Source organism: Apodemus sylvaticus, chromosome 18, assembly GCF_947179515.1.
Source record: "Apodemus sylvaticus chromosome 18, mApoSyl1.1, whole genome shotgun sequence".
NCBI classification, from domain to species: Eukaryota; Metazoa; Chordata; class Mammalia; order Rodentia; family Muridae; genus Apodemus; species Apodemus sylvaticus.
This window is the reverse complement of record NC_067489.1, coordinates 56,967,729-57,039,817: the sequence shown is the minus strand read 5'-3', so window position 1 is coordinate 57,039,817 and position 72,089 is coordinate 56,967,729.

The following is a 72,089-nucleotide window of genomic DNA, read 5'->3' as shown; positions in this document are numbered from 1 at the left end:
ATGAAGGCTAGAAGGTCCTGGGCAGATCTCATGCAGACTCTAAGAGAACACAAATGCCAACCAAAACTACTATATCCAGCAAAACTCTCAATCACCATAGATGGAGAAACTAAGATATTTCATGACAAAACCAAGTTTACCCAATATCTATCCACAAACCCGGCCCTAAAAAGGATAATAGGAGGACAACACCAATACAAGGAGGGAAACTTCACCCTGGAAAAAGCAAGATAGTAACCTTTCATCAAACCCAAAAGAAGTTAAGCATTCAAATTTAAAAAATAACGTCAAAAATGATAGGAAGTAACAATCACTATTCCTTAATATCTCTTAACATCAATGGACTTAATGCCCCAATAAAAAGACACAGACTAACTGAATGGATACATAAACAGGACCCTACATTTTGCTGCTTACAGGAAACACACCTCAGGGTCAAAGACAAACACTACCTTAGAGTAAAAGGCTGGAAGACAATTTTACAAGCAAATGGTCTCAGGAAACAAGCTGGAGTAGCCATTTTAATATCAGATAAAATTGACTTTCAACCCAAAGTCATCAAAAGAGACCCTGAGGGACACTTCTTGCTGGTCAAAGGAAAAATACAAAAAGAAGAACTGTCAATCCTGACCATCTATGCCCCAAATGCAAGGGCACACTCTTTCGTAAAAGAAACTTTATTAAAACTAAAAGCACACATTGCACCTAACACAATAATTGTGGGTGACTTCAACACTGCACTTTCCTCAATGGACCGATCAGGAAAACAGAAACTAAACAGGGACACAATGAAACTAATTGAAGCTTTGGACCAATTAGATTTAACAGATATATATAGAACATTCTATCCTAAAACAAAAGAATATACCTTTTTCTCAGCACCTCATGGTACCTTCTCCAAAATCGACCATATAATTGGTCACAAGACAGACCTCAACAAATATAAGAAGATAGAACTAATCCCATGCCTCCTATCCGTTCACTATGGAGTAAAAGTGGTCTTCAATAGCAACAGAAACAACAGAAAGCCCACATACACATGGAAACTGAACAATACTCTACTCAATGATACCTTGGTCAAGGAAGAAATAAAGAAAGAAATTAAAGACTTTTTAGAACACAATGAAAGAAAACACAACATACCCAAATCTATGGGACACAATGAAAGCAGTGCTAAGAGGAAAACTCATAGCCCTGAGTGCCTCCAAAAAGAAAATGGAGAGAGCATACATTACCAGCTTAATGACACACCTGAAAGCCCTAGAACAAAAAGAAGCTATTTCGCCCAGGAGGAGTAGAAGGCAGGAAATCATCAAACTCAGGGCCGAAATCAATCAAGTAGAAACAAAGAGAACCATACAAAAAAATCAACAATACCAGGAGCTGGTTCTTTGAGAAAATCAACAAGATAGATAAACCCTTAGCCAGAATGACCAAAGGGCACAGAGAAAGTATCCAAATTAACAAACTTAGAAATGAAAAGGGAGATATAACAACGGAAACTGAGGAAATCCAAAAAATCATCAGATCCTACTACAAGAGCCTATACTCAACACAACTGGAGAATCTGGAGGAAATGGACAATTTCCTTGACAGATACCAAATACCAAAATTAAATCAGGACCAACTAGACCATCTAAACAGTCCCATAATGCCTAAAGAAATAGAAGGAGTCATAAAAAGTCTCCCAACCAAAAAAAGCACAGGACCAGATGGCTTCAGTGCAGAATTCTACCAGACCTTCAAAGAAGAGTTAACACCAATAATCTTCAAACTATTCCACAAAATAGAAACAGAAGGAACACTACCCAATTCCTTCTACGAAGCCACAATTACGCTGATACCAAAGCCACACAAAGATCCAACAAAGAAAGAGAACTTCAGACCAATTTCCCTTATGAACATCGATGCAAAAATACTCAATAAAATTCTTGCCAGCCGAATCCAAGAACACATCAAAACGATCATCCACCATGATCAAGTAGGCTTTATCCCGGGAATGCAGGGTTGGTTCAATATACGGAAATCCATCAATACAATCCACTACATAAACAAACTCAAAGAACAAAACCACATGGTCATTTCATTGGATGCTGAAAAAGCATTCGACAAAATTCAGCATCCCTTCATGCTTAAAGTCTTGGAGAGAACAGGAATTCAAGGCCCATACCTAAACATAGTAAAAGCAATATACAGCAAACCGGTAGCCAGCATCAAACTAAATGGAGAGAAACTTGAAGCAATCCCACTGAAATCAGGGACCAGACAAGGCTGCCCCCTTTCTCCTTATCTTTTCAATATTGTACTTGAGGTACTAGCTCGGGCAATTCGACAACATAAGGAGGTCAAAGGGATACAAATTGGAAAGGAAGAAGTCAAACTATCATTATTTGCAGATGACATGATCGTCTACCTAAGTGACCCAAAGAACTCCACTAGAGAGCTCCTACAGCTGATAAACAACTTCAGCAAAGTGGCAGGTTATAAAATCAACTCAAGCAAATCAGTGGCCTTCCTATACTCAAAGGATAAGCAGGCTGAGAAAGAAATTAGGGAAATGACCCCCTTCACAATAGCCACAAACAGTATAAAGTATCTTGGGGTGACTCTTACCAAACATGTGAAAGATCTGTATGACAAGAACTTCAAGACTCTGAAGAAGGAAATGGAAGAAGACCTCAAAAAATGGGAAAACCTCCCATGCTCATGGATCGGTAGAATCAATATAGTTAAAATGGCCATTTTGCCTAAAGCACTATACAGATTCAATGCAATACCCATCAAAATCCCAACTCAATTCTTCACAGAGTTAGAAAGAGCAATTATCAAATTCATCTGGAACAACAAAAAACCCAGGATAGCTAAAACTATTCTCAGCAACAAAAGGAAATCTGGGGGAATCAGTATCCCTGACCTCAAGCAATACTACAGAGCAATAGTGTTAAAAACTGCATGGTATTGGTACAGTGACAGGCAGGTGGATCAATGGAACAGGATTGAAGATCCAGAAATGAACCCACACACCTATGGCCACTTGATCCTCGACAAAGAGGCTGAAAACATCCAATGGAAAAAAGATAGCCTTTTCAACAAATGGTGCTGGTTCAACTGGAGGTCAGCATGCAGAAGAATGCGAATTGATCCATCCTTGTCTCCTTGTACTAAGCTCAAATCCAAATGGATCAAGGACCTCCACATAAAGCCAGACACTCTGAAGCTAATAGAAAAGAAACTGGGGAAGACCCTTGAGGACATCGGTACAGGGAGAAAGTTTCTGAACAGAACACCAATAGCGTATGCTCTAAGAGCAAGAATTGACAAATGGGACCTCATAAGGTTACAGAGTTTCTGTAAGGCAAAGGACACCATCAAGAGGACAGATCGGCAACCAACAAATTGGGAAAAGATCTTCACCAATCCTACATCAGATAGAGGGCTAATATCCAATATATATAAAGAACTCAAGAAGTTAGACTCCAGAAAACCAAACAACCCTATTAAAAAATGGGGTACAGAGTTAAACAAAGAATTCTCACCTGAAGAACTTCGGATGGCGGAGAAGCATCTTAAAAAATGCTCAACTTCATTAGTCATTAGAGAAATGCAAATCAAAACAAACCTAAGATTTCATCTTACACCAGTCAGAATGGCTAAGATTAAAAATTCAGGAGACAGCAGGTGTTGGAGAGGGTGTGGAGAAAGAGGAACACTCCTCCACTGCTGGTGGGGTTGCAAATTGGTACAACCACTCTGGAAATCAGTCTGGCGGTTCCTCCGAAAACTGGGCACCTTACTTCCAGAAGATCCTGCTATACCACTCCTGGGCATATACCCAGAAGACTCCCCACCATGTAATAAGGATACATGTTCTACTATGTTCATAGCAGCCCTATTTGTAATTGCCAGATGCTGGAAAGAACCCAGGTATCCCTCAACAGAAGAGTGGATGCAAAAAATGTGGTATATCTACACAATGGAGTACTATTCAGCCATTAGAAACAATGAATTCATGAAATTCTTAGGCAAATGGATGGAGCTAGAGAATATCATACTAAGTGAGGTAACCCAGACTCAAAAGGTGAATCATGGTATGCACTCACTAATAAGTGGATATTAACCTAGAAAACTGGAATACCCAAAACATAATCCACACATCAAATGAGGTACAAGAAGAAAGGAGGAGTGGCCCCTGGTTCTGGAAAGACTCAGTGAAACAGTATTCAGCAAAACCAGAACGGGGAAGTGGGAAGGGGTGGGTGGGAGGACAGGGGAAGAGAAGGGGGCTTGCGGGACTTTCGGGGAGTGGGGGGGCTAGAAAAGGGGAAATCATTTGAAATGTAAATAAATTATATCCAATAATAATAAAAAAAAAGAAAAAAAATCTGTGATTTTTTTATATGTAATATCCAAGTTCAGAAAAAAATAAGTTTGATTTAAATATCAAAATGATACAATGATTTTGGAAACCAATTTTATGTAAAATAAAAAATCATTTTAATTTTACATTAGAGAAAAAATATTCATTCAAGTAGTTCCTTTGTTATCCACTGTACAATTTTCAAATCATATTATTTATTAGTTGACTCTGGCTCCAAATATGTCTAGAATTGTGAAGCACATAGACAAGATGTGCAAAGTTTTAAAGAAAAATTCTAAACTATTTCAACATAGAGTGCTGTTAAAATGAAGTATGCATCTATTTTTGTATGAGTCATTAGGGTAAACAGTAAACACAGATGGAAATTGTGTCATAAGGCAATAGTGACTATTATAGGATAATTTACAAGAAGTTGATTACCAATATGTTCCCAAACTCTTTCTTCTGCTTATTTGTGAGACATCATTGGGACCTGCAATCCAGGTTGTATCAAATGAATTTTGTAATCTTCTAAATGTTAAAATATCATAAAAGGGTGAAAAAGATGATAATGAGTATTTGAATCACTGTGTGCTAGGAGCTTGTTGAATGTCTAAAGGATGATTATAAATTAAAATTTGCAAAAGAAAAAGCACAGGGACAGTCCCCCGCACACACACACAAAACAAACACAGTCATTTCATTAATTGTCAGATTGGCTCCGTGAAAGGTTCAGAAACCTGTTTTCGTCATTACTGCAAGGAACTCTATGAGACCATATAACACAAAGCAAGCATAAGACAAAATTAATGAGACATTATTTCTACCAGCAGTTGACCCAGACTTGGAGGCAATAAAAGGGTTAACAAATCAATTTTTAGCTCTCTAAATTAATTTGTTATATTACCTTCTATTGATCTTTTCTAATGCAAATGCATCACTGGTAAAATACATCAGAGATTTCTCTGACCTCTTTATTGTTGTAGGATGTGGCAATTAATTTTTTTATTGAGAATCCAATTAGGTTTCTGCTCTTACAATGTTTTACCCAAATCCTCTTTTTAAATTCTCTGAAGGTTACCAGGAAACGATCAACAAAGCATGACTGTGTTAAAAGGTAGAAATAAAGAAAACATTACTTAGGTTGTGTACAAAATTGAGGTTAAGGTAGGTTAACTGAATCAGATTCCTTGAAGAGATAAAGATGTTCTAAATCATGAAGAATTAATCAGAAAATTCTAATTGAAAAACAGGACCACAACAGTCTATTATGAAAGGGGAGGAAGTGTCAAATTAGCACAACAAAGCTGGGAAATCTGGAAAAGATTTTACAGGCTTTTGCCAGAATGACCCCTGTAAAAGTCTTGTTAAAAAGGAAGAAAAAAAAAAAAAAAACAAAGGGAAAAGGGCCAGAGGGAGGGCTTCAAGATTAGGACCACCCAAAGAGATGTGCTAACAAAAGAAAAGTGAGTTCTCTAATTGGAGGTGGTCTGCATTTAAAGAGCTCAGATGTCCTGCAGAGGCCAAGGACAGGGGATACAGTCTGAGTAATTACTGCAGAGAAACTGAGAGGAAGGTGAAGGGAGGATATCCCAGACTCCAGGACAGTGGCTGAGGCAGCAGCTTTCAAGTACAGCTCTGTAATAATCCAGGCAAGTACCCACCATTCAGGTTAAAAATTTAAAATTACATTAAAAAGCCACTCCGTTTCTATTCATGATCTCCCTGGCTTTTTCTGACCTTGAATCAAAAGCTGATGGCAGAGTGGCTGGATAGGAAAGGTAGGACAATTCTGAAATGTCCCTGATGTGAACAAATGAAACCCTACTGCAGTCACAGTTAACATGAGCACGGAAACTGACTCACAGACACATTTTTTTTTCTGGACATGGTGAGAATCTGTTTTCCAGGCTCTAATACCTGTGCTGGAAGGCAGAAGAGAGAGGGCACTAAGAGGACATGAAACCTGCCAAGGGCTGCCACTTCCTATTAACTGTTTCTTCCAAGGCTGCTAGCCATCATGCTTAAAGAAAATGAACTCAAAAAGAAATCTCATGAAGTTTTCCTAAATTTGTTATTTTTCAAATTCTTAAATAGTAGGTAAGAATTGCTTTCAGAAGGAGACATTAATAGTTTTATTTTTAAAATATTTAATTTTGAAGAAAATATGATGTAACTCATAGTTTTTGTGCTGTCTCTCATCTTTGATCACTCTTTCACATCCGTGTTCGGACACACATACAGAAATGATGGGAATATAAGGGCTGTGTGCTCTGGAGTAGACTACATGCCAATCCTAGACATCAAAATGATTCCTATTAAGTCAAGAAGGATTGCGAAGGAGTTAGGAACTTAGCATTGTCATTGTGGTATGAGGAATTTTATGAGGACTTGATATTAGTACATTGAAATTCTTTGAGCATATTTTTAATTCTTAGCATTTTACAACTTTAATTAAATGTGTTCATCAACAATGTCTCTTATGTCCTCAGATTCTCCCATTTTTAACACATCTTAGTTTTAGCACATTTAAAATGTAATTTAGAGATTGATTTAATAGTTATTTTTCTGCTTGGACTCATAGAATTTTGTACTATTAATGTTCTAGAAAATTCACATATGTGCACTTGAATATCAACTACTATGTTTTGCATATTTTTATGTCTTGATTATACTTTTGGTTAATGGTTCCTATTTGTTTAAGGAAATTTAAATTATTCTTCTATCCTATAAGATCACTGAATCTGCTAGTATTGTTCAGTTCCTCAATCAAAATACAATCCTAGTTAATACATTATAACTTATTTTTGTTTCATTTACATATTATGATGTTTTAGATCATATCTAGATGTTTCTGGTTTGAATTGAATTGAATAATCTGAATTAAAATAATTTTTCAATCATATTTTTGCTATAGAAATTTCAACCATACAATGTAGATATTTGTATAATAACCTATTATTATTGCTCTATATTATTGCTCTATTATTAAAATTAGTGAATTCTTAATTCATGTCCCAGAACTTTGTTTCCTCAGTCATCAACCCAACTGAGACTAATTGAAAGAAAATACATGCTAGATCAGCTCTGTGACTATGTTAGTGTGTAGTATCACAGGCTTCTTTTCATGATCAGACATTAGTGTCTTGAAATCCTTAATTATTTTCTAAGAAGGAACCCTGTAGCTAGTTTTAGCTCCTGTTAACTCTGAGCTGAGATTCCTTGACCTTTTAGAATATGCAAGTGACCCTATAATTAAATTTAGCCTTTTATCGTAGAAGAGCAGTTATCTTAACATGATATCAGAAAAGGAATTATGATTCCCATTATATTTCCCCACACTATTTCATTTTAATTTGTACTCTGTAAGGAGCTATCATATTAAATTCATTTTATATTTAAGGGGAAATGGTATCGCTCAAACTGTATTGAACTAAGTTCAGAAGGCTATAACTTGCAATGTGTTCTTGCATATGGATCTCAGCATGTCATTTCTTTCTTGGTCTATATACTCTTTTGAAAAGTGGACAGATGATTGCAATCAGATAAAAGTTTTAGATAGCATATGGTGGGTCTTGAATTCTGCTTCATATAAATTAGATGTGTGATTCAGCTCATTGTTTTTTCTCTGTTTTGCTTTATGATTATTATTATCATTACTATTTTATAAAAGAGCAATCCAGTTACAAGTGAAAGAATAGTATCTGTATGATGGAGAGCAGTTAGTACCATCCTGCCTCTTCTTTCTCCGACCACTTTCTAATCATGGAGTGAACTGAGAAGTCAGAAAATAAAGCACATAAATTATGAAATGTATAAAAAAGATGTGTGAGTGAATATAAATGATAACTTGGTTATAGGAAAGCACAATTTCATTAATTTATGAAAGATATTTTAAAGTTTAAATTTTGGGGGAAGCTAAATGAAACTCGAAAACTGATGTGAACCAGAAGCTTGCACTCCCAAGCACCATGTGATAATAACACAGCTAAGGAAGACCATGAAGATGCATCCCAAAGCACAACTCTATCTTCACTATAGTTATAGGTGTTTCCTAAGTTATACACTGGGAACAGTGTTATCATTAGAATACCAATACAACTGATTTAAAGAGAATCATTGGGTTTTTTTTTTTTTGCTTTAAAATCAGCTGTTTTAAATGAAAGCATAGTTATTATATTTTGGTGATAATGAAATATATGACTCAGTTCTAGATAGAACATGTACATTTATTATTCTTTCTCTATAAGCCTAGTTTACTATTACTTGTAATTCAAGAAAAGATGACCATAGCCTTTCTACCTAGTCCTTGTGAAAGCAATATAACTATTCTGCAAATGGATGAAAAGTAAGGCAGGGTGGCAGCTTCCTTTTTACTTCTAAACAAGATATTTTACAAATGTTTTCAAAGTGACTTCCAATAAGTGTCACTTACCCTGCATTACATGAATGGTCATTTCATCATAGGCTATAGGAATTCACGAAAGGGAACCTATTCAGGGAACAGAGGAAGGCACCCAAGGGCCAGGTGTTCTGCAATTAACTGGAAATTATGAGCTGAGTTTTGCATGACCCCACCTAAGGAGTAGCTCTGAGAGAAGGTTGTAATGACTTTGGATTTGGGAGACTGACATTCTTTTAAACATAATCTTGAATGGAAGACATGCTTGGCTAATAAAAATGCTACCATTAATCAAAATTAAGTGGTTTGCAAACATATCAAGCAGCACAGGGTGTGTGCCTGAAAGATTCAGAGTCATGAGATTTTTTTATAACATAGACTTCATAGATGCTTTTCATTGTCTTCTTGACTGTGGGAAAAATGACTAAACTCTAGCAAAATTATTGGGCACCTACAAGGAGCAGATATATGTCATGTAGCATAGAAAGACACTATTTCTAGGTATACTGGAAGTGATCATTAAGAATTCAGAGAAATTTCAACTGCAATTTGAGTTTAAGGTCTCTAACATGAAAACAACCAAACAGACCAAAAAACAAAAAAGCAAGCAAGCAAGCAAGCAAACAAACAAACAAAACAATGGACCTTAAAGAGAGTGTGGTGGCTTGAGGAAGAATTCATGTTCCTCCCCCCTCCCCCCAACTTACATACCATGGCTCATATATTTGCATGATTAGTCACCAGTTGGTAAACTGTTTAGGAAGGATTAAGGGGTATGAATCCTTAAAGAACGTGTGCTGCTGGAGGTGGGCTTTGAGCTTTCAAATAAACCAAACCAGATCCAGTCTCTCATTTCTGTCTCTGTCTCTGTCTGTCTCTGTCTCTCTGTCTCTCTTTGTGTGCGTTTATTGTTCCCTGTCTCTCTGCCTCTCTGTCTCTGTATCTCTTATCTCTCTATCTCCATGACTCTCTCTCCTGTAATCTCTCTCAAGCTCACTCTTGAGCTGTCACACTGCCAGAGATGATAATGTAAACCTGCTCAACTCTCAGTTACTGTTTCAGTGACATACATATCCACTTCCTGACAAAATGATCATGGATCTCCAGAATTGTAAGCAAGGCCCCAATTAAATGTTTTCTTCTTTTATATTGCCTTGGTCATGATGAGATTGTAATACCCTGTAATAGTAAATAAAATTTAATAAACAAAACAAAACTGAAGAAACTAAAACCCAGTAAATAATACATTTAATAGCACATAAAACAGAGACATACCCAGAAGGACTTCGGAGTTTACTTTTAATTTACTTAATATACTGGAGAACACTTGCTCTAAATCAAAGAATGCTGAAACCTATATGTAAAACTCCCACCATGTACCTCAATAATATAATTTGCTACTCAAATTTCCTTGTGTCTTAATGCTTGGGCAGGAATTTAGCTTATATATTGATTTCACTGAGGGAAGAAAGACATTTGAAAATTATACTCAGTATGCAGATAATCAAAGAGACAGGCTGCATGAATAATTATAGTTAGTTACTATATCATTTATCAACATAAAATGGGAAGGAAAAAGAAGAGAATGATAACAGACTGCTATTTAAAGTGCCATAAGGCAGCTCAATAGTCAAGATGTTCTCTAGATTACACTATTGTTATATAAACTCAAAGTCACAGTATGTAAAGTTTTAACTTTTAAAACTCATGAAACTTGTGAAATCTACTGTTTTTTTTTTTTTTTTTTTTTTTTTGTACCTCTATCATCCAATTTTGCAGGATCCAGGAATAATCCCAGTAAAGTATACTTACTGTTCATCATTATGATGAAGCAAACACTAGGGTTTAAGGGACTTTTTCTGTTGCTGTGAAGAAAAATAATATGATAAAATCAACTTAAAAGAAAAAGGATCTGTCATGACTTACAGCTCAAAACTGTACTGTAGTTCTTCAGTGGCAGGAACTTGAGGTAGCTGTCTATCCTGCATATACTATCGTAAAGCAGAGAACATAGAAGGTTTTTGCTTAAATTCTGGACTGAGAACCCTCCTACCTACCTGGTCTGGATTGAGAGGTGTCCACCAAGGACACCCTTAATTCCTGGTTAGATAAACATCATGGCACCAGAGCTCCTTTGAACAATTAGGCTTCCTTCAGGAAACTAGAGTCCAACTATAGCCATCACTGTGCTAAAAGCACATACTTTTAATTCAGTTTGTCTTATCTCATCCTGGACCTCTCTGGTCCTCTTCTACCTGCAAGCAAGATAAACTTCTATGAACTCTAGATGTGTATTTATTTCCTAGATATGAAGAGTCAGCATTAACTCAGTAAAGTAATTTAAAAAGTCCTATGAATGCTATAATGTAAAAATTGTGATTTATCTCATTTCAGGCCTCCATTTGGTGGGATTTGTGAATGTGCATATGCTAGGTAAGACTGGTGGAATTATAATTCCAGAAATAAATATGTCATGCCCATGTTCTGGCTTTACAAATTAGCTATTTTCAGGTTTGTCCAAAAAGCTTCTCTCCTGTATACGCAGTCTCTTTTGCACTAGGCTCTAAACAGACATCACCTAAATTTTGTTTGTTTGTTTTGTTTTTGTTTTTGTTTTTGTTTTTTGTGTCCTTGAGGTCTTTATTAAATGGAAAGTGTTTTGAACTTGATGTATAACGATCAGACAAAATTTTACTACTGTCAAAATGTAGTCGAAGCAAGTCAAGGCAGTATTTCTTGCATACACCAATGGAGTTAGGTACACTGCCTACTAGACTATTTGGCTATTGCCAAAAGAATAAAATTTAATGAGGCAATATTATTCACTTAGAAGGTAAAGACATTTAACACTGCAGGGATCATTTAACAAGAGGGCACTCTAGCCGATTAATCTGGTGTATATGAATGAAGCTGAAGGAAAAACTGAAAATGTCTACTGTACATAGAGTGTTATAGTAATGGTGGTTTTACTCTATAGTCATAAATATTTTTAATATTCTCAAAGTGAATTGGCACTTATGAAGATCGTAAGTGCCATTTGTACTGAAAATTAATGGCCCTGTCTCATTCCTATTATTCAAGTTAGCAGACAAACCTTATTAAGTTGATTATATGTTTCTAAAATCACTTTCATCCACTGTCCTTATTTTGACATTTTATATAATACATCCTTAGGGTTCACATCTTTGCTCAAGGTCTTTAGAAAACAAAACTTGAAGAAAAGACTTTTTGTGACAATATTGTATAAGAAGATACAGTTCAAGATGGCAAGAAGTAAGAACATTAAAGAGGTGACAAGAAAATAAAAGTATTCAAGACAAGCTGGTAAGAGACATTTTCTGAAGAAACACAAAGGCTGAATGTCGTTCCTCAAGAAACAGCTTGTCAAGTTTTTTAAACTGTAAAATAGAGTATCATGAAAAAATAAGTTCAGCCTTGGTACATTGTTGTGACATCAAAGTGAAGATTTTATCCACTCCACTGTGTCTCTCTTTTTCTCTTTTTTCAAGTTTGCCTTAGGGGAAATGACTTCTTGTGAACTTGAACAGACAGAAGCTCATTGACTTAATAGCTAATATCTACACAGAAGTAAAAGCATGCCATATTTTTCTTTTAGGTTTGGGTTACCTCACTCAGGTTGACATTATCTACTTCTATTTGCCTGATTTTTTAAAAAGTTGAGTAAAATTATGTTGTGTAAATGTACCACATTTTATTTATCCTTTCTTCTGTTTGGGGGCATCTAGGTTGTTTTCAATTTCTGGCTATTATGTATAGAGCAGTAATGAGCCTGACTAAGCAAGTGCTTTTATGGTAGGATAAAGAATAATTTACTTTATGCCCAAAAATAGTATAGATGGATCTTGCGGTAAATAGATTCTCATCTTCCTGAAGAAGCTCCCAACTAGTTTCTATAGTTGCTACACAACTTTAAACTCTCATCAGCAATAGATGAGTGTTTCCCTTACTCCACATCCTTACGAGCAGGAGTTGATATTTGTGTTATTGATTTTCACCATTCTGATAGGAATAAGACCAAATATCAAAGTAGTTTTGATTTGCATTTCCCTGATGGTTAGTTGTTGAACATTTTTTAAGTGTTTCTCTGCCATTTGAATTTCCTATTTTGAGAATGCTCTGTATATATCTATACCTAATTTTTAAAACTGAGTTATTTGTTTTCTTGACATCTAGTGTTTTCTAGTCCTGTATATATTTTAGATATTACCTCTCTATTGTATGTACGGTTGGAAAATATTTTCTAATTTTTTGGGTTATCATTTTATCTGAATGACAGTGTCCTTTACAATGCAGTTTCATGAGGCTCCTTTTATTTGTTGTTGATCTTAATGCCTGTGCTAATAGTGTTCTGGTCAGAAAATATTGTCCTGTTCCATTGAGATCAAGACTATTTCTGACATTATGTTCTATCATGTTCACTGTATGTGGATTTATGTAGAGGTCTTTGATCCATTTAGAGTTAAGGTTTGTACTGGGTGAGTCTGGGAGCACACAGCTTGCTCCGGTGGCATGGAACTTAGGTTCCAGTCCTGAGGCCTCTGGCGGGAGCCCTCAGATCTCTCTGTTTCTGGATCCAGATCAGCCTGGGCAGCAACGCCACATCTCCAGGTCCTGCAAGAGGCAAGAGGGGCTTCCGGGTGGCCAGCGGGGAGAAGTCAGTGGGCTCTGGTGAATTCAGCGGGCCCCAGCGGGAGCCTTTAGGTGCTTGCTTTGGGATCTGAACAGCCTGGGCCACAGTACTTGGTCTCCAGGAAGTGCGGGAGACCTGGTGTGCACCCAGAGGCAGTCTGGGAGCTCACAGCTTGCACCTGTGGCATGGAGCTTAGGTTCCAGTCCTGAGGCCTCTGGCAGGAGCCCTCAGATCTCTCTGTTTCCGGATCCAGATGAGCCTGGGCAGCAATGCCACACCTCCAGGTCCTGCAAGAGGCAAGAGGGGCTTCCCGGGCAGCCAGTGGGAAGAAGTCAGTGTGCTCTGGTGAATCCAGCAGGCCCCAGCAGGAGCCTTCAGGTGTCAGCTTCAGGATCTGAACAACCAGGGCAACAGCACCCTGTCTCCAGGCAGTGCAGGAGCTAAGTTGTGCAAAAGAGGCCACTTGGGAAGGGGCAGCTTGCACTGGTGAGTCCAGCATTGACAAGACCAACTAATACCAGTGAGAACTAGATGGCAAAAGGCAAAGGCAGGAATGTCAATAACAGAAATCAAGGCAATATGGCAACATCTGAACCCAATTCTCCTTTACCAGCATGTCCTAGATACACCATCACACCAGTAAAACAAGATTTGGATTTAAAATCACTGGTCAAGATGCTGTTACAGGAACACATGAAGGACATACTTAAAGAAATTCAGGAGAAAATGGATCAAAAGTTAGAAACCCTTGCAAGAGAAACACAAAAATCATTGAAAGAAATCCAGGAGAATACAAAAGCCAATAATGAGGAAACGCAAAAAACACTTAAAGAAATACAGGAGAACTTTGGTCAACAGGCTGAGGTCATGAAAGAGGAAACACAAAAATCTCTTAAAGAATTACAGGAAAGCACAAACAAGCAAGTGAAGGAGGTAAGCAAAACCATCCAGGATCTAAAATCAGAAGTAGAAACAACTAAGAAAACTCAAAGGGAGACAACTTTGGAGATAGAAAGCCTTGGGAAGAAATCAGGGGACATAGATGCAAATATCAACAACAGAATACAAGAGATAGAAGAAAGAATCTCAGATGCTGAAGATACCATAGAAACCATGGACACAACAGTTAAAGAAAATGCAAAATGCAAAAAGCTTGTAACCCAAAATATCCAGGAAATCCAGGACACAATGAGAAGACCAAACCTAAGGATTATAGGCATAGATGAGAGTGAAGATTTACAACTTAAAGGGCCAGCAAATATCTTCAATAAAATTATGGAAGAAAACTTCCCTAACCTAAAGAGAGAGATGCCCATGAATTTACAAGAAGCCTACAGAACTCCAAACAGACTGGACCAGAACAGAAATACTTCCCGTCACATAATAATCAAAACACCAAATGTTCTAAACAAAGAAAGAATATTAAAGGCAGTAAGAGAAAAAAAGCCAAGTAACATATAAAGGAAGACCTATCAGAATCACAGCAGACTTGTCACCTGAGACTATGACGGCTAGAAGGTCCTGGGCAGATCTCATGCAGATTCTGAGAGAACACAAATGCCAACCAAAACTACTATACCCAGCAAAATTCTCAATCACCATAGATGGAGAAACTAAAATATTCCATGACAAAACCAAGTTTACCCAATATCTATCCACAAACCCAGCCCTACAAAGGATAATAGGAGGAAAACACCAATACAAGGAGGGAAACTTAACCTGGAAAAAGCAAGATAGCAACCTTTCATCAAACCCAAAAGAAAATAAACAATCAAATTTTAAAAATAACATCAAAAATGATAGAAAGTAACAATCACTATTGCATAGTATCTCTTAACATCAATGGACTCAATGCCCCAATAAAAAGATATCGACTAACCGACTGGATACGTAAAGAGGACCCTACATTTTGCTGCTTACAGGAAACACACCTCAGGGTCAAAGACAAACACTACCTTAGAGTAAAAGGCTGGAAGACAATTTTACAAGCAAATGGTCTCAGGAAACATGCTGGAGTAGTGATTTTAATATCAGATAAAATTGACTTTCAACCCAAAGTCATCAAAAGAGACTCTGAGGGACACTTCTTGCTGGTCAAAGGAAAAATACAACAAGAAGAACTCTCAATACTGAACATCTATGCTCCAAATACTAGGGCACCCTCTTTCGTAAAAGAAACTTTATTAAAGCTCAAAGCACACATTGCACCTAACACAATAATTGTGGGTGACTTCAACACTGCACTTTCCTCAATGGACCGATCAGGAAAACAGAACCTAAACAGGGACACAATGAAACTAATTGAAGGTTTGGACCAATTAGATTTAACAGATATATATAGAACATTCTATCCTAAAGCAAAAGAAAATACCTTTTTTTCAGCACCCCATGGTACCTTCTCCAAAATCGACCATATAATTGGTCACAAGACAGACCTCAACAAATATAAGATCGAACTAATCCCATGCCACCTATCAGATCACTATGGAGTAAAAGTGGTCTTCAATCGCAACAAAAACAACAGAAACCCACATACGCATGGAAACTGAACAATATTCTACTCAATGATACCTTGGTCAAGGAAGAAATAAAGAAAGAAATTAAAGACTTTTTAGAACACAATGAAAATGAAGACACAACATACCCAAATCTATGGGACACAATGAAAGCAGTGCTAAGAGGAAAACTCATAGCCCTGAGTGCCTCCAAAAAGAAAATGGAGAGAGCATACACTAACAGCTTAATGACACACCTGAAAGCCTTGGAACAAAAAGAAGCTATTTCCCCCAGGAGGAGTAGAAGGCAGGAAATCATCAAACTCAGGGCCGAAATCAATCAAGTAGAAACAAAGAGAACCATACAAAGAATCAACAAAACCAGGAGCTGGTTCTTTGAGAAAATCAACAAGATAGATAAACCATTAACCAGACTAACCAAAGGGCACAGAGAGAGTATCCAGATTAACAAACTTAGAAATGAAAAGGGAGATATAACAACAGAAACTGAGGAAATTCAAAAAAATCATTAGATCGTACTACAAAAGCCTATATTCAACACAACTGGAGAATCTGGAGGAAATGGACAGTTTCCTAGACAGATATCTGACACCAAAACTAAATCAAGATCGAATAGATCAACTAAACAGTCCCATAATACCTGCAGAAATAAAAAGGGTCATAGAAAGTCTCCCAACCAAAAAAAAAAAAAAAAAAAAAAAAAAAAACCACGGGACTAGATGGCTTCAGTGCAGAGTTCTATCAGACCTTCATAGAAGACCTAACACCAATGCTCTTCAATCTATTCCACAAAATAGAAACAGAAGGAACTCTACCCAACTCGTTCTATGAAGCCACAATTACGCTGACCCAAAACCACACAAATATCCAACAAAGAAAGAGAACTTCAGGCCAATTTCTCTTATGAATATTGATACAAAAATACTTAATAAAATTCTTGCCAACCGAATCCAAGAACACACCAAAATGATCATCCACCATGATCAAGTAGGCTTCATCCCAGGGATGCAGGGATGGTTCAATATAAGGAAATCCATCAATGCTATCCACTACATAAACAAACTCAAAGAAAAAAACCATATGATCATCTCATTAGATGCAGAAAATCATTTGACAAAATCCAGCATCCTTTCATGCTAAAAGTATTGGAAAGAACAGGAATTCAAGTCCCATACCTAAACATCGTTAAAGCAATATACAGCAAACCTGTAGGCCAACATCAAACTAAATGGAGAGAAAATTGAAGCAATCCCACTAAAATCAGGGACTAGACAAGACTGTCCTCTCTCTCCATATCTATTCAATATAGTACTTGAAGTTCTAGCTAGAGCAATTAGACAACATAAGGAGGTCAAGGGGATACAAATTGGAAAGGAAGAAGTCAAATTATCACTGTTTGCAGATGACATGATAGTCTACTTAAGTGACCCGAAAACCTCTACCGGAGAACTCCTACAGCTGATAAACAACTTCAGCAAAGTGGCTGGTTATAAAATCAACTCACACAAATCAGTTGCCTTCCTATACTCAAGCATAAGGAGGCTGAGAAAGAAGTTAGGGAAATGACACCCTTCAAAATAGCCACAAACAATATAAAGTATCTTGGTGTGACTCTAACCAAACAAGTGAAAGATCTATATGAGAAAAACTTTAGGTCTCTGTAGAAGGAAATCGAAGAAGACCTCAGAAAATGGAAAAATCTGCCAGGCTCGTGGATTCGCAGGCTTAATATAGTTAAAATGGCCATCTTGCCAAAAGTGATCTACAGATTCAATGCAATCCCCATCAAAATCCCAACTCACAGACAAATGGACCAATGGAATAGAATTGAAGATCCAGAAATGAATCCACACACCTATGGTCACTTGATCTTCGATAAAGGAGCCAAAAACATCCAGTGGAAAAAAGATAACCTTTTCAACAAATGGTGCTGGATCAATTGGAGGTCAGCATGCAGAAGAATGCCAATTGATCCATTCTTATCTCCATGTACTAAATTTCACTCCAAGTGGATCAAGGACCTCCATGTAAAACCAGACATACTGAAACTAATAGAAAAGAAACTGGGGAAGACCCTTGAGGACATGGGCACAGGGGAAAAGTTCCTGAACAGATCACCAATAGCTTATGCTTTAAGATCAAGAATTGACAAATGGGACCTCATAAAATTACAAAGTTTCTGTAAGGCAAAGGACACTGTTAAAAGGACAAAACAGCAACCATCAAATTGGGAAAGGATATTCACCAACCCCACATCTGATAGAGGGCTAATATCCAATATATACAAAGAACTCAAGAAGTTAGACCCCAGGGAAGCAAATAACCCTATTAAAAATGGGGTACAGATCTAAACAAAGAATTTTCAGCTGAAGAAATTTGGATGGCTGAGAGGCACCTTAAGAAGTGCTCAACACTGCCTCTTTCAAAAGGTGAATCATGGTATGCACTCACTAATAAGTGGATATTAACCTAGAAAACTGGAATACCCAAAACACATAATCCACACATCAAATGAGGTACAAGAAGAAAGGAAGAGTGGCCCCCTGTTCTGGAAAGACTCAGAGAAGCAGTATTCGGCAAAACCAGAACGGGGAAGTGGGAAGGGGTGGGTGGGAGGACAGGGGGAGAGAAGGTGGCTTGCGGAACTTTCAGGGAGTGGGGGGTTAGAAAAAGGGAAATCATTTGAAATGTAAATAAAAAATATATCGAATAAAAAAATATAAAAAGAAGAAAAAAAAAAGAAGTGCTCAACATCATTAGTCATTAGGGAAATGCAGATCAAAACAACCCTGAGATTTCACCTTACACCAGTCAGAATGGCTAAGGTCAAAAACTCAGGAGACAACAGGTGTTGGCGAGGATATGGAGAAAGAGGAACACTCCTCCACTGCTGGTGGGGCTGTAAGATGGTACAACCACTGTGGAAATCAGTCTGGAGGTTCCTCAGAAAACTGGACATGAGACTTCCAGAGGACCCTGCTATACCTCTCCTGGGCATATACCCAAAGGATTCCCCGGCATGCAATAAAGACACATACTCCATTATATTCATAGCAGCCTTATTTATAATAGCCAGAAGCTGAAAAGAACCCAGATGCCCCTCAAATGAGGAATGGATACAGAAAATGTGGTATATTTACACAATGGATTATTACTCAGCAATTAGAAACAATGAAATCACAAAATTTTTAGGCAAATGGTTTGATCTGGAAATTATCATCCTAAGTGAGGTAACCCAATCACAAAAGGATACACATGGAATGCAATCTCTGATAAGTGGATATCAATTAGCCCGGAAGCTCTGAATACTCAAGGCACAAATTCCATAACAAATGACTCCCATGAAGAAGTATGGAGAGAGTCCCGATCCTGGAAAGGATTGATCTAGCATGGGAATATAAGGAGAGAGAAAAAGGAGGGAGGTGATTGGAGAAGGGATGGAGAGAAGAAGTTTTATGGGACATATGGGGAGGGGGGATCTGGGAAAGGGGAAATCATTAGGAATGTAAACAAAGAATTTAGAAATAAAATATTAAAAAAAAAGAAAAAAAAGATTTGTACTGGGTGATAAATATGGAACTATTTGTACTTTTCTACCTGCACATGTCCAGTTTGACTAGCAGCATTTGTTGATGTTGATGTTTTTGTTTTACTTAGTGTATATTTTTCCTACCATATCTAAAATCTGGTGTATGGATACATTTCTAGGTCTTCAATTCAATTACAATTGGTTAACATATCTGTTTCTTTTTGTCAATACCATTTTGTTTTCTGAATTTTTAAGTTATTGTAGGGTTTTTTTGTTTGTTTGTTTTCATATGTAGCTAAAAATTGCCACAAGCTGACAGTGACTCCCCATTGCAGATGCCAACAACCAAGTTCTTGAGCATGGAGAGCTAAGCTGGTGTCTACATAGAACATTCACACTTCTTGTTAGCACCTTTGCTACTGAAGGTACTCTGTACTTTAAAATGAGAATGCATAAATAACAGTCAGTTGCAAATCCTTTCATTATATAACAGTATCCTACATGATACGCTAGTGCAATGGTGGTACAAAGCTTGTGGATGTAATCAATTATTTCCTGATTTAACTTAAGGATTAATTAAGATGGAAGCCATACTTGAGACTGCTTAGGTGAATAGATGACCAAAATCTAGAAAATAGACACCTTAGAGATCTATTGGAAAAGCAAACTCTACTGTTTTAATAGCAAACAAACAGAAGCATGAGCAATGACATAACTCCTTGTGACATTCTGCTGTACTCATAGCTGAGTCCCTTGCTCATCTCTCATGGTGTTTGCCATTAGAGAAACTCTTCCTTGTGCAGCAATTGGAAACAAATACCAAGGACCACAGACAGACATTATGCAGACAGACTAGGAACACTCGGACCTAAATTGATTTTTTTTTTATCAAATTCCTTTCTTCAGAAGTCAAGAAACACTGAACAAGAGGTGGAAGAAAAAGTGAATGAGCCAAAGGAGAAGTGAGACACCATGAAAACAAAGCTCTCCAAATCAATGCAGACTCTCAGAACCTGAGGTAGAATGCACAGGGCCTGAAGACTGCGACTGAAAACTGAAAGAAGTGTGTGTATATATCCCTTCCCTACTCCAGAAGCTGCTTCCTATTAACAACTGTTAACTCCTACCTTGATCTTATAAAAAAAAAGACAATTAACAAATGTAAAAATATATCATTTGCTTAAACAGTTAAACTCTTACTTTTTGCTGTCTTAAAAATTATTATTTATGCATATGTATGTATGTAAAGGCATGTGTATGCCATGTTATATATGTAATAGTCAGAGGAAAACTTTCAAGAGTCTTGTCACCTCCTACCCTGCTGAGGCATGGTCCTTCCTCTTGTGTCATTTCTGCCATGTACACCAGTTTGGTAAGTGTGCTCCCAGGAGATCAGACGTATATAGATAGATTCATTTATTTTTTTTATGTGAATCCATCAAACTCAGGTAGTTAGTCTTGTACCCAAAGCTTCTTTACCCACAGAGCCAGCTTGCTGATTCATTGCGAATATCATTTCCTCAGGAAAGAGTACTATTTGGCATCTAGCCACAAAATTGAAAATTGTTACACTCATTTCTTAACAGTTCCTATCTAATATAACCGTCCATCAGAATATGTTATAGAAATTAACCCCAGATATATTGCAAATCTATCTTTTATATTTTTATCTAGAGAGAGTGATAAATAATATTTATTTCTTGCTTTCACCTTTGTCTCATATAATTGTTCTCTACACATGTACAAGGTTGATATATAAAATATGTCAATCAAAGCAGTTTAATTTCCTTCTTTTTGATTTTTTTTTAATTTTTTAATGTTTTATATTCTTTGTTTGCATTCCAAATGATTTCCCCTTTCCCGGTTCCCCCCTTCCCATAAGTCCCATAAGCCCTCCTCCATCCTCCCATTCCCCAATCAACCCCCTCCCACTTCTCTGTCCTGTTAATCCTCTACATTGCTGCATCAAGCCTTTCTAGGGCCAGGGCCCTCTCCTTCCTTCTTCTTGGGAATCATTTTATATGTGAATTGTGTCTTGGGTATTCAGAGCTTCCAGGCTAATAGCTACTCATCAGTGACTGCATTCCTTGTGTGTTCCTTTGTGAATGGGTTACCTCACTTAGGATGATATTTCCCAGTTCCAACCATTTCCCAAGAATTTCATGAATTCATTGCTTATAATTGCTGAGTAGTATTCCATTGTGTATATATACCACATTTTCTATATCCATTCCTCCAATGAGAGACATCTGGGTTCTTTCCAGCTTCTGGCTATTATAAATAAGGCTGCTATGAACATAATGGAGCATGTATCATTATTGCATGCCCGGGAATCCTAAAATACAACTTCCACTACCATCCTTCTGAAATTAGAAGCTAATATTAAAATTCAGTATTGTGGTTCATAGAGCAGATCTAGGGCATGGCCAATGACCTGATTTTCCTAATTGCTTTCCCTCTCTGATTCAGCTATGTAGACTTTCTGCATTTTCCTGAATTGCCATTCTCAACATATAATCTCAGTACTTTATTGATATATTTGCATTAATATTTTTGTTTTATTTAGTTTTGCTTGTATTGCAATCATTTTGTAACAATCACTGTAAAGCCCTTAGTAACTACCAACATTAACCTCTTCAATTTCTTGTATCCATTTTTGGTTTTATAATATAATTTAACCATACTTTACATGATTTTGAATATGTATTCATTTAAGTTATGTTCCCTGCTGTTCTATACAAAAGTTTCATGAAGATTCCATACTTCTAAGGGGTATTAGTGATGTTCTGTGGTAAAAAGGTTAAATACCATTCACAAAGCCTTCAGTCTACTTATCAACAGTGGAAAAACAAGCAAACAACCAAAATTTCTATGGTGTTTTCAAATCTGTATTCCAAGATTAAGAACAGTTATGATATGATAAATATGTCCTCCTTAAATTTTTAATTATTTGGTAAACTGTTTCCTTAAATGACAAAGATATTTATATCACGGTCTTTGAAATAACTTCTGTTTGTAAAGTTTCTTTTACATTTTTCTATTACTTCTTAATTATTCCTCTGAAGATATTTTGGATTTCAATATGATTATAGCTTTTCAAGGCATCAAAGGGCACTCTGGGAATGATTTAATTTTTCAACTTGGCAATAACATTTTTTAAGATGTGGAGAATGTATCTAGACCAGTGGTTCTCAACCTTCTAATGCTGCCTTTAATTCAGTTCCTCAATGTTGTGGTTACTCCTCAAGCGTAAAATTATTTTATGCTTATTCATAACTGTAATTTTACTACTACTATGAATCATTATGTAAATACATAATATACAGGATATTGATATACAAACTTCCTGGGGTCATGAAGCACAGGTTGAGGACCACAGATCTAGGTACTGTTAGCACGAGAAAAAGAACACTGATGTCATTAGTAGTTAGGAATTATCTATTAAGTAGTCTGCAACATCCATTGACATAAGTAAAAACATCATTTGTGCTTTTTCTGTTATTTGAGTGCACATCTAAGTGACATTGGTTCATGGTGTTCTATCCAACTGAAGTAAGTCAGCTACCAAGGCATAAACTAACATTACTGGCAAACATTTAATTATGCTAATCACAGATTTTCTCCATAAAGATTGAGAATTAACATTAAATATTAGCAGTATTAAATCTAATTAATTTTACTTAATAAAATGGGTTCTTCAATTTAGAGTGACTTCATATTCTAAGTGAAGAAAACATAATTACTAAATTATAACTATGACATTAGGACTCTTAATTTATTACCATAATTTAAATACTCTCTAAATATACATTTAGGTATGTATATTAGTAGGCAAAATCAGTACATACCAAATAGCTTCCAGTAGATTTAGGAGCACTTACACTGAAATTCGAAGATGTTTAAACTATATATTTAACTTAAAATAAGCTTAACATACATACTTTCTTATTTTTATTGTATAATTGATAAAGCTGTGCACATTCATGGCAAAAAATGTAATTATTTGTTTAGATATAGATTGTGAAAATTAATTTATTATTGTGAAAGCCAGATCTTACTAAAGATACTGTGAGTTTATTTAATAGCTATTCTCAGCAAGTATTGCCTACATTTTATTAGTTTTGAGACTGGATGTCACTATGCAGCTCTGTCTGGCCTGGAACTCATTCTGTAGATCAACTTACAGTAATCCTCTAGTCTCAGCCTCCACATTTCCTAAACATGTCCCATGAGACCTTTTGTTTTATCCTTGTGCCAAATATTCAGCCCAGGGCTTAATGAATGGTTGGACACCTCTCTATCACTAAACTCTGTCCCTTCTCCTGAAAAACACATTATTAACTCTGCTATTCTGCTGCCCACCATGGGTTCAGAATTCATTTTACAAAATCCAGTAATTGTCAGGGTGCAGCCTCCTCCTTGGAGAGGGTCCTGAGAAAAGAGTGAATGGGAGTAGTGGAAGAATGACTTGGCGTTAGTGATCTACGCAAGCTGACAGCTCTATAATCTGCTCTAGGTACCTCTCTCTTGCAGACCAAAGCCCAATTTTTTATTTACTACAATTGCATAAGCTACTTCCTTATTGCATATCAGTTTAATCATTTACCCCAGGTTCCCTTTTGATCATTTCACAAATCAGCATTTTATGAACTTATCTCCTCGACTTAGGAATGGAAACTGAGATACAGAGCAAGTTTGAGGCAAATGAAACAGACAAGAAGTACTTTTTTCTTTTCCTTTTTCCTTTCTTTCTTTCTCTATCTTTTTAGTATTGCAAGTAATATACACGTTGTTGGGCACAGTGCTTATGGTTGACAAATCTAGACATAGAGGTTATTTTTATGAGAGAATGTTAGCTTTAAGTATAATACTTTTTTTAATTCCTGAGCTATTCAGCACGCTCTTCTTTATGCTGATGTAAGCAGCATTGAAACAATATTATAATTCTTAGCTACCTCAATGGATTTTTTTTTTAAAGTTTGGATTGTTTCTTTTATGTTTCAGTATCTCCAAGGCTTATTATTAGAAAATATTAAGTTATCACATAATGTAGGAATATATCATCAAGTCATCATCTTTTTTTCTTGATACCAGATCTTTGTCCAACCATAACTTCTATTTGGATTATACAAACAACTAGATCCATTAGGGAGCAGAATATCTAGATCAAATTGAGCTGTTGATGTTAGAGACCACCATTTTACCACTAATATTATATATCTATCTCTCTGAGTTTGTTTTTTAACTATTCCTTTCTCTTTCATGATCTAGGATTTTTCCTCTATTGATAAAATCTTATATCTTCTTCTGTAATATCTTTCTGACTAGCAGACACATTAGTGCAGCTGACTCTGTTCTTTCAGGTCCATCAAGTCCCTCATACATATAATGAGCACATCCTTATAATGTGCATAGATAAGAAAGCCTGTAAAGATCAGTTCTTATACTGATTTACGTATTCATCACTTTTGTATAACTCTTATTTTCAGAGTTCTTTCACACAGCCTTAAGGGCTGTCCTGAAGGTCACAAAATCACCATATTGCTGAGGATTACCAGACACATTCTTGCTTCCTGGAATTGTGCTGGCGTTGCGTATCATGGAGTCATTAACCTCAGCAGAGAGAACATTTCCCCAAAGGAGGAACAAGAAGTAAAAAATGTACATTATTAGGAAACAAGCTTTATGCCTATAAGCACACCAGGAGACCCACATCCTTTTAGCTCTGATCCAGGGGTGGAACTGTGTCACACTATCCATTCCAAAAACTATGTTAGACTCAGGTCATTTTATGGAATTGACTAATATCTCTCTAGTTGTTCTTTGCTTCCTTGGCTTATCCTTGGGAACCAACATCTAGTTTACTTTCCTAAGTGCAACATTGTCAGATTCTACATAGGAGTGAAATAGCTTAGTATCCATCTTTCTGTAGCTGACTTATTTCACTTAGTTTAAGATCCTCCACATTCAACCTTGTGGATGCTGATGTTTGGAACTCCTTGACTCTACTATTGGATTGTGGTGCATTACATAGATATGCCATATAGATTTGACATTCCTCAATTCATAGACATTAAGGTGAATTCCATGTTATTCCTAATGTGAGGTATGATGTACTAGACTAAGACCTGCAGATATAATTTTGTGATTCTGATTTCATTTCTGTGAAAAACGAACATGGTAGAACCACAGACAGATTGTCTTGTCTTATCCTGTCTAGTCTTTTTTTTTCTCATTTTCCTTGGCTCCCCTCTCCCCCTCTCTTCCTCCCCTCTCCACTCCTCTCCATGCATCCTCTTCCCCATCCCCTCTTCTCCCCTCCCCTCCCCTCCCCTCTCCTCTCCTCCCTTCTCCTCCCCTCCACTCCCCTCCTCTCCCCTCCCCTCTCATCTCCTCCCCTCCCCTCTCCTCTTCTCTCCTCTCCTCTTCTCTCCTCTCCTCTCTTCCCCTCCCCTCCCTTTCCTCTCCTCCCCTCCCCTCCCCTCCCTCTCTTCTTCTCTCCTATCCTCTCCCCTCCCCTCCCCTCCCTTTCCTGTCCTCTCCTCTTCTCTCCCCTCCCTTACCCTCCCTTTCCTTCCCCTCCCTCTCCACTTCCTTCCCCTCCTCCTCCCCTCCCCCTCTCCTCTCACTTTCTCCCCTCCCCTCCTTTCTTCTCCTCTCCCCTCCCTTCCCCTTCTCTTCCCTTCTCATTCCTTCCCTTCTTCCTTCCCTCTTTTTCTTTCATCTTTGAACTGCCTTAATTATTTTTATAATTATGGCAATAATTTACATTCTTACCTTAAGAATCTCATTTCTTCCAGAGTATGTCAATATTTTTCTTTTTTCATTTACTCCTACACTGAATTGCAAAATTTATAGTATAATGGATTTACTGATTAGCTTTACCAGCCATTAATCATGCACCGTTTATTCATACACACTTAAGTAAAATTTCATGTCTCATTTTATTTTTAGGCCTTTTCTTTTTGATAAGGTAAAATTCACACAGACTGAAAAGCACAAATCTTGACTTCACAGTTTGACAGATTCATCCATATAACCTTGATTTCCTTTAAGAAAGGGATATTTCTATATGCTCTAGAGGATTCTCTAAATTTCTTTCTTATCTCAACGTTAGATAATCACCTACTAGTTTGAATGAGGTACTATCCCACTGTGGTTTTGATTTACATTTCCCTAATCACTAGTGATCCTGATCACCCTTTCATATCTCTGTTTGCCATGTCTTTTTGGGAAAAAAAATTCTACAAAGCTTCTTTATCCACATTTTAAATTGGGTTGCTTTTATTTTGAACTACCAACTTGAAGAAGTGCCTTGTACATCGTAGATATAAACATGTTGTTTCAGACATAATTTACAATTTTGCCTGGGTTGCTTTTTCATGGTGTTAACTGTTAAGTTGTTGTAGAGAATATATTCAGATATTGTAGTTACATGATTTTATTCTTGGTTTGATACTGGATCTTTGCTGTCATTTGTGGAAGTCAATGCCTGATGAATGCATTAGCCTGGAGTAGTGGTACAGGATAGTATTCTCTGCACTGCAGAAATTGAGGCAGGAGGGTCTTGACCTCAAGGTTTGTCTAGCCTACATGAGGAAATACTATCTCTTAAATAAAATGATAATGCAATAAGAGTAAAGCAAACTTAAATACCAATTGTATGAACATTTCTCCCCTACATTTTCTAGTTGTTTATTTTGGTCATATATAAATTTTAGCCTATTATTAATTTACTTTTGTAGAAGATCTTCAATAAGGAACTAATGTCGCTGTTATGGATATGAATTACCAGTTTTTCTTGTACCAATTACGGATACCACTATTGCTTCTGATTGTATATAGATACACACTAATTAACTGTGTATAAGAGAGCTTATTTAGTCCTCATTTCTGGTCAATTAGTCTAGGTTTCTATGGGCCATATTGGAGTTTTAAAAATTTGTGTGTACAGTTACATGTGTGTGTGCACATGTATGTACATGTGTGTGTGTGTGTGTGTGTATGTGTGTGTGTGTGTATGCATGCGTGCTATGAATGCAAGTGCCCTCTATCAAATTGATTCTCCTGGAATTTGATTTACAGGTGGTTGTGAGGCACCCAATATGAGTGGAAATTATTCAGTTTCTAGTCCTCTACAAGAATGCTGTTAACCACAGAGCCATCTCTTCAGGCCCAAACATGCCTTGTTGATTACTATTACCTTTTTGATGCAGAAAAATCAGGAAGCAAACTATTCCCAGGGTTGTGCTCAAGATGCTGTAAAGATTTATGTGGCTTCACATAAATGTAAACTTTGGTCCTCCCTGCATTTCTGTAAATTTTCCATTGAAACTTAGAAGAGAATATCCAATATACAGATACCTGTGGGTAGTTATGAACATTTTTATAATACTAATTTCTCTTTTTCATTGACAGAGCATATACCTTCATGTTCTTTTGTGTTCTTCAATTTCTTTTTATTGGTGTTTAACAGCATTTGGTGTACAGATTTTTTATGATCTTCCTTAAATTTTTACTTAAATATTCTGTTTAATGTTATTGTAGGCTTATCTTTTCTGAATTGTTCATTGACCAAGTAGTCTTGGCTCGTCTAAAACACCTTACACAGATCAGATTAGGCTCAAGACACAGATATCTTCTTGTCTCACATTCCTGAGTACGGGACTTAAATGTATATACCATTATATCTGGTGAAAGAAGGGGTGTTCATTTTAATTTATGTTATGATTTTACTTAGTTTATTAGTTTCAATTGGTGTGTATTATGATCAGCTAGTAAATATATACATACATAATTCTTTATATGGTGGCATACATGTACTTATATGTACAATATGAAAACAGAAACAATTCTACTTTCTTATTTATTTATTTAGGCATTTTATATTTCTTTCTCTTACTGAGTGGAAAGGGCTGGAGTTACATTTAGCAGAAAGCAACAAGTGAATGTTCATGCTTACACCATAATCTTAAAGAAAATTTCTCAATTTACTTCTCCAGTGTGATGAGTACCATGTTTAAGATGTTTGCTTCTCATTTGAAGGTTTGATATTAGTAACAATGATTCAGTTTTTATAAGAATGTTCTACCTAGAGCAATATCCTATAGAAGAGGAAACATTTCTTTGCTTGCTTTAATTTCCTGGATATTCTAAATGTTTTACTATACTAGACTGTATCAAATTTTATGCCTAAAATCACTTACAAATAGATTGTATAAATATTAAAATACAGTAGATATATATTATTTAACTTAACAAAACATTGAGTCAATTACTTTAAATTTTACTGCAGAATTTACTAAACAACATAGTATCTTTGGGAGGGAATTTTTCTTAGGGTTCCTTTGAGTTCTTTGACCTGAGCAGTTATGTCCTTTCAAAGCCATAAAACTTTTAGATATTATTGACTAAGCAAGTTTTTTATGTCTTCCAATTCTTTTCTTTTGAAAAACTCAGAGTACAAACATTTCTTTGCTTATTGATACCTCATCTTTTTCTTACAATCTCCTCTTATTATATTTTATTTCATAGTTTCCAGGTCTCCAAGTATCAGTGACATTTGAGTTGCTATAAGACAACGTGACCAGTGCAACTTACAATTATAAAATTAATTATAAAATTAATCGGGGGCCATAGTTCCAGAGGGTTATCACCTGTGACAATCCTGACAGGGAGCATGGTAGAAATGAGCTGAGTATAATTCTAGGTGAGACCAAGATCATATATCTGATCCACCAGTAAGAAACAAAGGAGGGAGGGAGGAATGAGAGAGAGGGAGAGAAAGAGAGACAAAGTCAGAGAGAAAGATAGTAATACTGAGGGCTTCTGAAGCCCCAAAGCCTAACCTCAGTGAAACACCTCCTCCCACACCTCTACTCCTTCCCCAATAGTTTCACTAACTGTAAGTATTCTAACAAATGAGCATTCAGAGCCACTGCTATTGGAACCATGACACCAAGTTACTTAGTGAAACCTGTCATCCAGCAGAGAATTCTCTGCTTTTAAATCTAGTCTGTATCAGACTGGACTCTCAATGTTATTTTTATTTCATATATATAGTTCTTTTTTCTAATATCTGTGATTACCTCTTTATAAATGATCTCTTTGTCCTGAATTCCTCCCTCAAATTGTAAATTATGTATAGTAGCTTTGATAATCTGATTGTATTCACTTGTATCTTATTGAGTTTCTTTAAATTCTTCATGGTGAATTATTTTCAGCTAAGTCATCAATTTCCTTGATTAAGATGTCAAGAAGGATATTACATTATAATATTCTGAAGACCGAGGGTTACATTTGTATGAAACTTTTTTCTTTGTTGATATTTGTACAGCCTTTGGAGTCATTTGCTTTACTGGTCTTATGTAGCTTTGTTTTATTTTTTTTTATTGTCTGTTTTTGTATTTACAATAGAAACTTTGTCCTGTGGTGTCATTCAGCAGGGTTTTATTTTGTTTGTGAACATATGAATTCAGCTGCATAAGATCAACGTATATCTGGTGTGAGTTTGATATTGATGTGGATGCTCTGGTATCTGGGATGTAGCTCTTAGGTGTATCATCTGCCAGCGCCTTGCTGCATGGTGCGTCTGGCTTTGGTCATATCACACCTCTTAGTGTGTTGGATGTAAAGCCGCTTTGACATGTCCATGCAAGTCTAATATGCTTGCTATTGTTATGTTATATGTTATGAAGTAAGTGTATGTTATGCTACAGGTCTCTTTATCAGACCTGAACAGTTGCAATACATTGGGTAGATATTAAGGACTGAGTCCTTTTAATGACTGAGGCCTATATAGGGCTGGACTACATTGCATACTTAGCATATCAAAAACCAGAACCAAGGTCTGTTTGGTTTCCTTGAGTAACTTTGGTAGGGAACAACATACTATATAGAGAATTTAGTTGAATCTGGGCAATGTAGTAATAGGATTGACAATCAGATTCCTGCAGTCCTGAAAGAAAGGGGGAAGACGACACTGCTGTTTTTTATGACAATAAAAGAACATATATATGTATAAATATATATATATGTATAAATATATGTGTATATGTATGTGTATATGTGTGTGTATGTGTACATGTATATGTATATGCATATATATATATACAAAGCCAACTATATTCCTAATTATTTTTTAATTTAAACAATATTTATTTCCCAAAATGCCTCATTAAAAACCAATAAATATACTAAGATAGAAAGATCAGCACAGGGCTTCTGACTTATAGTCTAAATTAAACAACAAGCATTTTCATATCTTCAACTCCCTTGAATTAATATAATCACAGAAGGCCTTTTTAAATGTTATTAAAACTCTATGAAATGAGAGGACATGGGTGGTCAGTATTTCTATAATTTGTAGGGGGAATAACTAATTAGGTCATGTGAATTTGTCTAAAGACATCCTGAGTAAATTGTTTTTGATGTACAGGATGTACTTCAGGGCTGGAGAGAAGGCTCAGCATTTACGAGCACAGGCTGCTCTTCGAGAGGTTCTGAGTTCAATTCCCAGCAACCACAAGGTGGATCACTACCATATGTCACAGGATCATATGCCCTCTTCTTCTGTGTCTGAAGACAGGGATATTATGCTCACATACATGAAATAAATAAATAAATCTTTTTTTTAAAAAAAAGAAATGCTTTGTCAATTTTCTTTAGGGAAAAACAATAATTTTACCTTTTAACCTTTGATAAAGTATGGTACTTTTCAAATGTGGTGTCATGAAACTTAGAAATGGGGAATAAAAATATTTTATTCCCCACTACTGAATTAATGTTCTGACAATAAATTGTGGATTTATTTGATAAAACTATTTTAACTTCTGGTGTTAACATTTAATGGTCTTAAAAAAGAAGTATTTATATATAGAGACTTCTATGTCTTCTACTCTGATCCTATATCGTTGGAGTTCAAGGTCATCCTTTTATCTTCTTTTCTTTTTTTTTTGTTTTTGAGTACAATTTTTTTTATTCGATATAATTTATTTACATTTCAAATGATTTCCCCTTTTCTAGCCCCCCCACTCCCCGAAAGTCCCGTAAGCCCCCTTCTCTTCCCCTGTCCTCCCACTCACCCCTTCCCACTTCCCCGTTCTGGTTTTGCCAAATACTGTTTCACTGAGTCTTTCCAGAACCAGGGGCCACTCCTCCTTTCTTCTTGTACCTCATTTGATGTGTGGATTATGTTTTGGGTATTCCAGTTTTCTAGGTTAATATCCACTTATTAGTGAGTGCATACCATGATTCACCTTTTGAGTCTGGGTTACCTCACTTAGTATGATATTCTCTAGCTCCATCCATTTGCCTAAGAATTTCATGAATTCATTGTTTCTAATGGCTGAATAGTACTCCATTGTGTAGATATATCACATTTTTTGCATCCACTCTTCTGTTGAGGGATACCTGGGTTCTTTCCAGCATCTGGCAATTATAAATAGGGCTGCTATGAACATAGTAGAACATGTATCCTTATTACATGGTGGGGAGTCTTCTGGGTATATGCCCAGGAGTGGTATAGCAGGATCTTCTGGAAGTGAGGTGCCCAGTTATCGGAGGAACCGCCAGACTGATTTCCAGAGTGGTTGTACCAATTTGCAACCCCACCAGCAGTGGAGGAGTGTTCCTCTTTCTCCACACCCTCTCCAACACGTGCTGTCTCCTGAATTTTTAACCTTAGCCATTCTGACTGGTGTAAGATGAAATTTTAGGGTTGTTTTGATTTGCATTTCCCTAATGACTAATGAAGTTGAGCATTTTTTAAGATGCTTCTCCGTCATCCGAAGTTCTTCAGGTGAGAATTCTTTTTTTTTTATTGTTATTTTTTTTATTCGATATAATTTATTTACATTTCAAATGATTTCCCCTTTTCTAGCCCCCCCCTCCCCGAAAGTCCCGTAAGCCCCCTTCTCTTCCCCTGTTCTCCCTCCCACCCCTTCCCAGTTCCCCGTTCTGGTTTTGCCAAATACTGTTTCACTGAGTCTTTCCAGAACCAGGGACCACTCCTGCTTTCTTCTTGTATCTCATTTGATGTGTGGATTATGTTTTGGGTATTCCAGTTTTCTAGGTTAATAACCACTTATTAGTGAGTGCATACCATGATTCACCTTTTGAGTCTGGGTTACCTCACTTAGTATGATGTTCTCTAGCTCCATCCATTTGCCTAAGAATTTCATGAATTCATTGTTTCTAATGGCTGAATAGTACTCCATTGTGTAGATATACCACATTTTTTGCATCCACTCTTCTGTTGAGGGACACCTGGGTTCTTTCCAGCATCTGGCAATTATAAATAGGGCTGCTATGAACATAGTAGAGCATGTATCCTTATTACATGGTGGGGAATCCTCTGGGTATATGCCCAGGAGTGGTATAGCAGGATCTTCTGGAAGTGAGGTGCCCAGTTTTCGGAGGAACCGCCAGACTGCTTTCCAGAGTGGTTGTACCAATTTGCAACCCCACCAGCAGTGAAGGAGTGTTCCTCTTTCTCCGCACCCTCTCCAACACCTGCTGTCTCCTGAATTTTTAATCTTAGCCATTCTGACTGGTGTAAGATGAAATCTTATGGTTGTTTTGATTTGCATTTCCCTAATGACTAATGAAGTTGAGCATTTTTTAAGATGCTTCTCCGCCATCCGAAGTTCTTCAGGTGAGAATTCTTTGTTTAACTCTGTACCCCATTTTTTAATAGGGTTGTTTGGTTTTCTGGAGTCTAACTTCTGTTATGTTAGACACTGCTGTTTTTTATGACAATAAAAGAACATATATATGTATAAATATATATATATGTATAAATATATGTGTATATGTATGTGTGTATATGTGTGTGTACGTGTACATGTATATGTATATGCATATACATATATACATAACCAACTATATTCCTAATTCTACCTACTAGGTGCTGGGATTATAGATCCTCTCCTTCACATAATTTTTCAAAACGTTCACTGTGAACAGAACTCAGGTTTTTGTGTACGCCAGACGAGCACTCTATCTACTAACTTAGTTACACCCCCAGCCACAAAAGAAACCCTTTGATTAAATTCTTATCTTGAACTACAGGATAGTTTTTTACAGTGTATGTGGGTGATAATTTCAGTGACTGACTCCACAATGTCTTCTTACTAAGTAAATTCTAAGTCAGCTGTGTGAATTTACTGCTTTGACAAATTAATTCAATTAAAAAAACCCAGCAAGGATTAAAGTGGCATTAACACACTACTGTTACTGCAGTGATATGGGTTTATTTAACAGAAGTTAAATTGTCACTGACAAGTAAATCATACACACGAGAGACGTTTTTAGTGCACTACAATTGGCCATCTCCCTCAAGCTCACCTGATGCAGGAAATTGAGAATGCTGAAGTCTCAGTTGCAAGAAAATATAGTGCCCTTATGTTCTATTCTTCAGGAGCAATTTTTGCATGGAATTCATTCCCTTTTCTTAGTTTGCTTTTGTAAGTCATTTGACTATAATTGTGTCTATTTATGGAATAAAATATGAAATTTGATCTTGCATACCTCAAGCAAACGTCCAGTCAAGGTAATTCATATATCATTCACCTCACCAATATCCCTTGTGTTTGGATCCAGAAGATTAAAAATGTGATATTTTAGCAAATATGGGATATTTGATGTGTAGTTATTAACTGTCATTGCAATGAAGATCAGCTCTCACCGAAACTTGTTCTTTCAATGTGAGGAATGGGGTCACCCGTCTCAAAGAAATGTTAGGAATAGCAAGGCAGGCGTTTTTTACCAGTTACGTGTGCTGTATGAAAGCAGGAAATCTGGTAGGAAAGGGGAATAAAGTGGTGTTTAGTAGAATCTGAGTGTAAGAAGGAGGAATTGAAAAATGTGCTGATTAAAGACCTGAACTCTTTTCCTCATTTTTAAAATTTATTTTTAGCTAAAATAGAATTATATCACTACCTCTCTTTCCTTCCTCCCAGCAACATCTCAAGACATGTTTTCCATAGTCCAGCTCTGGTGGTGTTCGAAACCCAAAGACAGATGTCTGAAGTAAATGAAAGAAGACTAGGACCAAGAGGTGCAGATCATACTCCGGCACTGAGACAGCTCAGACCAGCTTTATTCATAATCTATTTGTCCACAGCTGAAAAGGTTTTATATTCATTTTCTCTTTTTCTCATGGGTAGTCTGTTTTAAGAATTTCCCACATTTAATAATAATGTACACACTGTACTATCCCTATTTCTTCTTGTCCTCCATCCCCAGTTTCCACAGTCATTATCTAACCAAGCCCATTAATACATAACCAAGTGACCATGGTTGGTAGAAATTGTGGTTGTAATATAGAGAGGTGATAAAAAAAAAAACTTCATAACCAGAAAATTCTAATTTAATGATTGACACCTAGTGTCTTCTCACATCCAAAGCAAGGAATCTAATTCCTCTAATACCCAGGGCAATCAGGAAATGAGTCACATGAGTCAGTTCCTCATCTCTTCTTGGATCACTGAAGTATATTCCCATGGTCTTAGATGCAATGATCCAGCAAGACTTTTCTAACCTTATGATTATCATCTGACTGTTGTTTGTAACAGGCAGGTGGGCAATTTTTTTTGTCAGAACTAAGTTTCCATAGAAAGAGAACATCTGGATGTTAATTGATGTACCTAGACCAGAGCCTTGTGTTAACTCAACCACACCACCATTATTAACAGAGGATTGATGCTTGATTCTGCTCTCACAATCCTCAAAGACACAAGAATAAATCATAGTTCATGCTTCTTTTTTTCTGATTCTGGAGAAACATCTGTCATAGAGAAAGTGAAGACTTCCAATAATAAAGCCAAAAATACTAATGCAAGGCAAAAGCAAACCAAACAATTCCTATAGGAAAGGCAGGCAGATTCTGCACAAATATTCACACAGGTCTTTGCCAGGTGGGGACCCAGCTCCTAAGGCCTTGCCATAAGAAGAACCACCTGTGTTACATTTGCTGCATCATTCCCAGAAGAAAATTGGCCACCACCATACATTAAAATGGAAAGTGAAATCTTTTATTTTTTATTTTTATTAGATATTTTCTTTCTTTACATTTCAAATGTTATCCCATTTCCCATTTCCCAGTCCCCAGCTCCCACCCTTTATCCCATCCCCCTTCCCCCTGCTTCTATAAGGATGTTCTCTCACCCACCCACTTCCACCTCCCTACCCTGGCATTCCCCTACACTGGGGCATTTAGCCTTCACAGGACCAAGGGCCTCCCCTCCCATTGATGCCTAGCAATGCCATCATCCACTGCAGATGAGGCTGGAGCCATGGGTCCCTCCATGTAGACTATGGTTGGTAGTTTAGTCCCTGGGGCAAGTGAAAATTTTGTGGAGCTCGTCCCATAGACAAAGTACTACAGGAAATTTGTGACTGCTAGAAGAAGGATACTAAGGCTCTCCCAGATCCAGAATGGTCAGACCTGAAGCCATATGCTCTTTCTTTCTTAGTGCACACATAGAAATCAAAGATGTTCTTTGGACTATAACAAGAATTAAAGTCCCTATCTTAAGGACTTGAATATAAATTCTCCTTATCTTTCACAAATCTAATAGCTCCTTTCTTTCCAGGAGTATTCTTTATGTTCTGTCTTCTTTGATGCTGACATTAGTCCTGATGAATACTCTATGATGTCTTGCTCTGCCTGTCACTGATCTTCTCTACTAACCTTAGTCCATACTTAGCAGTAATGATGGCAATGCCTCATTCTGTTTTCTGAAAAACAGAAATTAACAGTCAGCAGTGTATCCAAGTAGTCAAGAAAATTTATGTTAAAACAAACTTCCAAGCTATTTAAAATATGTTATTATGTACTTGCAGAAAGAGATGTACAATTCCAATGATTGAGTTTATATATGTGTGTGTGTATATATACACACACACATATATATATATATACACACATTTACTTATATACACATATACATATATATGTATATATAATGTTATAAGATATATCTACATATATATTTGCATACTATGAGCTTACACACCTTTTAGGGAATAATTTGGAAAGTAACTGAGAAACAACACATCTTGAAATATCCATAAAATCTGACATTGTTTATAATAATATAAAGGCAAATTTCTTTTTTAAAAAAATATTTTTATTTTCTATATTCTTTGTTTACATTCCAAATGATTTCCCCTTTCCCAGATCCCCCCTCCCCATATGTCCCATAAACCTTCTTCTCTCCATCCCTTCTCTAATCACATCCCTCCTTTTTCTCTGTCCTTATACTCCCCTCCAATGCTAGATCAATCCTTTCCTGGATCAGGTCCCTCTCCATACTTCTTCATGGGAGTCATTTGTTATGCGATTTGTGCCTTGGGTAATCAGAGCTTCTGGGCTAATTAATATCCACTTATCAGAGATTGCACTCCATGTATATTCTTTTGTGATTGGGTTACCTCACTTAGGATGATATTTTCCAGATCAAGCAATTTGCCTAAAATTTTTGTGAATTCATTGTTTCTAATTGCTGAGTAGTATTCCATTGTGTACATTTCCTGTATCCATTCCTCCTTTCAGGGACATCTGGGTTCTTTCCAGATTCTGGCTATTATAAATAAGGCTGCTATGAACATAATGGAGCATGTGTCTTTATTGCCTGCCGGGGAATCCTTTGGGTATATGCCAAGGAGAAGTATAGCAGGGTCCACTGGAAGTGTCATGTCTAGTTTTCTGAGGAAATGCCAGACTGATTTCCAAAGTGGTTGTACCATCTTAGAGCCCCACCAGCAGTGGAGGAGTGTTCCTCTTTCTCCACATCCTCACCAACACCTGCTGTCTCCTGAGTTTTTGACCTTAGCCATTCTGACTGGTGTAAGGTGAAATCTCAGGGTTGTTTTGATTTGCATTTCCCTAATGACTAATGATGCTGAACACTTCTTAAGGTGCCTCTCGGCCATCAAAATTTCTTCAGGTGAAAATTCTTTGCTTAGATCTATAACCCCTTTTTTTTAATAGAGTTACTTGGTTCCCTGGGGTCTAACTTCTTGAGTTCTTTGTATATATTGGATATTAGCCCTCTATCAGATGTGGGGTTGGTGAATATCCTTTCCCAATTTGATAGTTGCCATTTTGTCTTTTTAGCAGTGCCCTTGCTCATGGATCGGCAGGATTAATATAGTTAAAATGGCCATCTTGCCAAAAGCGATCTACAGATTCAACGCAATCCCCATCAAAATCCCAACTCAGTTCTTCACAGAGTTAGAAAAAGCAATTCTCAAATTCATCTGGAATAACATAAAACCCAGGATAGCTAAAACTATTCTCAACAACAAAAGAAATGCTGAGGGAATCAGTATCCCTGACTTCAAGCAATACTACAGAGCAATAGTGTTAAAAACTGCATGGTATTGGCACAGTGACAGACAAGTGGACCAATGGAATAGAATTAAAGGCAAATTTCTAAAGACATTTTATTCATGTTCATTTTAAAAAATAAAGATTTTGATCAGTTTCATGTCTCTGTATGATTTGGTATATTGATATTCACAGGTTGCTTCAGCAAACTTTACATATTAAATTTAGAATTTCTTCCTTTGTGATTGCTTATAGTTAGATTTTCTGCTTTACAAACTAATAGAAGGGCTTTACATATAGAGGGTACAATGGGCATACTACAGACTGTATGAATGAACTTGAAATAATGACCCTTCAATAAGGAAAATGGAATTCTTTTCCACTGTTCTCTCCTGATTTACTTTTAACTGAAAATTATAAAAAAAAAATCCTATCAGAACCAACGTTAATCTTATTCTGAGTATATCTGATTTAATAGGAAATAATAATTCCCTGCAGCTCTGTGAAAATGAACTCACACATTAGAATGCCAGGAATTGTCTTTTACTATAAGGCTTTTAATATGGCACCACAGTGCTTGGTATTTTTATATTGTGATTTCTACTATCCTTTGGAAGATGTTGCGTGCTGTATAACTTAATAACTAGCAGCTACCTCTTTTCATTATTTCTATGAAATTTGAACCTAGCCTAATCTATGCAAGTTAGAGTAAACTCCATGTCTTTTTTTTAAGTCTTTAATTTCTTTCTTTATTTCTTCCTTGACCAAGGTATCATTGAGTAGAATGTCTTTTAAATGGTAATTTTAATTTGTCCTGGGTATGTTTGATCTGTCCTAGACTAGGGTCCATTTTCACACATCTTCTTGCCTGGAACTTTTAGGAAAGTACCAGTATGTTCATTCTTTCACTGACCATATGGTTGATTTGGGTTAAGAAAACCTCCTTTCTGTTCTTTTTGTAAGTCAAACTGAGACAGGAAATCAACAATTAATCCTCAGCTTTTCTTTCAGCTCTTCTGAATCTGTGCAGACCCAGTTAAGTCCACATATTTAGTTCTTTAGGTGAAAATTATTATAACCCATGTATTATTCTTTTTTGGTGGGAAATTAGGGTGAAGTAGATCTAGAAGAGAGGGTATGGGTGGGACTAGGGGGTGAGGAGGTAAGGAAAACTGTGATTGGGATGTATTGAATGAAAGAAGAATCTATTTTCAGTTAAAATTAGATAATAATAGATAATAACTTTATCTCTATTTTGGAAGTTAGGAGTTCAATGTTGAGTTGTTAGTACAGTTCATTGTCCCTTATCTGTTCTGATCATCTCTGCCTCTTTGCTTACTTTACATTCTAATGGCTCAAATGTATTGCACTCATTGAGTCCCTGCTGAATACCTTACAGATTGACTTGTTTATGAAATGATTCCTTGTTCTCTGTTAAATGATTCAGTAGAATCTGGAGGAGTTGGATGAACATGGCACAAATAAATCCCTTTTGATATAAAAAAATGAATCGTCTATATTCCTTCAGGTGCTTTTCCAGATCATGCTGAAATTCCTTATGAGAACAGAGAAAATAAAGAAAAGGACCGGATGTTATGTTTGCCAGGCTGTGCAGCTGGCATTGCCTTTTACCATTGACCTTCATTTTTTGTTGATGTGAGTCTTAATATGTTTATATGTCCCTGAAAGTTCCTTAGGAAGTTACAACCAATGTTTGAAAAATGATTGAAATGAGTCATGTTTTCTACTGGTTTTCGATGGTAGCTGACCTTGAGGCTGTTTCCATTTAAACTTATTTCAATAAAGAGCAAAAGTCATTCAGAATTAGAAGTTTTCAAAATTTTTATTTTAGCTTACAAATATGAGCTTTATTTATAACGAGTGCTAATAATCCTTAACTCTAACATTATGCAGAAGTAAAGTTGGAAAATGATTTTATTTTTTCTTGTTGTCTCACACAATCCATCAGTAAATATTAAAAATGTTCCTAAAAATTAAAATAAAGCATCTATTGTGTAGAGACTGTTAAATGATTGATAATCATAATAAAATTTATTTTCCAAATATTTCTATTATGTAATTGTAAGTTAGATATGGAATTTTCATTTTAAAATCAATTGTTTGTCAAGGATTCAAGGTGCCATTTTTCTAGCCATCTGATACTCAAGATACTTTTTACCTATGCTTTGTATTGGGTTATAATTTGAAACTGAAATGTTTCCCAAAGGCTATGGACCAAAATATTTGTTCACTGATATGTGAACGAACATACTGGGCTTCTAGGAGTGATGTAATCTTTTGAAGGAAAGACTTAATAGAAAGAAACAAATCACAGTAGGTGCCAGGTTGCCTGTATTCTTTCTGTTTCTATCTTTGGCCCCCTTCTTTCTCTGTTTCCTTATCTATCTGTCTTTCTCTGTATCTCTGTATGTCTCTGTGTCTTTGTCTGTCTCTGTCTGTCTCTGTCTTTCTGTCCCTGTCCCTGTCCCTGTCTCTGTCTCTCTCTTTCTGTATGTGTGTATTTGTGTGTGTGTGTGTTTGTGTGTGTGTGTGAGAGAGAGAGAGAGAGAGAGAGAGAGAGACAGAGAGAGAGACAGAGAGACAGAGAGACAGAGAGACAGAGAGGCAGGGAGACAAAGAGAGATCTGTCTGTCATTCTGTTTTCTCTTTCTCTTCTTTGGCATGTTTGAAGCAAACTAGCTTTTCTATTGTACACCAGGTAACATTGATCATCTGCCTCACCACAGTCCTAAAGGAAATGAAGCCAGCTGTGATGAAGCTGAAATTGAGTCTGAATCATATTTTATTTCTTTTAAATTGTTTCTCTTATATATTTTGTCACATCTCAAATAAGCTTACCCAAATGGTACACATTTTATGCTCCACACAGACCTCCATTTCCGATATTTTAGCATTTATAAACACACATGACTAATAAGTCTGGGATAAAATGAAAAAAAGAACTAATGTACTCTACTCTAAAATTTCATTAAATTTTCTAGAAATATAGGACAAATATTTTTCCTCCCCTAGAAGAAAAACTGATTTCTATATACATTAAATCTATAGTCAGGTACAACTTTCCTCTTTTTGAGTTTAAGTCCAATTAGACTAAAAATAATAGCAATAGCCATATTCATGTGGACAGGAAAAGACCACAAGTTGTTAACACCACATAAAAAACTATAGGCAACAAGGGAATGTTGAAAGCAGAAGAAATAGTCTCCAGCGGGAGGAGCACACTGACTGGCACTTCTATAGCAAATGGTCAGAAATAAAACGTTCTTACAGGCAACATGATTAAACCTGAGAATAGAGTACTGGCATTTCAGGAACCTGAAGTGTGTGTGTGTGTGTGTGTGTGATGTACACAGGCATGCACGTGGAATAAAAATCAATGAACAAAGAAGCTATGAATTTGAAAAGTAGCTAACAGAGGGACGTGGGAAGTTTTGGAGGAAGAAAAAGAAGGGGAATGAGGTAATTATATTATAATTTCAAAAGAAAAATAACTTAAAACTTACAGTCCAATGTTTTTGCTTTAATTTACAAGCTTGTTGGCAGGTTCTTTTGTATTTTGATAACAGACTTGCATAATTTTCATAATGGAATATACTATTTGAGATGTATTGAGTGGAATAAACATTTTTTTCCTTATGCAGTCAGTGAGTGTTGTTATCCTGATTGAATATCACTGTAGATTAATTCATATGAAGACTGAATTCTTTCTGAATTATGTTTTTCAGCAGCAATGTTCCTTCAGCCGTATCTTATTATTCATTTAATTAGTTTATTAAACATTCTGCATTCTGGCCACAGTCACTGTGCAATTAAAGGGGCTTTAGTTGATGATAGAAAACAAGTAAGTTCAATTAAGAATTAACCCAGGTAAGAAAAGACAAGAATAAACAATTATACATACAATTGTTTATTGTATAAGTTATTAATATATATTGCAAAACATTCCAAAGAAATAAGGTGAAAATAGAGTAAATTAGGTGTTAATAATTCTAAGATTTCGAGTTTTTAATAAATAAAACCTACACATTTTGTGCTGACAATTTAGTTGAAAACTCAAAAGAAGAATTCAGAGAATAATTTTGTGAATTTTTAGAGTTTAATTAATGGGCATTGGAATAACCAATTAATTTTAATTCAAAATTTTATAGTCATATTTAAAATTTACTAATTTAAATAAAAGTCAAAGTACTTTCTTGGTTCATTTTGAAAATCAATATTAATATTGGAAAAACATATGAAATATGTTAATGTTAAACTGATGTGATAATTTTATGATTATTTGATGTGAGGAAATACTTATTTTGTTATTTTTAATTGTCTGTGTGTGTATGTGTATGTGTGAGTGTGTGTGTGTGTGTGTGAGAGAGAGAGAGAGAGAGAGAAAGAGAGAGAGAGAGAGAAAGAGAACTGTTAATGGTACATCACTGGAGTCGCATCATGCACATGAGCTGACTTTACAGGCTAATATGAACCTGCTAAAGAAAGGAGGAGTAAGACCTAAGTTTGGTCTTCTGTAAGATTAGTACATTACTGAGACATAGCTCTAGCTCCTGTAAAAAGGTTTGGAAGGCTAATGTATTACTGCCTTTTATAATGATGATATCCTAGACAATTTGTTATTCAATAACTTGATGTTTAATAATCTGAGAGCTACAAGGTTATTGTATTTAATAAAGATCTTACCATTTGTAACATAAGAAGGACGCTCAGCAGATGGATCAGTGTTTATGCATTCTTTTCACGAAAACCATCTACTGGACTTTGATCACCAGGATTCAAAAGGGAGAGTGCAAGCCTAACTCTCACAAGTTATTCCCAGTTCTCTCAGTATTATCTTTAGAATACCCACCACCACTCCAGCTATGCCCATAAATAAGTACATGATTAATAAAAGATGCAAAATTTAATATTTCACCTCATAAATTTGTGTAAATATTGTTAGAAGCTGAAATAATGTGCCCAAAATGTTCTCTGGCATATGTCATGTTGTATTCTAGTTTTACTACATTCTAAACTTAAGTACTTCCTGCAAGTTTCTAACTTTAAATTTACTTAATATGTAGAAATTTTTTTTTGTGATGAGATCAAAATATTATAAGAACCTAAGGAATATCAGTTAGATTCTGATTCAACTTTTGAATCTGTTTAACAAAAGACACAAGTAGAAGTATGAGAAAATAACATTAGGAAACAAAAATTACAATTAAATGCTGCAAAATGTTTATAGACTTTCTTAGTAAAGAATACAGGATTCCAATAGGGACACTGAAGCAGTACTGATAAATTAAGTCCCTTTGGATGCAACAACTATTTAGAAAGGACCAGTTATATTTTTCTAGGCTTGTTTCTGCTGAAACAAAAAGAAAATTACATGAAGATCATCAAATTATCCTCATTTTAAATTTGTCACTAGTTATTATAATCAAGCGCAGGAGAGGATAATACCCAATTGGAAGTAAAGAAAAGAAAAATAAACAGACAATGAAAACAGGCTCAGGATAGAAAGCTATAGAACTTCTGAGATATACGTGTGTGTGTGTGTGTGTGTGTGTGTGTGTGTGTGTGTGTGTGTGTGTTCTGTTCTGAAGGAGTCAATAACATTCAGTTTTGAAACAAGCAAATGAAATTCTTTAATTAAAATTATAAAGGTTTGGTAGAAATTAAATGTCTAGAGGCTATGGTCAGGCCAGGCATAGGCACTGCTGCAACAACCAAATGCTGAGTTTTAAGATTGTTCAGACCCTTGGTTCATCTTGTGGAAATAAGAGGTAAAACTCAGCCAAAGAAGTAATTTTTCCAGTCCAGAGATGATGTATAGTACAAGTAAAAAGAATTTTCAGAGCAGACAAGGTCTTATAATTTAAAAAGTACTACAGAGAGCAAAGATATAATTGACGAATTTACACATAGTTCAAAGGTTGAGACTGGTTTGAAGGACACTACCAGTGGTCTAGCATATAATGATCATTGAATGTAATCAAATCATCTAATTTTCAAGGTCTTTTTTATTGCTCCCCCAAAATGAATTAACACACCCATAGGCAAACATGCACATGCATGTGCACACACCTGCACATATATTTACATGCATGACTAAGATAGTATCTATTATCTAAGATGTAGCTGCACATTCCCCATTGGAGAGTCATTCTTTTGGTTCTCTTTTTCAAGACACACATTGTGCTTTTTTTACTATTCTTTAAAATCCTGTTATTAGAACCTATCATAAATGAAGAGCATCCATGAATACTCTAGGCATACCAAAGTTTAGTTTTGTCTATGATCCTGCCAGTAAATTAGTCTGGACTCTCTCTTTCCCAAGCTTTCTCTAGGATCAACTTTGTCTGCAATGCTACAAGATCAGTATTTAACTAGTAATCAGCAAAATTCATTTTCTGGAGTTCTAAAATTTTCGAAGTGTTTTAAAAATTTGGGAGAATCAAAGTTACATGGCAACCATATTCACTACTAAGGTTTCTGTGAACCTAAATTTTTATAAGCATTCTACTGAAATAATAAAGACCTACACAATACTTAATATACAGTTTATTCTAATTTCATGGAGACCAACTTTAAAAATATTTTAACAGATTTCTTTTTAAATCAGATTTGTATCTTTTAAGACTATAACATTTTGTATAACTTAAACTTTATTTTGCAGTCATAACTTCATAAAATAAAATTTATATAAGTAATTCTTTATATATTTTTAAGTAAGAAAATTGGTTTTCTGTCATCAATCACAGAACTTACTAATATATTTATGATCTGAAAAGTTTTAAATAAATATTTTATATGATGTTTATTTGTATGAGAGGCAGTGTTTCAGATAATAGGAAAAACAATTATAGAAATTATAGCTTATAGATATTTTAACACCATACTTCAGATAACCACATTTAAGAATAGGTAGGTCCTAGCACGACACAGTGGTACATGCCTTTAATCACTGGATTCAAAAGCCAGAAGCCGGCATATCTCGGTGGTTTTGAGGCCAACCTGGACCACAGCATGAGTTTCAGGACAGCCTGAACTACAGAATAAAACTCAGTCTGGAAAACAAGACAAAACAACAACAAAAAGAATAGGTCTGAAAACTGAACTAATTTTAAAAAACATATTTAATGAGACAGCATTTTGAATAGATGAAATCATCTTTGTACTAAAGCACAGAATTGTAGGGCATATTGTATACTGTCAGTATTCAGTTTGTTCTTCTGCATCATAAGATTTCGTTCCTCAGGCTTGAAATGTCTAACCTTTGCTAGAATACCTCAAGCTCTGAAAAGAAGAGATGGGATGACATTACTTTCCCTTCTGCATTTCCAGAGCTGGTAGTTACATGAATGTGATACTTTAGCTGAACTTTAAGACTGTAATGACTTAGAATAGTTATAAGTGGTTATCTTCTTTTGGGTTTGATGAAAGAAGGTAACTATCTTGCTTTTTCGAGGGTGTCATTTCCCTCCTCATATTGGAGATTTCCTCCTATTATTCTTTGTAGAGCTGGGTTTGTAGAAAGGTATTGTGTAAATTTGGTTTTGTCATGGAATATCTTGGTTTCTCTATCTATTGTGATTGAGAGTTTTGCTGGGTATAGTAGTCTTGGCTGACATTTTTGTTCTCTTAGAGTCTGCATGAGATCCGACCAGGATCTTCTAGCTTTCATGGTCTCTGGTGAGAAGTCTGGAGTGATTCTGATAGGTCTTCCTTTATATGTTACTTGGCCTTTTTCTATTACTGCCTTTAATATTCTTTCCTTGTTTAGTACATTTGGGGTTTTGATTATAATGTGAGAAAAGGTATTTCTGCTCAGGTCCAGTCTGTTTGGAGTTCTGTAGGCTTCTTGTATATTCATGGGCATCAATCTCTTTAAGTTTGGAAAGTTTTCTCCCATAATTGTGTTGAAGATATTTGCTGGCCCTTTCAGCTGTAAATCTTCACTCTCATCTATACCTATAATCCTTAGGTTTGGTCTTCTCATTGTGTCCTGGATTTCCTGGATGTTCTGGGATACAAGCTTTTTGCATTTTGCATTTTCTTTGACTGTTGAGTCAATGGTTTCTATGGTAACTTTGGCATCTGAGATTCTTTCTTCCATCTCTTGTATTCTGTTGTTGATATTTGCATCTATGGCCCCTGATTTCTTCTCAAGGTTTTCTATCTCCAAAGTTGTCTCCCTTTGTGATTTCTTAGCTTTTTCTACTTTTGATTTTAGATCCTGGATGGTTTTGCTTAGCTCCTTCACTTGCTTGTTTGTGTTTTCCTGTAATTCTTTAAGAGATTTTTGTGTTTCCTCTTTCATGACTTCTGCTGTTTGGCTCACTTTCTCCTCCATTTATTTAAGTTTTTTTTGTGTGTGTGTTTTTTCTTTATTGGCTTCTATCTCTTGAGCCTTATTCTCCTGAATTTCTTTAAGTGATTTTTGTGTTTCCATTAATCGGGTTTCTAGTTTATTCATATTCCCCTGTATTTCTTTAAGAGATTCATTTATGTCCTTTTTGTGTTCTTCTAGCAGCATCATGAACAGTGATTTTTAAATCCAAATCTTGTTTTTCTGGTGTGTTTGCATAATCAGAACTTGGTGATGTTGGAGAGTTTGGTTCAGATGCTACTATATTGCCTAGATTTCTGTTAGTAGCGTTCCTGCATTTGCCCTTTGCCATCTTGTTATTTCGGGCGTTAGTTGGTCTTGTCTCTGGTTGGTATTTGTGCATCCTGTGAGGCTATATGGCTATTTCTGCAACACTGGATGGCTGAGTTTCCCCTGTTACAGATTGCTAATGCGCTGCCCTCCTCTTGTGTGTCCTTGCAACCCTAGCTTGCCTTGCCCCAGGTTGTCTGTGTGAACCAGGCTGTGCCTGTTTGCTCCTTCATCTCATTAGATACTGAAAAATCATTTGACAAAATTCATCATCCTTTCATGCTTAAAGTCGTGGAAAGAACAGGAATTCAAGGCCCATACTGAAACATAGTAAAAGCAATATACAGCAAACCGGTAGCCAGCATCAAACTAAATGGAGAGAAACTTAAAGCAATCCCACTAAAATCAGGGACTAGACAGGGCTGCCCACTTTCTCTTTATCTTTTCAATATTGTACTTGAGGTACTAGCTTGGGCAATTAGACAACATAAGGAGGTCAAAGGGATACAAATTGGAAAGGAAGAAGTCAAACTATCATTATATGCAGATGATATGATAGTCTACCTAAGTGACCCAAAAAACTCCACTAGAGAACTCCTATAGCTGATAAACAACTTCAGCAAAGTGGCAGGTTATAAAATCAACTCAAGCAAATCAGTAACCTTCCTATACTCAAATGATAAGCAGGCTGAGAAAGAAATTAGGGAAATGACACCCTTCACAATAGCCACAAACAGTATAAAGTATCTTGGGGTGACTCTTACCAAACATGTGAAAGATCTGTATGTCAAGAACTTCAAGACTCTGAAGAAGGAAATAGAGGAAGACCTCAAAAAATGGAAAAACCTCCCATGATCATGGATCGGCAGGATTAATATAGTCAAAATGGCCATTTTGCCAAAAGCAATATACAGATTCAACACAATACCCATCAAAATCCCAACTCACTTCTTCATAGAGTTAGAAAGAGCAATTCTCAAATTCAACTGGAATAACAAAAAACCCAGGAGAGCTAAAACTATTCTCAACAACAAATGAAATTCTGGGGGAATCAGTATTCCTGACCTCAAACAATATTACGGAGCAATAGTGTTAAAAACTGCATGGTATTGGTACAGTGACATGTAGGCGGATCAATGGAACAGGATTGAAGATCCAGAAATGAACCCACACACCTATGGCCACTTGATCCTCAACAAAGGGGCTGAAAACATCCAATGGAAAAAAGATAGCCTTTTCAACAAATAGTGCTGGTTCAACTGGAGGTCAGCATGCAGAAGAATGCGAATTGATCCATCCTTGTCTCCTTGTACTAAGCTCAACTCCAAATGGATCAAGGACCTCCACATAAAGCCAGACACTCTGAAGCTAATAGAAAAGAAACTGGGGAAGACCCTTGAGGACATCGGTACAGGGGCAAAGTTCCTGAACAGAACACCAATAGCTTATGCTCTAAGATCAAGAATTGACAAATGGGACCTCATAAAATTACAAAGTTTCTGTAAAGCAAAGGACACCATCAAAAGGACAAATCAGCAACCAACAAATTGGGGAAATATCTTCACCAACCCTACATCAGATGGAGGGCTAATATCCAATATATTCAAAGAACTCAAGAAGTCAGACCCCAGAAAACCAAATAACCCTATTAAAAATGGGGTACAGAGTTAAATAAAGAATTCTCACCTGAAGAATTTTAGATGGCAGAGAAACATCTTAAAAGTTCTCAACTTCACTAGTCATCAGGGAAATGCAAATCAAAACAACCCTGAGTTTTCACCTTACACAAGTCCGAATGGCTAAGATTAAAAACTCAGGAGACAGCAGGTGTTGGCGAGGATGTGGAAAAAGAGGAACACTCCTCCACTGCTGGTGGAGTTGCAAATTAGTACAACCACTTTGGAAATCAATCTGGCGGTTCCTCAGAAAACTGGGCATGTCACTTCCAAAAGATCTTGCTATACCACTCCTGGGCATATACCCAGAGGATTCCCCAGCATGTAGTAAGTATATATGCTCCACTATGTTCATAGCAGCCCTATTTATAATAGCCAGAAGCTGGAAAGAACCCAGGTATCCCTCAACAGAAGAATGGATGCAAAAAATGTGGTGTATATATATATGGATACAATGGAGTACTATTCAGCCATTAGAAACAATTAATTCATGAAATTCTTAGGTAAATGGATGGAGCTGGAGAACATCATACTAAGTGAGGTAACACACTTTCAAAAGATCAATCATGGTATGCACTCACTAATAAGTGGATATCAGCCTGGAAAACTGGAAAACCCAAAATATAATATACACATCAAATGAGGTACAAGAAGAACGGAGGAGTGACCCCTAGTTCTGGAAAGACTCAGTGTAGCAGTATAAGACAAAACCAGAACAGGGAAGTGGGAAGGGATGGGTGGGAGAACAGAGGGAGGGAAGGGGGCTTATGTGACTTTCAGGGAGTGGGGGACCAGAAAAAGGGAAATCATTTGAAATGTAAATAAAAAATTTAAAAAAAGAATAGTTACAAGATTTCAAGTTCCTGTATGTCTTACCTAGATGCTGCCAGTATGTTCAGGCATACTAAATAATAATAATAATAATAATAATAATAATAATAATTTTGTCATCATTCATCAGTGTATTCATATTATCAGCTGGACTTTAAAGAATAAACCCTGTACTATTCATAATTATCACATGTTTACTTATATAGCAAGTATTTGATTGAAATGTTATAAAATTTGCATTTATTTTAATTGGTTTTTATAAGTTTTGAGAAAACTTGGGACTTTTACCTTCCAATATATTTTCTCAGTTTCAGCATCAGTGTTTGCATAATTCAAACACTCTGGGGAAAGCTTACATTCTTTCTAATAGGTATTTCTGACAATAATATTAGACTGAATTTTATACTATATTTTAATTAATGTTACAGAAATATTTTATCATTTTTAATGAAAATATTTCACATTACTAGAGGCACAAATAACTTGTTTGTTCATTCTAAGAGATAATGTTAACATATATATATATGTATATATATAAATGTTATATATATATAATATATATATATATATATATATATATATATATATATATATATATATATATATATATATATAATGTTATCTGGTTTACCTGGTCTTTCATTCATATCATATCTTGTTATGAAATCACAAGTCGTATGATAGTTTACTTTCTTTTGCTATAATATAGACCATGACCAAATCATCTTGGAGAGGAAAAGATCTATTTTATCTTGCAGCTTACTTACCAATGAAGGCAGTCAGTAAAGCGACTCAAGGCAGGAACCAGGGCACAGTAATGGAAGCGAATGCCATAGAGAAAAAACTCACATTTGTTTGTTCATCCTTGGTTGTTCAGCTTGATTTCTTTAAAATCCGGGAACATTTGTTCTGTGGTAGCAGCACCCACAGTGTGCTGTCTTCCCAGATAACTACAGCCTGTCTAAAGTTAACAAAAATAAAATAAATTATTGATCCTTTGTCAACTTGACACCTTAATACTTTACTAGTAAACCAAACCTTTTATATTTATCCTTAATATATTATAATGATATCAATTTTTCTACATATAATCTAGCTACAAACATGACATGCAACAAAAGAGAGATTCAATGTACAGAAAAGTAAAGACAGAAGTTTTGCTTTCATGTACTTCATTTCTTAGAAACAGTGAGTTCCATGGAGTGTACTGTGATATATCATGATTGAATTTATCAGGATTTCCATTGATACATGTGTTTTACATGCTTCTTTAAGATACAGCAACACAATTTTCTAAACAGTTATTTATGATTTCTGCAGACAATAACTTCTCCTATTAGAGTTTAAGAGCTATTTTGTAACTTGTTAATTTGCAAACAAGCAAAAAAAACTGCTCTTGATGAATTCATTCAATCCTGAGTCTAACAGTTATCTCTCTCTTCTTAAATAAATCTTTCTTTGATTACTATTAGGTTATAAAGTTATTTTCCTACAAATACTGTAAAAAAATTCAGTCACATTCAGAATTTTATAACTGTATGATCATAAAATATTTTATTTCCTGGTGTTAGGTGAATTAGTTATCATGGATTTTATTCAGTACTATATTATGCTTGTAGTATTGTGTACATCTGGCAAATATCTTGAACATTCAACAATGGAAGTCCACAATCCTTCAAAATACTTATTCCACTTCTCAAGACAATTTCCTCCCAGTGTACTGAAAGGTTCACTTACAAGTCAGTTTCCTACTTCTAAAAGGGAGATGTCTACAACCATCCCTTTAGCCTGTGGCTAACATCCTTAAAGCTGTCAGGATTGCATTTCAATTGTATTTAGATGAATTCTATGCTGATTTACATTTGACTCAGCGATATGGTCCTATTAATCTGTGGAATACCAGGATGGCAGCCTCATTCCTCCATCTCTCACCGCTAGACAGCTGAATTATCTTGATTTATGGCTTCAGAATGACAGTGGCTGCACAGAATCTTATACTTTGTCCCACTGAATTGACTTTGCACCATCATCAGACTGTGCATAACACATTGCATCCAAAAGACTCCAAAAGACTTTTTAGAAGATGCTTACAAGTTGATTTTAGTTTTACGGCTCTGAAGTAAGAACTGGATGCCATGTGTAACTTCACATTCACATTATCCAGTCTCCCTCGTACTTTTTCTCTGTTTTTAGAACATTAATATACATATTTGAATGAGCAAATAAAATGTACAAGAAGTTCAAATAGTACTTCGTTACAAATCTCATTTGTTTCCATTGTATGTTTCTTGACAGGGTGAAAGAATTGTAACGGAAAGCAGTTTATTCATAATCAACCACAGAACTGGTGACATTTCACAGGAAGCCACAGGTATGATGCATTTAACTACTAAGAATAGTCACTTTTGTCTTTGGACTTTTAGTAGCAGATTATTCAGGCAGTAAAAATACTAAGACATTGAAATGTCTGTGATTCAAGGACTATCCCATTTCAAAAAAATGTCTTGCCAGATTCTAGACTTAACTTGGTTTTTTTTGTAGACTTACAATATAAAGCAAATGTAAATCAGAATAATGGTATTTATTCTGTGAGGCTTATTATACTTCAGAGGTCATTTCTGTCATAGTTTGGTCAAAAGGTTCATACAAGGAAGTTACTGAATAGCAAAACCCCATGTCATCTATTTCTTTAAGCCAAGCACTGATTTCTTCTTGTCTTTCAGGTTTTCTCTTAAACTAAATATTTAAGAGAATATTTAGTTTATAAAAGTATATAGAGGAGATTGGGCAACCTCAGTTAATATGCTCAACTGAAACAAGAAAGAAAATGTCTTTATGTATTTACAGAATTTGGTTTACATCAACTGCATTTGAGTTAAGTACAGGTTAATATGGTATGTAAATTTGCTAGCAATGTAAATGCATGTTCTATGGAAAAAGCTGAAGTTTTCTGGGTTCTCTGGATACAAAGACTCAAAATAGTCCATGATCTAGACTCATAACTCATCCATGGCCTGTATATTTTGAGTAGTACAAACCACTGTTTTTCTATGACATGATCTTATGATTTTGTAATCATTTGTTACTTTATTTATTATAATTAATATAATAAGTTTATGATAAATTTCAAAGAGTTAGAACATTGAAAGCTCACATTTCCTGTCAATCAGTTATTTTCTTCAAATATTCTAATGTATAAGTTACCTGACTTAGTTATAACAATATTAAACTCTCTGTGAGTCATATCATATATCATCACAAATGTAGCAAGTAAAACAAGCATAGAGCTGGAGAGATGCCTTGGTAGTTAAGAGATCTTGCTCTTCTTCCAGAAGACCAAAGTTCATAGTTACATGGCTTGCAATTTCCTATGAGTCCAGCTCAAGGGGATCCAATGTTTTCTTCTGGCTTCCATTGGCACCTGCAATGAATTGCACATACAAACACAGGTTTACACACATACACATACATAAAAGTAAAAATAAATAAAAGTAAACTTAAATAGTAATCCACCTATATGCAAACCCGAAGTATAACAGAGATCTCATTGGATTAAAAATACATTTTTCAGCATGTTACAATCAGTTCTGGAGACCTAGAAACAATTCATTTTCATTTGCCAAACTCTACCCTTGGCTTTTATCTTCTTCTATCTGCAAAGACAGCCATATCAGATTGAGAACTTCGTGTTGATATCTGGTTGGTTTCTCCTTAACATTTTAGAAATTTCTGGAACTAGGTCTTACTCTCAAGGATAACACAGGACAGCCTCCCAAACGTAGAATTGTTGACATGCCACATCTATAATGCGGTTTTGCATGGAATGTATCACATTCACAAGCCTCAGGCGTTGTGATGAAAATTTTCAGAGGTATCATTATGTCTACTATCATGCTACTGGCTCAGATCTTAATCTCTCACTATCACAATGAATGACTTTCAACACAGCCAAAAATTATCCAGAGAATAATAAAATAATGGGCAAATAAACAAATTCAATGAAGGTAACTGGGCTTTAAGAAGAGAGGCATATATAATTCTTGGGGCTTGAGAGATAGCATAGTGGTTAAACATGATGGTTTCTCTTCCAGAGGCCTTGAGGTTTGGTTCCAAGTAGCAACATGGTAGCCTCCAACCTTCTCTAACTCTAGTCCCAGGGGATTCTTCATCCTCTTTTGTCTCTACAGACACTATGTGCCTAGACACACCTACAGACAAATACTGTATAAATAAATGAATAGATAGTTTAATTTTAACAAAATCTACATTTTTTGTACTTATGCAAACCTTTGAAGATGTGAGACATAATTGACACGGCCAAGTGATCTAGAGCTATCTTTAGTCTTTTTCAGTAGACACTCAGTGACCATGTCTGTCTGATCTGTCATCTTTGTGACTATCAGGTAGGCTGTTTAACCTATTAGTGTGCTAGGTCAACCTACAAAAACACTAAGAATGTCACCAGTCAGAAGCTAAAATCTTCAGCAGAGATTTCCCCACCTGCTATCACCTATCTGCCTATCGTCTCCACCAGTGAACTTGAAAATTATTTTGGTTTATGATTTCCCTTTGATTATGCATGCAAAACTTTCAAGAAACCATTTCCATACTCAAGCATCTTATTTATGTCAACCTAAATCTGCATTTACACTCCATGGTCAGTGACAGTTGGCTCACATTTTGGATTTCTTAGTTATTTATTTTTTAGAGGAAAAAAATCTATGGGCTTGTTGTTGTTGTTGTTGTTGTTGTTGGCAATAATAGCTAGCCCTGTGGAATAATTATTAAGCTTTCAGGGTCAGTGCCTTTGATATCAGTATCTTACCAGTCAGCATAGGGAAAAGACTGACAGACTTTTACACTTGTAGAGAGTGATTAATGTAGAATGCTCCATAAAGGCCAAAGCTATTAATAATATTGGCATTATTCAGTGATAAACAAACCTATTTATGGCAATGCAGCCTTATGCACTTTAGACTGAGATAGAGGCTTCCGATGCCAAGAAATTGGCTTGAGAATCTCATTAAAATTAAAAAGATTAAATACTCATTACTGGGAGGAAAGGGGAGAGCTCTTCCTAATCCTTGCCTAAATATGACTGTGTTTCTCCTATTGAGTAAATCCATATAGGTATTGTTATGCAGAGCTATGCCTTCCTATTCTGTAAGAACTTTGTAATAAGAGTCAGCATTTTGTTTAATTCTCTTTTTGAAAAGTAAAGATATAATTCCATTAGCTGACTTCCTACATGCTAAATCCTAAACAAATTATAATTACTGTTGTTACTCTTTAATTCTCTCCTTTGATATTATTATACTAATTAAGATGTTTAATTGCATCTTACTGTTATTATCAATTAAGTCCTTTCCTACTCTCTGAAGGTCCTATGATTTGTGAGAGAGAGGGAAAAATGAAGGGGGGAGGCAAAAACCAAGAGATTTTGTCCATTTAGGATTAATGGCTAGAGTCTTTCATTTGACTACAGATGATGAGATAAAATCAATGAAACCTTAATCAAATGCTTTCAGAAATTTGGAAACATGAAGTGGACTTTAGCAGCTCACTTCCAAGCTTCATTTCCAAGATGTAATTCTGCTCTGGAACTCACAGTAGTCTAGGGAAACCATCTCACTCAAGTAGAACAAAGCAGAGTTTATTGAAACTGAAACAGAATGCCTCACAGGAGAACTGGAGAAGAGGAGAAGGGAGAAGTGAGGAGATGAATATTTTAGATGTTTGTAAAACAGTGACTCTCATCATTCCTAATGCTGCAGCCCTTTAATACAGGTTCTCATATGGTGGCCAACACTAAACCACTGACATACACCATAAAATTAATTTCATTGTTACTCCATAACTGTAATTTTGCTACTGCGATGAATCATAATATAAATAATTTTGGAGAAAAGTGTTTGCCAAAGGGGTCATGACTGACAGATTGAGGACCATTGTTAAAGGATTAATTGAACTATTCAATGACAAAAAAATTCAAGTATGCAAATAACAAAAGACAAAAGAAATAATAGATGGAGATAAACTCTGAGCAGCATGAACAGACAGAGATTGACCACATAGGGTCTGGAAAGTAATCAAAGAAAGATGCTTTGTCTGTCAATCCTAGACTAATGATTACTCTGGTTTTGCCTTAGGCAACAGTTCTATAGGAACAAACGGGTTCTTAAGATTCATTCAAAGCATACCATGACACTGGTGCTCCCCTCATGGGGCTGAAGCCCCCTCAGCTCCTTCAGTCCCTTCTCCAACTCCTCTATCCCCCCCACATCAACCCCATGCTCAGTATAATGGCTGGCTGCCAGCATCCACTTCTGTTTTTGTCAGGCTCTGGCAGAGAATCTCAGGCGACAGCTATATCAGACTCCACAATAGGATATGGTTTTGGCAACTCTATAAGGGATTAATCTCCAGGTGGGGCAGTCTCTGGATGGCCTTTCTTTTAATCTCTGCTCCTCACTTTGTCTTCATATTTCCTCCTGTGAGTATTTTGTTAACCCTTTTAAGATGCACTGAACCATCCTCACTTTGGTCTTCCTTCTTGAGCTTCATATGGTTAGTGAATTGTATCGTGAGTATTCTGAACTTTTGGACTAATATCCAATTATCAGTGAGTGCATACCATGTGTGCTTTTTTGTGGCTGGGTTACCCCCACCCTCACCCCTGGAGTTCCTGGGGACTGAACCACCAACCAAAGGGCACACATCTAGGAATCCATGGCTCTCCTGCATATGTGGCAGAGGATAGCCTTGTTGGACATCAGTGGGAGGACCAGACCTTGGGTTTTAGGGTGGTTGATGTCCCAGTGTAGGGAAATGCCATGGCAGAAAGGTGGGTGGGTGGGTGGGTGGGTAGAGGGAGCATCCTCATAAAGCAGGGGAAGGGGGGATGTGATAAGTGTTTCCCCAGTAGGGGGAGGACCAGGGAAAGGGATAACATTTGAAATGTAAATAAAGAAAATATCCAACAAAAAAGTGTGCCATGTCAAATGTTTAAGTGTTTTATAAAAGGTTACCTCTGAAAAACTCTATAATCTACAATCTTCATTATAAGACCTTCAGTTAGAGAGGTTAAGAGGGAATTGTAGAAGCAATTCAGTTGGCAGCCATATCAGGCTCCTTTCAGCAAGCACTTCCTAGCATCCACAATAGTGTCTGGGTTTGGACCAAAACAAAACAAATGAAACCAAACCAAACCAACCATACCATACATACCAAACCAAACCAAACCAAACCAAACCAAACCAAACCAAACCAAACCAAACCAAACCAAACCAAACCAAACCAAACCAACCAACCAACCAAACAAACAAACAAACAAACAAAAACATAGAGACAGGAAAAGCAGGGGATGGTATTTTGGCATTTAGTGTATCAAGAGTCTAAGAGATAGTAGTGTACATGGGAATCAGATATGTGCTTGAATTTCCATTTACTCTAGTAAAGAAATTCTTGACAAATAGTTTTGGCCACAACCTCTTAGCAAAATGAACACATTTAAAAATCTCTTTTACCTATGTACTTGGGCAAGTATGTACTTCATAGATAATAGTTCTAAGCTTGAATTGTTTATATTATGTATGACTCAGTTAGGGTTTTATTGCTGTGAATGACACCATAATCAAGGCAACTCTTATAAGAACAACATTTACTTGGGGCTGGCTTACAGGTTTGGAGGTTTAGTACATTATCATCAAGGTGGGAGTATGGCAACATCTAGACAGGCATGGAGCTGGAGGAGTTGGGAGTTTTACATCTTGTTCCCAAGGCAAACAGCAGAAGACTGGATTTTTAGGCAGCTAGGACAAGGGTCTTAAAGCCCATGCCCACAGTGACACACTTCCTCAAACAAGATCACTCCTCCAGATAGTGCCACTCTCTGGACCAAGCATGTTCAGACCACCACAATATATAAACATATTTTTTGTGTGTATACCCAAAATGTAGCTCACAGCTTAGAAATTGTTATTCTGTTCAGATATCCAAATACCAGTGACTATGAAATATCCTTCACAATTCATGAGTTTTGTGCATCATTATTAGACTATTTTCCTTTTACTTATTTCAGATTTCTACCTGCTCTTCAATATATATTATAATCTTTTTCTATATTACTTGATTTTTCAAAATTACATATATATTTTTATGTATATTATGTTTATTATATATATATGCATGTTTATCTTAGAATAAAGAACACATGAAATATCTTGTTATAAAAATACTGTTGGGAATATTCAGCCAACATATATTTTGTCAAACAATATTGCCTATTACTCTTTCTTGCTTATTGATAATAGAATGTGTTCTACTTTCGTTTCTATTACAGGATCCTATTCACTGCCTTTAATTTTGATTAACACTTGTCTGAGTTTTTATATTCTTTGTATTGGTACAGTGTCTGAGTGTATTCCCCTTTTTCTGCTTCTTGTGTCATCTATTTAAACTAAAGTATTAAAGTTATTTTTGTGTCAGTTATTTGAATTCAAATCTGTTCTTTTAATGCCTACATGTCATTTCAATATTAAAGTTTTCCTTTTATAAACTCAATAAATTCAGAAGAGCATCTACATTTAACAGTGAATATGAGCGTGGATTAAGAATAAGAGTTTATAAAAAAAGAATAAGAGTTTATAATATTATGTAATAGAACTTCACTTTACAATATTTATTTAAGTAATAATATTTCTTCTGCCTTAATTTCTTAAGGAGAAAACTGAAATAATAGTGTTTTCAGAACTGTTTGCTGTTGGTATGCAACCATAGTATTGCATTAATTGTTATATATTATTAATTTTAAGTTATATTCTAGAGTTTAATAAATTGGATAATACGGTATTTAATTCTTCTACCTGTGGACAACCAGAATCATTTGTTGAAGATGTGACTTTTAACCAGCATATAATGTGTCATCTGTGGCAATATGTGATAGTTGTATGCCAATGACCAGCTTTGACACCAAACGGCAAACTGAGACAGGCAGCCAATAGGTATCAGGGCTGGGAACCACTGATAGGAGTCAGTCTAGATACCTATGGGCACTGCTGCCTATGGTAGCCAGTGATTAGAAAGAGAGGGGGGGTATCAAACACACCGCACCCCCCCACACACACACAGAAAAATTGACATAAAGGCAAGCTCCAGTGATTTATTTATTCTCTTAACCTCCTTTCATACTCCTTGAGACAAAGTTCTTCCTCTTAAGAAGAAACTTGCTTAATAGCCATAAGTTACACATTTTCTAAAGATAACCCCCATAAAAACATTCTTCAAGAACAAATTAAAATCACTATACACAAGAAAATTGCAAGAGGATATTGATTACATATTTCTTATATGAAAAGTATATCTAACTAAATAAATGTCATTTATCGTTATTTTCAGGAGCTCATTGTGACCTCAAAGCAGTAATTTTTATTCATTGTTTAACAAAGTTTAAGCAGGCAAAGTCTATAGCAGTAAGTGTCTCCCAATGCTTAGTTCACAGCAACCTACATTTGTATAGTGAGTAGGTATTTTTCTTTACATATCATTTTTTTAATGTGCTGAGCAGCTAAGTTGGTTAATCATTTGTTTTCCGTTTTAATACTCAGAATAATTTGTTGTTTATAATAATCTAATTATTTTCTGGTGTACACACCAGAAAACCTGTTACCTCATTCCTAGATCACAAGAAAAGGAAACCAGGCCCTACATAGAGTGTGTGCTTATTTGATTATTAGCTTGTCCCAGCCTATTCTTCTCACCTACAATGGTGTGCTTGTGATGCATGAGTGCTCACTGTATTCCTTTCTCTAACTCAAGCAGCTTTTGCCCTTCTGTAAGGAAGGGACACACTTCATTCTTGATTCTAACTTAAAAGAATGTATCAACTGTCCTAATTTCCTAATTTTATATTTTCTATCAATTACCCTAACTTTCCAAATTTAAATCAAGCTAACTTCTGAAAACTACTTAAATCAAGTCAGAAATTCCATAAAATCATTGATTCATCTAGACACTATCTCAAGAACTTTTATCTTCATGTTTGATTTGCAAGAAACTTGTCCAACAGAGTGGGATATTGCCCAGCAATTAATCACACTAGGCTGTAGGCATGGAGGGTCTCCCAGTGTCCACTCACACCAAGCCAGATAAATGAGGCATATGGCAATGACAAACATGAGAAAGCACATCAGTAACAAGAAGTAATCCTGAGATGAAGTCTCTGGGGTTGTGCTGCAGCACAGCTCACCCATCACAGTTGAATGATAGATGGTAGAACATCTCTAGGGAATTTATTTGCCCACTTGCGGGAAGATCTACATTTTCCTGCATGGTGTCTGCCAGTTGTAACTATGTATAATCATATTTAAGTTTTCTATATTGTTTTGTCGATCTACATGTCTGCTTTGTGACAGTATTTATTTCTATGGTTCTGTGATTCAGCTTTAGGTGTGTTGTATCGTAATGCCTCTGGCATTGTAATTTTTGTTCAGGATTGCTTTGGAAGTTCAGGGTCTTTTGTGGTTCCATATGAAGCCCATGGACCACCACAAAGATCAGTATGACAAGATATCCCCAGAGGTACAGTGGTGGCACGTGTATGCCTTAGCCATATAATTGTACTTAAGGCACATTAAATTGGACAAATTTCAGCTTAGTACTATAAATCTAACCACCCACATCTCCCTGATGGATGCCATGGACTCTAAAGAAGAATTTACTACTGCCAATTTGATAAGCCAGTTCAATTTCCCACTTCAGTCTAAATACCTAACTTTATATCCACAGATAAGTGTAATTTTATCCCATCATTGAAGAAGCTATTGTTGAGATAGATGGAGTGGTCATAGGATTTTACAACTGGTCAAAATACAGAAACCCTGACTATGGGGTTCTCTTTCCTCATTGACAGATCTACAACACAACTTCTGAACCTAATCAGGGTATATAGTCAAAGAAGGGGACAAAAGACAAAACCAGGAGACCAGGGCATCTGCTTAAAGAGTGTTTTCTACATATGACAAAAAGTATCAGCCATGAAATCTTAACAAAATGACTGTCTAAACAAGACGTGCACAATGACAACACTGATTGATATTCCGGTGCAGACAGGAAAATTCTTACAAAATCTCACCTATAGATAAAGATATACCAAATATGGGAAGCCGCTCTAAGAACACAACCTGAAAAATACCTTATTCTTGTTCAACTAGCAGCTAGAAGTTACCAATGACATTTGATCTAGGATTGAATGGATATACATGAAGTGCACTCCATCAGTGCTGGGATTTAGGCTAATTTCATATCCTTCAGGTCTTCTGTATGTTAACACAGCCACTACTATGAAAGCATTCTGCTATGCTGGGATAAGATCCATTATTTCTTACATTATTTCTATTTATTAATTTAATTTTGTTTTCTTTTGTTTTGTTTTTTGAGTGAGTTACCACAGGTTTCACCTGTCCTTTTTCCTGCAACTTGTCCAAGGTCCCAACTAAGTTCCTCTCAAAGGCATTCTTCTTTAATGATTTAATGCTTATTTTACACACACACACACACACACACACACACACGCATACTCTATACACATATATCCTAATTAGCCTATTTATTGTGGCTTATATCTATATTTTTCATGATGACTCTTGGGATTTCTTAAATTATAAGGATGTTCTCTAGAGAAAAGTAATTTCCCCCTCTCTCCAGGTGTCAATTGCTTATAGTGCTTCACATAGAAGTAGCGTCTTGTAACATTATGTAGATCTTGTTTATACAACCCTATTTTTGATATTTCATGAGTGTTTTTTGCTATGTATGATTTCATTAAAAATTCCATTCCAAAGTTATGTTGTTCAGTTCTTTTTATCTTCATTTTCATTATTCAGGTATTTATTTGACATTATACTACAAGTAAAGTAGCTTGCTACTTTTTAAATTGTTTATTATAATGTGTCTTTTATGTAAAATTATACATGCACAGATAATATATGTAATATGTATATATATAATATATATGTACACATATATATGTATACATACTCACAAACACACATATATATTTAGGGTGAAATACAGTGATTTTTATAGATACTGCACATCAAATAATTTTAATAAAAAATACAGGCCTGAAAGGAAAATTAATCTGTGCCTTTGACAAGGAAACCTTTTTATGGCTGAGACTTTGGTGTTCAAGTATTTGAAGCAGTCTTCTCAGATCTTGAAGAATATGAAATATGATGTGAAATCTGGCATTTCCAATGTTTTCTCACTCAGCAGCTGCTAAACACAATCCAACTTAAGAGGTTGAAGCTAAGCCATATGCTGAAAACTAGTCTGAATAGTGTTAGGAGCTACATAGCTATAAATCCTGAGTAAAATTCCCACAACCTGCTTAATATTTGTTACGTTTAAAATCCTCCCATTACCTTTCCATGTACCAGGGTTTTTTTAAATAGTAGTTTTCCTATTAACTGTTTATATTGACTGGGTAAGTCTGTTATTGAGAACAGTGTCCTTTATCATATGATGTTGCATTTACTGTTTTGGACCTCAATGTAATAATGGGAAATGTCTTCAAATTCTAACATTTTCTTTCACATCTGTGAGGACCTGTCTCCCAAGGACATTTGGCTTTCTGAAGACAGCTGCCTTCCTCTCACATCTGTGTGCACTGTCTTCAGGGGACAGTGGCCTCCAAGAAGCCTGCAGCTTCCTTGACACATATAAATGCTTCTCAATAATCAGCTCTGCCCACAAGCCTTCTGGAGAAAAAAAACCTGGGAACAGAATGTTCAGCTTCTCTTTTAATGGCCAGGAGAACAGAAAAAGGGTAATATGAAAAACTTTTAATAGTTATTAAATTCTTTAATATTCTTTAATAACCAAATCCCATATAGTCAGAATTTATCTATATTATTTTAGCTATGAATTAATTTTGGTAAGAAAATGACTAGAATCATCTGTCTGTATACACTAAGCACTCACATATGTGAATGTGTTGTTAGTCCCATGGTGGTACTTGCATGATGAGTTTTGTCTGAGGGTTTCTATATCTGTGGAGAGATACCATGACCATGGCAACTCTTATAAAGGAAAATGTTTAACTGATGCTGGCTTACAGTTTCAGTGATTTTGTCTATTACTTTCCAGGTAAGAAGCATGGTGGCATGAAGTAGACATGCTGGGGAAGGAGCTGAGAGGTCTACATCTTGATCTTTAGGCAACAGAGGAGACTGTGTCAGATTGAATAAAGTTTGGACATCTGATATCCCAAAGCTTACCTCCAGAGTAAAACTCTGCCTCCAAGAACATTAAACCTACTTCCAAAAGGTTATACCTTCAAGTAATAGGACTCCTTATGAGCCAAGCATTCAACACCGGAGTCTATGGAGGCCATACATATTCAAACCATCAAAGCATCATAAGTAGACTTTCAAGAAGCCCTGGAAATCTTCATTGAGTTATGTAATTTGGGATAAGTGGACTATGAAAAAGTCAATAAATCTATTACTGTAATCTGTAGGCATAAATTTTTCCCATCCTACTTTAATAAACATTCAACTCCCCCTCTAGTCTACCACACACCAGAGGGAGTGGAAAAGAAAAGTTATTAGGGCACAATAAAGTATATATGTTTAGGAATAGTTTTTTAGGAGTAAGTCCAATCGTCATTGTCAGGATATTAGCAATTCAGTCCACTAGCAAACACCACATATAAATTAGAATCTGTAGTACAGTCCACTTCGCAGTTGCCAAACAGGAATCAGCAAGACCATTTCAATTTTTTAATTCGATATTTGCTTTATTTACATTTCAAATTTTATCCCCTTTCCTCATTACCCCTTCAAAAGCTGCCTATCCCGTCCCCCCTTCCAACTGCTTACCAATGCACCCTCCCAATTTCCTGACCTGGCATTCCCCTACACTGGGGCATTGAGTCTTCACAGGACCAACAGTCTCTCCTCTCATTGATGTCTGAAAAGGCCATCCTCTGCTACAAATACTGCTGTAGCCATGGGTCCCTCCATGTGTTCTTTTTCTAGTGGTTTAGTCCTGGGAGCTCTGGGGGTACTGGTTGGTACATATTATTATTTCTCCTATGGAGCTACAAACCTCTTCAGCTCCTTGGGTCCTTTCTCTTGTTCCTCCATTGGGGACCCCATGCTCAGTCCGTTAGTTGGCTGTGAGCCATGGGGATTTTGATGCCCCTTCTAAGAAGGACCAAAGTATCCACACTTTGGTCTTCCTTCTTCTTGAGCTTCACGTGATCTGTGAATTTTATCTTGGGTATTCTCAGCTTTTGGTTTAATATCCACTTATCAGTGAGTGAACACCGTGTGTTCTATTGTGTTTGGGTTACTTCATTCAGGATGATATTTTCTAGTTCTATCCATTTGCCGAAGTATTTCATGAATTCCTTGTTTTTAATAGTTGAATAGTACTCCATTGTGTAAATGTACCACAGTTTTTGTATCCATCCCTCTGTTGGATACATCTGGTTTTTATTTATTTTTTATTTTTTATTTTTTTTCAATTTAGAAGAAACTGCAAGGCTCACAAACGAGACTGTGTCCACGGCAGAAACCACAGGAACCTCAGGAGATGTTCTTGGGTGAGTTTCTTTCTTTGGCATCACCACATTCTAGCTAAACATCACAATGTAAGGTTAAACAATGTGTGTCTTTAGCAGAATATCAAGGTGGAGAAAAGCAAACCAATGCTTTAGTTTCCACTGTCTCTGGTGTCATAATTATATTCCTTCTGAACATCATGCATCGTCCCATATGTTCGCTATAGTAAAACATCCTTTGACCCATGTCTGCTTGTGGAAAACATTCTTTCATGTGTCTGCTTTAGCAAAACAACCTTTCACCTGTGTGGCCAGCAAAACATCTTTTGACATAACTGACTTTACAAAGAAACCAAAAGTTTCCACTCCACTACTCTTTCATAAAGTATGGATTTCTAGGTAGGATCACATTAGTAAGATGTTATCTGGCTTATAAAATAATAATGATGAACCAAACAAAAATGTATAGGATATAACAATCAATTCTGACAGAATTATGAGTTCAAGTGGAGATAGCTGGCAGGTGCTTGTGTCAGGAAGCATCTGCTTTAGTCAACAGAGCACTCATGAACTGCTGCTCCACCAAGAATGCTCTATCTTGTCTGCAAGGATTTCAGTTCACTATGATTTCCATTTTAACTCTTAATAGAGATGTAAATACTTTGGTGCCCCTTGTTAAAAGACTATCAAAATATTTCCTCCTAAAACCTATTTGTAACACTGTTTTCAATTGTGTTTTTATGTGTTCTTGTTGGAATGGTTCATTTTTATGTGACCTTGGCTAGGATCCATTGTTTAGATATTTGGACACATTTTAAGTTTGGATATTTCAGTAAATTTGGCTTGGTGACTTGAATATTTCTGGTAGTAGGCTTTGAGTAGGAAATGGTAACCAGGATGCAATGAGTGGAATTGAGAAAGAAAAAGACAAGGTCAAATAAAACAAAACAGCTGCAACAATAAATGCTCCCTAGAAAGAAAGCATTATGCTGGAATTTACCTTTTGGACTTGGTTTGCATTCTACTTTTACGTCACTCTCAGTTTGTTTCTATTATATGGCTATATCCTCAAAATATTCAGTATATCAGCCCCCATAGTTACATACATGAACCAATACCTTACAAAATCTTCTCTCTTCACTTCTCTCTTACATATCTATCATCTATGTCTCAGCTATATATCTGTTTGTATACATATGTATGTATGTATGTATGTATATATGTGTGTATATGTCTATCTATCTATCTATCTATCTATCTATCTATCTATCTATCTATCTATCTATCTAATACACAGATCTGTATATCACCCAGCTGTATATATGCACTGATTTTATTTTTTGGAGAACCTCATCATAGCTATGATACAGTGAATCAAAGTGAGCTTGTGATTTTACACTCCATTTTTCTTTCTGAAAGACAAACAAAATCCTTCCAAACCAAAAAAACAACCAAACAAAAAAACCGAAACCATACCAAACAAAAAAACCAAAAAACAACAACAAAAACAACAACAACACAAAAACCCACCACTATCACGACCACCACCACCACCAAACCTCAATAATCGACTATGTATTTCTCACTGGTTTGCAGGGCTGACTTCTGAGTGAGGCTGTGGTGCTGCAGCTCTTCTCTCCCAGTGAGTCATCCTGTTAGTCAGAGTTTTATAAAAAGCAGATCTTTGACTGCACATCCTGCCCATCTCTTTTTCAATCTCCATGTGAGACCTAAAGAAGGCAAAGTTAATAGATTGAAAACAGTCCAACTGAAAACCAATTGAGTTACAATTAGTTGTTTTCTATTTTCAGTATCTTGGTAAATCTTATAACGTGGAGATATTTCTCATGCTTTAAGTGTTTTGAATCATAATATTGAAACTAAAAGTTGAGTAAGTCCCCCCCCCCCAAAATAACAAAAGTGTGCAATTATTTCTCAATATAATTTTTATTGCACTAAAATTCAACTAAAATGATTACATATCAAGAACTGCTCACACAAGTAAACTGCTACTGGAAATGTGCGGCCTTCATGCCTGGGTACTTTTCCATTTTATTCCATCATCTTTACCTTTGGCTCAGGCTGCAGACAAACCTGCCATATTTCTGGTTGGATGGGATAGATTCCATTTAGGGTGGTCGGTAGAGCAACAAGCATTTATCTGTGAAATGAAAGGATGAACAAGTCGAGTTAAAGCATGTTCTCGGAATTTCTCTTGACTGCTGAGTGACACAAGCATTTCAGAAGCCAGAGATAAACTAGAAAAACTTGGCAGTAAAGAGAACTTTACCAACTTGTTGGGAAGCAAAGTGTGGACATCTTAGTGACATTAAATATCTTAGCACTATTAGTCCTTAGTTATCCAGTCATAAGGCAGATAGCCTGAAGTTCAGGGCTTAAACAAAACAAACATTGAATGCCCACAAGTGACAAGATTAGGTAACATAATTTTTCAAGTACAACTAAAAATCAACTGCTTTTATGCTATGGTGTGTCTGTGTCCCTCCAAATTACATATACTGAAATTTAATTAGCTATAAAAAATAAGTGGCAAATTTTTAAGGGTTAAATAATAGAGCCAAACGTTTATTAACAAAATATCTTGTGTGTATGTGTGTGTGTGTGTGTGTGTGTGCGCGCGCGTGTGCGTGAGCGCATGTGCATGTGTGTTATATAATTATTTACTATATATTTTATTTTTATTTATATAAAATATGTGCTATATATTATATATAATAAGTATAAGAAAGAAGGGGGCATGCGGGACTTTCGGGGAGTGGGGGGGCTAGAAGAGGGGAAATCATTTGAAATGTAAATAAATTATATCGAATAATAAAAAAAAAAAGAAAAAGAAAGCATATTTACTTTTATATTTAATCAGGAAGATGCAACCAGGATACATTCTTAGAATCATAGCATGCCCTGAAACTATTACTGACTTGACAAGTGCTTCAACTTCTAGAACAATACATTTTGATTTCCATTGGTTTTGGATTATGGTCTTTGATTATAACAACAGGAATGCTCTATGAAAATGTGCTTCTAGTTTTGAATTTTTATATATTTAAATATATACTTAAGAAATATATTTTATTAGGTTTATGCATTTCTTTTCAAAAGGAATTATAATTTTTATTTTAGAGATTATAATATAATTGCATCATTTCGCAAATTTCCTTTTCTCCATCCAACTTCTCTTATGCAGAATCTCATCACAGGTTCATCAGGTGTTGGAGAGGGTGTGGAGAAAGAGGAACACTCCTCCACTGCTGGTGGGGTTGCAAATTGCGACAACCACTCTGGAAATCAGTCTGGCGGTTCCTCCGAAAACTGGGCACCTCACTTCCAGAAGATCCTGATATACCACTCCTGGGCATATATCCAGAGGATTCCCCACCATGTAATAAGGATACATGCTCTACTATGTTCATAGTAGCCCTATTTATAATTGCCAGATGCTGGAAAGAACCCAGGTATCCCTCAACAGAAGAGTGGATGCAAAAAATGTGGTATATCTACACAATGGAGTACTATTCAGCCATTAGAAACAATGAATTCATGAAATTCTTAGGCAAATGGATGGAGCTAGAGAACATCATACTAAGTGAGGTAACCCAGACTCAAAAGTGAATCATGGTATGCACTCACTAATAAGTGGTTATTAACCTAGAAAACTGGAATACCCAAATCATAATCCACACATCAAATGAGGTACAAGAAGAAAGGAGGAGTGGCTCCTGGTTCTGGAAAGACTCAGTGAAACAGTATTCGGCAAAACCAGAATGGGGAAGTGGGAAGGGGTGGGTGTGAGGACAGGGGAAGAGAAGGGGGCTTACGGGACTTTCGGGGAGTGGGGGGGCTAAAAAAGGGGAAATCATTTGATATGTAAATAAATTATATCAAATAAAAAAAATTAAAAAAAATTGTGTTGCATCTACATGTTACATGTGTATGTGTGTGTTTGTGTGTGTGTGTGTGTGTGTGTGTGTGTGTTGTTAAGTATATAACTAGAGCCTGTTAAGTTCTGAGTTACCTGAATATACATGTTTTCAGGGCTGACCATTTGATAATAGCTAGGAGTTCTGTTCAGAAACTTTCTCCCTGTACCGATGTCCTCAAGGGTCTTCCCCAGTTTCTTTTCTATTAGCTTCAGAGTGTATGGCTTTATGTGGAGGTCCTTGATCCATTTAGAGTTGAGCTTATTACAAGGAGACAAGGGTGGATCAATTCGCATTCGTCTGCATGCTGACCTCCAGTTGAACCAGCACTATTTGTTGAAAAGGCTATCTTTTTTCCATTGGATGTTTTCAGCCTCTTTGTCGAGGATCAAGTGGCCATAGGTGTGTGGGTTCATTTCTGGATCTTCAATCCTGTTCCATTGATCCTCCTGCCTGTCACTGTACCAATACCATGCAGTTTTTAACACTATTGCTCTGTAGTATTGCTTGATGTCAGGGATACTGATTCCCCCAGACTTTCTTTTGTTGCTGAGAATAGTTTTAGCTATCCTGGGTTTTTTGTTATTCCAGATGAATTTGAGGATTGCTCTTTCTAACTCTATGAAGAATTGAGTTGGGATTTTGATGGGTATTGCTTTGAATCTGTATATTGCTTTAGGCAAAATGGTCATTTTAACTGTATTGATTCTACCGATCCATGAGCATGGGAGGTTTTCCCATTTTTTTGAGGTCTTCTTCCATTTCCTTCTTCAGAGTCTTGAAGTTCTTGTCATACAGATCTTCCACATGTTTGGTAAGAGTCACCCCAAGATACTTTATACTGTTTTTGGCTATTGTGAAGAGGGTCATTTCCCTATTTTCTTTCTCAGCCTGCTTATCCTTTGACTCAGGAGCTCCTATGACACAATGATTTCAAAGATTTGATGGAAGTTGAAGTGGTTCAATAAGTCAAAAAGAAAAATTCTGCATATTACAAGGAAAATCAAAGCCTTTAGTTTTAAATAATACTTGCGAAAGAGAAATTCTTACTTTATCTTTAACTCTTTGGAACTTTCAGTTCCACATGGCAACATATTTTAAGATGATATATCCACGGGGCAATAAAAAATAAGTGGCTATTTAATATAGATTGTATTTTTATAGAAAATGAATTTGAAATTATTGTTTTATTTTTTTAAGAATTAAAGGAGAGTCTTGCCTAAATAATGAGGTTGGTGTCAGCCTGAGCTATATAATAATTCCCTCTTTTGCGGTAACTAAGAAATGGAGATGAAGGCAAATAATCTAGCACCTACATAGTATAGACAGTATCCTAGACTCAGTCTACTGAAGAATGAGAGGAGAGAGAGAGAGAGAGAGAGAGAGAGAGAGAGAGAGAGAGAGAGAAGAAGAAGAAGAAGAAGAAGAAGAAGAAGAAGAAGAAGAAGAAGAAGAAGAAGAAGAAGAAAGAAAAAAGGATGTAGTATCAGGAGGAGGTTGGATCAGGAAGGGGTTGCGAATAGGATGGAAAAGATAGTATGATCAAATGCACTGTATGTACTGTGGAGTTCTAATGTATGTGTGGATTACTAATAAAAGAGCAGGTAAATATGATTCAGAAATAATTTTGAAAATGTGTGGAAACATGTGACAGAATAAACCTTTTTAATTTTAGTTTTAGGTCATGATTTTTAGAATAATCAGCATACACTGATAGATTAAATAACATAAAATTTAAACAGTATAGAGAGCATATCAAAACCACAATATAACTCATAAGATATGGAAATATTTCTTATATTGATAACAGTTTTATTTTGGTGGAATTGGAGAAGGAAATTACTAACATTTGTGATATTCAAAATCAATATTTAGACTACATATTGGAAAATCAGAGACAATGTGAACTATAGGCAACTATTTGTTGTCTATTAATATGAGTTAATAATTATGTATGTAGAAATACATAACAAATAAAGAAAAGTTTGGATAATTGCACGCTTGTTTCTGAAAGGTAGGGAAATATGTATAAAGTTGAGACTATAGAATGAACCATCTGATTTTTGATGACTTTTGAAAATATAGCAATGCGCCCAAGTTTTTCACAACATATTAAAGTTGAGTTTATACATATAAATATATGTGTGTTTCTATAAGTGTTAGCATACAAGTTTATGCTTTATTAAATTTTCAGCTAAAATTAGATTTAATGACTCATTGGAAGTCAGTCAAAGTTTCCAATGTAGGTTTACAAAAATGATATAAAACTAAGAACATAAGAGTGTCACGATAGGTTAGGTAAGCCATAATAAAAACCTGGGAGATTTATGGTTTTATGAAGTAAGTTCTTAAAAATGATGGTGGTTTCTTAAAATGGCATAGCAGGCAAACAAAAGAAGATTTTGCTAGACGATGCCAGAAAAATATCTATAAAACATAAAATTATATTAGTAAAATAGTTACATAATACAGATATCAGTCAATATCAATCTCTTCACTGCAGTAGTATTTCACTTAGTAAATTCAAAACTGGGCATATACCCAAAGGATTCCCCGTCATGCAATAAAGACACATGCTCCATTATGTTCATAGCAGCCTTATTTATAATAGCCAGAAGCTGGAAAGAACCCAGATGTCCCTCAAAGGAGGAATGGATACAGAAAATGTGGAATATTTACACAATGGAATACTACTCAGCAATTAGAAACAAAAATTATTAGGCAAATGGTTTGATCTGGAAAATATCATCCTAAGTGAGGTAACCCAATCACAAAAGAATACACATGGAATGCAATCTCTGATAAGTGGATATTAATTAGCCCAGAAGCCCTGAATACCAAAGGCATAAATTGCATAACAAGTGACTCCCATGAAGAAGTATGGAGAGGGTCCTGATCCAGGAAAGGATTGATCTAGCATTGGAAGGGAATATAAGGACAGAGAAAAAGGAGGGAGGTGATTGGAGAAGGGATGGAGAGAAGGTTTATGGGACATATGGGGGAGGGGGGATCCGGGAAAGGGGAAATCATTTGGAATGTAAACGAAGAATATAGAAAATAAAAATATTAAAAAAAATTCAAAGCAATAAGGATTAGAAAATTGCTATTAGGCTAACATTAAGTAATTCATATGATAAGAAAAGTTTGAGAGATATCAAAAGTTGTTAAAATATATCCTAAGGAATAAAATATTTGTTGCCAGGCAGTAGTAGCACATACCTTTGATTCCAGCAATGAGGAGGCAGAGGCAGGAGGATATCTGTGAGTTGGAGGCCAGCCTGATCTACTGAATTTGAGAATAACCAGAACTACACAGAGAAACCTTGTCTTGAAAAGCACCATCCCACTAAGTAAGAAATAAAATATTTACATAGTGAAAAAGTATTCTCATATGCTACTTATTAAAGGCAAATGTAATATTTGCCATATACATATACAAATACACACACATGCACACATATAAGAATACTATATATACACAGAGAGAGGTAACATGGAGAGCATATATATAAATCCACATGTAAATAAGGTTATATCCTAACATGGCTTTGTGTTCTTTGTATATTACCCTTCACATCAGTTATAAGCTCTCCTTTACTTCAGAAAGCCATAAAATGAAGTATCTTTAGTTTGTCATTTCATTGATCTACAATATCTATAAGAAGTTCTGGCATCTTGAATTGGATTTAAAATTTTTAAACTCAAACTAATATCTAGATTTACATTTGAAGTGCTATCACTTCAAAAGTCACAGGAACTAAGACATGTTAGTGTCATGTACTTCTTGCTAGAATAAAATTAGAAAGATTACCTTGTATGTACTGGACATTTGCATCTATCTTTGAATTATGAAATTTATTTTTTACTTTTTTGAAGAATTGTGTTGTAAATTTGATTGAGATTACCTTACATCCCTAAGTTGCTTTTTTTAGGATGGTTCTTTTTACAACACTAACCCTACTAATTCATGAATATGTGTGATCTTTCCATCTTCTGTCTGTTTCTTTAACTTCTTTCTTCAGTGTCTAAAAGTTTTCATTGTATAAATACTTCACTTTCTTGCTTAGAGTTATTCCAAGACTCCAATAAGATTATATTCTCACCTTTTCAATTATGTTTTTCATTGTTACATGAGAATTACAATGATTTTGGTGTGTTATTTTTGTATCATACTAGTTTGCTGAATATTTTTATTTGGTGTAGAGGTTTTCTGGTGGAGACATTAAATCTTCTATGTATTTAGTCATATCACATACAAATAAAGATAATGTGCATATTTTTTCTATTTGTATATACTTTATTGTCTGCTCTTGTTTTATAGCTCTAGCTGAAAATCCAACCACTATATTGAGCAAGCAATAGAGAGTAGGCAACCTGTTTCTTCTTTTTTTATTTTATTGGTAATGCTTCCAGCTTTCCTCCCTTTAGCATGATGTCAGTTGCAGTCTTAATATATACTGTCTTTATATTCACATGAGCCCCTTGTATTCTCAAGAGTTTTTATATAGAATGGATGTTGAATTTGTCACAGTCCTATTCTGCATCTAGTGAAATATCCATGCATTTTGTATCTTTAAGTTTATTTATATGATGGATTGTATCTATTAATTTGTGGATGCTGAAC